Genomic DNA, 72089 nt, shown 5'->3' with positions numbered 1-72089 from the left:
CGATCGTCCAGAAGACGAAAAAACCCAGTAAATTTATAAGGTGCACCAAATATTCATAATACTGGGTTGCGGAACAACCAGATATAAATATCCTTGGGAAATGACTACAATCTGGTTAATTACTTTTATATATATATGGGAGAAATTCTTGAAAATATTATAAGTTGTCGACAACACAATTACCTTCAAAATTGCTCATATTATATGACAATCTGGATCCAGAACTAGGTGCCAGAAGCGCCTAGATTGATTAACATATAAAGAGAGCAATTAAAGGCATATATAGCTCAACTCGCTAATATATTCCTTTTATACACCATTGAAGTATTAACCCTGTAAGTTACAAATGGTGTTTGTATAAAGGAAAAACAAGAATGATAAGGTGGTGAGATATAAAGCGAGTCTGTAGCCTACGGGTTCACGCAGAAACCCATAATCAAGTATACTCTCCCATGATGAATATTATTAAAAGTTCCGCTACATGATTGGCAGAATAATAAATTGAGATATGCAGCTTATTAAAGTCGTGACCTAGAAATTATGGGTCATTAGACACTAATGTTTATATGAAAATCCTTGATGGATTTATAATTCTCAAAAATGAAAGAGAGTAAATATCACAACATGTTTGTTGTTGAAGTACAAATGCTTTACTTAACTTAAAATAGTGAAGCAATTGATTGAGTAATTTCCTCTTAAAATAAGGAAATTATAGACATGAATATGTACCATTACGTACTTATTAAGGGGCTTATTTGTAAAATAAAGGAGATGGAAAATCAAGTATTATCTCGACCGGTAGATCGAGCATTTCCTTAAAAGGAATTTCACATACTAATCAGTCTATGTCCAAATAATCTCCCGAAGTAGATAAAGACCATTTTTACCTAAAATGATACTTCAGGACCAGAAGTCCGCTGCTTCAAAACGTCATTTTTTAACCTTTTCTTTGAGACCGAAAATTTCCAAATTCGCGTATTTTTTGTAAAGAGAGATTTGGTGATTCTCCTAGAAAGAAAAGGAAATGATGTTAAATAATATCCATTAATATCCTTACGGTATAAAATATGTCTTTTGAGAAGTCATTTGAATATTGGCATTCTGTTAAATGTCATGACTTGGATTGATATATTATAAATCAATTTAAGCTTTAAAGCATCCTAAGCCTAAAGAATAATACTTGTTCTTATAGATGTACTTTGTACATTTTCATCTCATCATTACTCTATTATGCTCTCGCTTGGTTATAGCGACTGTTAAGTTATGCGATGAGATCAGGAATAGCAAGTCAAGGTACAAATATTCATATTGATGCTTTTTGACATGAAGTCATCATACTTGGACAAATGAAAGTATATAGGTTTCATGATATAAACTCCAGAAGAGTGATAAAATATTTGTCCAAAAGATTTGCTCTAGTGACAAGTTAGCAAATGTACACCTACAAAATATGCATAAGATTGATATGCGTAGGTAAAGAAAATTATTATATTTAGGGGGAGCAACAAAATATAAACTATAAATAATTTTTATTGGTCCAGATGATCATGAGAAAATATGATAAAATCTAATGACAATCCTGAAGATTGTGCCACATCCCTTGATAAATTCTAATGACAATCCCGAAGATTGTACCATATCCCTTCTCTTTTGAAACAATGATTTTACTTTAAACAATGTAGAATTTGAAGATTGTTATCTTCAGGGGGAGACAAGAAGTACATTCACTCGAGTCAATCTTGTAGATTGATCAATCCTGTAGATTGGGTCTTAAAAGGACTAATAGTTGCACTTTTTGCAGCGTGTATATTCACTCGAATCAATCCTGTAGATTGGGTCTTAAAAGGACTAATAATTATAATTTTTGTAGCATATACATACCATGTACTCTTTTCCTCACTAGGTTTTTCCCAATGGGTTTTTCTAGTGTGGTTTTTAACGAGGCACGAGTATGATATAGTAATGTCAATTGGGGTGTTGCAAATATATAAATACTTAAATAGACGAACCTCGAAATCCTGAAGATTATGCCCTGAAGGCTTACGGTTGTACTCTTTTTCCCTTAACTAAGTTTTTCCCACAGGGTTTTCTTAAATTATGGTTTTTAATGAGGCAACCCGTACCATATATGATTCTGCAAATATCATGTACTCTTTTCTTCAACTAGGTTTTTCCCACGTGGTTTTCCTAGTGAAGTTTTTAACGAGGCATGAATGTATTCAAATATACCATCTATATACCTTGTACTATTTTCTTGTCTAGGTTTTTCCCACAAGGTTTTCCTAGCAAGTTTTTAACGAGGCAAGGTCATGGATACATAATGTCCAAGGGGGAGTGTTATAAAGTATTTATTAATAATGTAGACATTATGAGTAGCTTTTGTAACAGTTGTAACGCTCATATTTATATCTATCATTTACTGCTTTCCGTTACAAATGTATTATATATATCTCTTCCTTGTACTCAAATGGGGGTTGGTATAATGGAATCTTTACTCCTCTTTCACCCATATCTCTTGTTCTATATTTTACTTTTATCTTTTATATATTATTGATACAAATGCTAAAACCCACCGGTTAGGAGCTAAAGGCTAACGGGCACAAATAACATTACAACAATTTTTAGATTTACAATTAAAGTATATGAACTCCTTCTCCTAGTCATAAAGTTATTTTTGGATTATTCGAACTTGATTCGACGAATATTCAATTTGATTCCGTTATTATCTAGTCGAGTTTTAGCAATGACTTGATTTGAATTGAAGCCTCATAATGCTCGATTAAATCAGCTTACGTGACTAGTCAAGTTTTTTAAAATTTTAAATATATACTGTTTACTTAATATGGTTATAATTTTTATAACTTTAATCAATATATTTATGTCTATATATTATAATAAAATGACGATAATTGACATTTAATATTTATTTTTAAAAAATAGTGACGACCAATTTGGTTCGCGAAAAAAATTGATGATGAATGTAATTTAAATTTCTAGAAAGATCGATTCAATTGTTTTATTTGTTTTTGTTTTTTTTTTTAAAAAGAAATTAGTTGAATATTGATTCCGTTATGCGGTTAGATTTGAAATTGTATGGAATAATAAGTATAGAGATAGCATGCCTCGTTAAATTATATATAATATTTATATATTAATAATATTAACTTTATAATATATATATATATATATATATATATATATATATATATATATATATATATATATGTATGTATGTATGTATAATGTATAATATTAATAATTAATAATAAAACTTTAAAACTAAAATTGGCTTAACCCTAGCAGACTGCCCAAAGTCCCCAGCCCTCTCTCGTTCTCCGAGCCGTGACTCCGTGAGCCGACCCCGCCCTCCGCTTCTCTGCTGTCGCCTTCACTCTCTCCATGCTGTCCGCAGAAGATCGACCGACGTCCCTCATTCACCTCTGTCGTCGCCTTCACTCCCCATTAAATTAAACATGTGTAAACTAATTAGCTTTTTTGTTGACTTTATTATTATTTTTTTTTTTGAATTATATAGGTGCTTTAGATGGAACTCTAATTAGAATTACACCTTCATTTGATGACAAATCAAGGTATCGGACTAGAAAACCTAAATTGTGTGTTCGTAGTATACAAATTGTGAATTTTTAAAACGTAATTGTGAATATTTAGAGTGTAAATTTTAAATATTTAGACCATGGTCCACCTTACAAGGTGTATCCGGGTTCATAGAATAATTTGCCTGTAATTGGATCATAATTGTCCCTGGACTATTGATTATGATAAGTGTAAAAATCATGCAACTGAGCCCTTAAAGATTTTAAAGTTACAAAAATTATACAATTCTTAATATTAATAAGTTATCACAGGTAACATATCCGGTCATTTGGTGATGTGGCATAAAATTAGTGTTGATGTGGTATCTTTGTGTAATTCATTTTTTTTTAATAATGTGACACTTTATTCATTTTCCCATGCTATCCTAATTAAATATATTTTTAATTTTCAAAATAATAATAATAATCCGTAATAAAAATTAAAAGTCTTATTCTTTGTTGAAATTGATTTGTGGTAGCTCGTCTTTGTTGCATAGATCATAGTGGTGTAAATTTGAACAAAAGCTATACCAATAAGAGGAGTCACATGCAAAGCTTGTATTTGAATTGTGTTTTGTACTCTATTGAACTACAACAAGTAATTAGGGGTGTGCAAACTTCGGATAATTTTCGGTTAACCGACAAAGTTCGGTTAACCGTTTTCGAACCGAGATTTTTCGGTTCGGTTAATGGTTAAAGGAATTTTAAAACTTCGGTTAATTCGGTTCGAACGGTCGGTTAACCGAATTAATTGAACGGTTAACCGAAGTTTTTAATATATATATAAATAATAATATAAATATAAACACTAATTTAAAGTTATGGATGTTTGGAGTTTATAATTAATGTTTTTTATATTTTGTTACGAATTTATTATGATATGTATTTTATTTTAATTGGATTTATTATTTTAGGTGTTATTTTTATAATTCTAAATTTTAGCTTTAAAAAGTTCGGTTAAAGGGAAAAAATTTCGGTTCGGTGAATTCGGTATAGCAAACTTCGGTTCGATTAACGGTTAAAGGGAAAAAAACTTCGATTAATTCAGTTCGGTTAAAACGGTTGGATTAACCGATTTAACACCCCTACAAGTAATGCCACTACTAGAATTTGTTAAAATTTTTAATTGGAAAGAAGACTATGTAAGGGTTCTTAATTTTGTGTTTGATTTATTTAATTTCAAAGAAGAAAACGTAAGAGTGATAAGTGAACACTTTTGGGGTGGTGGCGCAGTGGTTTGTGTGGGTCTTCCTGGTCTCTTAGCTTTATCTACAAATTAAGCAACACAGATTCTATGAGTACTCCAGGGTTCGATTCTCTACCACCCCACCCTTTTTAAATTTAGTTTTGTTAATTTATTTTAATAAAATCCACCCTTTACTAAATTTATTTTAAAAAAATCCTCCATTTAACTAAATGTTGTAATTCTACAGTTGGTTACTTTATTGAGTTTGAAGCATTATCAATCTTATTATGATTATGATTATTATGATTATGATGGGGTTTAGTTCAAATCTTACTTTGCTAATTATAATTTTATTCTGAAATGTCTTAAATTAAACATTTAAAACAAGTATGTTTGGCACGTTTAAATAATTATTCTCGTAGTTTTAAATTATAAAAATTTTATATTTTCAATTTTATTCAGAAACTTTAATTTTTAAGGGAATTATAATAATAATAATAATAATAATAATAATAATAATAATAATAATAATAATTATTATTATTATTATTATTATTGTTATTATTATTATTATTATTATTATTATTATTATTATTATTATTATTATTATTATTATTATTATTATTATTATTATTATTATTATTATTATTATTATTATTATTATTATTATACAGTAACCCAATGTATTAGGACTCTATGTATATGAGTCTGTTTAGAAGTTCTCATCCTTGTCACACTGTGACTCTCTACTTCTTATCATTGTCACACTGTGACTCTCTATTCTATATATTCACATCATCTGATCTTATTGTAATCATGTTTAGAAAATATAATACAATGAGTTCTCATCTGGTATCAGTTAGCTAGGGTTTTGTGATTCATAAAATCAAGAAGATGCAGCGCTTCGATGGCGACCTTAATTACCATGGAGGTCAGCAACGTGGTTTCGATGATCCGTGTCAAATCTGTAAAGGTTTCAGCCACACAGGAGTCAATTGTTTTTGGCGCTATGATGATCCGTGTCAAATTTGTAAACGTTTTGGTCACGCGGGAGCCAATTGTTTTTGGCGCTATGATGATCCGTGTCAAAATTGGTAAACGTTTTGGTCACACGGGAGCCAATTGTTTTTGGCGCTATAATGATCCGTGTCAAATTTGCAAAAATTTCGGTCACACGGGAGTCAACTGTTTTCGGCGATATTCAGGGGCTCCGGGTTCTCAGGCTAATTTGGTGTTTCAGAATGGTTTAGTTGCTAAAACCTCGTCAAATTCTCATACTTGGGTTCCGAAGACTGGAGCCACAAATCATGCAACTCCGAACATCGCTGCCCTTTCTACATCGGAGAAGTACACTAGTAATGACACTTTACGTGTCGGTGACGGTATGGGTTTATCTATTAGTCATGTTGGCCATGCCTCTTTTAATACCCCTTCTAGATCATTTACATTGTCTGATATACTTCACGTTCCGCGTTTGTCTAATTCTTTATTATCTGTTCAGAAGTTTGCATCCGATAATAAAGTCTTTTTTGAGTTTCACCCCTCCTTTTTTGTTGTGAAAGATATCAATACCAAGGAAATACTTCTTCGGGGCAATAGTTCGGGGGGACTATACACACTTTCATTACCTAGTTCGTCTCCGTCAGCGTTTATTTCCGCTCGTGCCTCGGCTTCCACTTGGCACAATCGTCTGGGTCATCCTCATAACCGTGTTCTTAGCCATATACTTCGTTCTTGTTTGGTTAGTGGGTCTCGTGATAATATTCGTTGTCATAATTCTTTATGCAATGCGTGTCAATTAGGCAAATCTGCCCGTTTTCCCCTCCCCCGTGTTGCTTCCTCTAGTTCTCAAGTCCTAGATCTTATTTACACAGACATTTGGGGTCCTGCGCCCACTTTATCTACTTCTGGCTTCCGTTATTTTGTGATCTTTGTGGATGACTATTCCCGTTATACATGGTTCTTCCCTATGAAATTAAAGTTTGATCTTTATGTCATCTTTGATAAATTTCGTACTCTTGTTGAACGGTCCTTTAATTGCAAAATAAAGGCCATTCAGTCTGATTTAGGTGCTGAGTACAAAAAGTTGCATTCTTTGTTTGTTCAATTAGGAATTCAACATAGACAATCCTGTGCCTATACACATGAATAGAATGGTCGTGTTGAACGAAAACATCGTCACATTGTTGAAACTGGTCTGGCTCTTCTAGCTCGTGCCTCTGTTCCTTTGAAATTTTGGGATTTTGCCTTTGAGACTGCTGTCTATTTAATTAACAGAATGTCATCTTCTGTATTAAATAACTCCAGTCCTCATCTCCTGTTGCATAAATCCCATCCTTCCTATCTTTTTCTTCATGTCTTTGGGTGTTTATGCTACCCTCATCTTCGACCATATAATCGTCATAAGATGTCATACAGGTCTTCTCCATGTGTCTTCCTAGGTTATCCTGAGTCCTTTAGGGGTGCAGATGCATGGACTTACATACTAATAAGATTTACACATGCAAGCATGTCAGATTTGATGAAGAAGTTTTCCCCTTTGCTACTAAAACTTCTTTGCAGGATCTATCTACTCTGTTTTCTGGACCTTGGGCGGAATCTGTTCTCAGTCACAGCACACCTATTCCTGTCGTGTCCAATGATGAGCTGCCAGAACCGCCGCTACCTGCTTCGTTCGAACCAGCCATGGATCCCGGACAGGCTGCCTCGTCGGGTGATCCTGTGGAGCCTGTTGCTCGCCGGCGAGGCCGTCCACGTGGGCGGTCCATCAGGCCCAATGTCCGTACTCACTCTATGGCCACTCGCAGCAACGCAGATGCTCCTCTTTTTGCTCTAGCAGCTCAGGTGCATCCCACGGAACCCACATATCACTCTCAAGCTGTCAAATATCCCGAGTGGCGTGAATCCATGGACCAAGAATTCAATGCTCTCTTGCATAAACACACATGGTCTCTAGTTCCACCCACTGCAGGTATGAATATTATTAGTTGTAAATGGGTGTTTCGTATGAAGAGAAAGGCTGATGGTGCTATTGAAAGGCATAAAGTCAGACTGGTTGCGAAAGGTTTTAATCAGGTTCCAGGTCAGGACTTCTTCGACACTTTTAGTCCAGTGGTAAAGCCTACGACTGTAAGAATCCTTCTATCTCTAGTTTTATCATCTAGGTGGTCTATCAAACAACTAGATGTTCATAATGCTTTTCTGAATGGTAATCTGGCTGAAACAGTTTATATGAAGCAACCCCCTGGTTATACTGATGCTAACTTCCCGAATCATGTTTGTTTGTTAAAAAGATCTCTGTATGGGTTAAAACAAGCTCCCAGAGCTTGGTTTAATCGACTACATACATTCTTACTATCGGTTGGCTTTCAAGCATTCAAGACAGATGTCTCTCTGTTCTATTACTCTAAAGACTCTGCTTTGGTTTATCTATTGGTGTACGTGGATGACATTCTTGTAATGGGAAGTGATCAAGGTATTATGACTCAGCTCTTGTCCAAACTGTCTGCTACATTCAAAATCAGAGATCTTGGTGAACCAAATTTTTTTTCTGGGTATTGAAACAGTTAAGAGTGACAATGGGATTATTTTATCTCAATAACGGTATATGAATGATATTTTAAAACGGGTTGGAATGTCTGAATGCAAACCCCTTTCTACACCTATCTCTGTCTCGAAAACTGTCCCCTTCAATTCAGATCTATATGATGATCCCACACAGTACAGGAGTCTAGCTGGAGCACTGCAATATCTCACTGTCACACGACTTGACCTATCCTTTGCAGTTAATCAGTTATGCCAGCATATGCATGCTTCCACCATATCACAATGGGAGCAGCTCAAACGGATACTCAGGTATGTTAAGGGAACAGTTGATCATGGTTTACGCATACGACGGTGCTCATCTGGAGACATTCATGATTACTCTGATTCTGATTGGGCTGGTTGTCCTGACGATCGAAAATTCACGAGTGGTTTTGCTGTTTTCTTGGGAGTAATCTTATATCATGGGTTTGCAAGAAACAGAGAACTGTTGCCAGGTCATCCACTGAGGCTGAATACAAAGCTCTTGCAGATGTTTGTGCTGAGGTTCTATGGATTATGTCATTATTGCGTGAGATACAGATTCCGGGTATTTCCATTCCAAAATTATGGTGTGATAATCTAGGAGCTACATATATGAGTGCCAATCCAATCTTTCATGCGCGCACCAAGCATGTGGAGATTGATTATCATTTTGTTCGTGATCGAGTAGCTTCGGGCGATATCCAAGTCAACTTCATCTCCACAAAGGATCAACTTGCTGATATCTTCACCAAAGCTCTGCCTGGACCTAGATTTTCTTCCTTAAGGGACAAGCTACAGGTTACCAGTATACACTGTGCTTGAGGGGGAGTATTAGGACTCTATGTATATGAGTCTGTTTAGAAGTTCTTATCCTTGTCACACTGTGACTCTCTACTTCTTATCATTGTCACGCTGTGACTCTCTATTCTATATATTCACATCATCTGATCTCATTGTAATCAAGTTCAGAAAATATAATACAATCAGTTCTCATCCAATGAAACTTCAAGCGCAATATATGCTTCGTTAATTGAACAACTTAACTCGAATTTGACATTTCTAATAACTAATTTGAACTTTATCACCAAAAATATATGTAGTAAGAAATTACATATATTAGATTATTACAGTTAAAAGATGTATACATTTTTCGATTTAAAATTAAAGTATATGAACTCCTTCTCATAGCCATAAAGTTATTTCTGGATTATTCGAACTTGATTCGACGAATATTAAATTTGATTCCCTTATTATCTAGCCGAATTTTAGCAATAATTCGAGTTGAATTCAAGCCTCGTAATGCTCAATTAAATCAGCTCACGTGACTAGTATAGTTTTTTAAAATTTTTAATATATATTGTTTACCTAATATAGTTATAATTTTATAACTTTAATCAATATATTTATGTCTATATGTTATAATAAAATGACTATAATTAAAATTTAAAATTTATTTTTAAAAAATAGTGACGACCAATTTGGTTCGCAAAAAAATTGATGATGAATGTAATTTAAATTTCTAGAAAGATCGATTCAATTGTTTTATTTGTTTTTGTTTTTTTTTTTAAAAGAAATTAGTTGAATATTGATTCCGTTATGCGGTTAGGTTTGAAATTGTAAGGAATAATAAGTATAGAGATAGCATGCCTCGTTAAATTATATATAATATTTATATATTAATAATATTAACTTTATAATATATATATATATATATATATATATATATATATATATATATATATATATATATATATATATATATATATATGTATAATGTATAATATTAATAATTAATAATAAAACTTTAAAACTAAAATTGGCTTAACCCTAGCAGACTGCCCAAAGTCCCCAGCCCTCTCTCGTTCTCCAAGCCGTGACTCCGTGAGCTGACCCCGCCCTCCTCTTCTCTACCGTCGCCTTCACTCCCTGCATGCCGTCTGTAGAAGATCGACCGACGTCCCTCATTCACCTCTGTCGTCGCCTTCACTCCCTCATTAAATTGAACATGTGTAAACTAATTAGCTTTTTTGTTGACTTTATAATTTTTTTTTTTGAATTATATAGGTGCTTTAGATGGAACTCTAATTATAATTACACCTTCATTTGATGACAAATCAAGGTATAGGACTAGAAAAGCTAATTGTGTGTTCGTAGTATACAAATTGTGAATTTTTGAAACGTAATTGTGAACATTTAGAGTGTAAATTTTAATTATTTAGACCATGGTCCACCTTACAAGGTGTAATCGGGTCCATAGAATAATTTGCCTGTAATTGGATCATAATAGTCCCTGGACTATTGATTATGATAAGTGTAAAAATCATGCAAGCGAGCCCTTAAAGATTTTAAAGTTACAAAAATTATACAATTCTTAATATTAATAAGTTACCACAAGTAACACATCCGGTCATTTGGTGATGTGGCATAAAATTGGTGTTGATGTGGTATCTTTGTGTAATTTTTTTTTTTTTTTTTTTTAATGTGGCACTTTATTCATTTTCCCATGCTATCCTAATTAAATATATTTTTAATTTTCAAAATAATAATAATAATCCGTAATAAAAATTAAAAGTCTTATTCTTTGTTGAAATTGATTTGTGGTAGCTCGTCTTTGTTACATAGATCATAGTGGTATAAATTTGAACAAAAGCTATACAAATAACAGGAGTTACATGCAAAGCTTGTATTTGAATTGTGTTTTGTACTCTGTTGAACTCTAGCAAGTAATTAGTGGTGTGCAAACTTCGGATAATTTTCAGTTAACCGACAAAATTCGGTTAACCGTTTTCGAACCGATGTTTTTCGGTTCGGTTAATGGTTAAAGGAATTTTAAAACTTCGGTCAACGGTTAATTCGGTTCGAAAGGTCGGTTAACCGAATTAATTGAACGGTTAACCGAAGTTTTTAATATATATATAAATAATAATATAAATATAAATACTAATTTGAAGTTATGGATGTTTGGAGTTTATAACTAATGTTTTTTTTATATTTTGTTACGAATTTATTATGATATGTATTTTATTTTAATTGGATTTATTTTTAGGTGTTATTTTTATAATTCTAAATTTTAGCTTTAAAAAGTTCGGTTAAAGGGAAAAAATTTCGGTTCGGTTAATGGATAAAGGGAAAAAAAGTTCGATTAAAACAGTTCGTTTAACCGATTTAACACCCCTACAAGTAATGCCACTACTAGAATTTGTTAAAATTTTTAATTTGAAAGAAGACTATGTAAGGGTTCTTAATTTTGTGTTTGATTTGTTTAATTTCAAAGAAGAATATTTAAGAGTGATAAGTGAACACATTTGGGGTGGCGGCGTAGTGGTTCACGTGGGTCTTCCTGTTCTCTTAGCTTTACTAATTAAGCAATACAGATGCTATGAGTAATCCAGAGTTCAATTCTCTACCACCCTACCCATTTTAAATTTAGTTTTGTTAATTTATTTTAATAAAATCTACCATTTACTAAATTTATTTTAATAAAATCCACCATTTAACTAAAATCCACCGTTTACTAAATTTATTTTAATAAAATCCACCATTTAACTAAATGTTGTAATTGTACAGTTGGTTACTTTATTGAGTTCAAAGCATTATCAATCTTATTATGATTATGATTATTATGTTTATGATGGGGTTTAGTTCGAATCTTACTTTGCTGATTATAATTTTATTCTGAAATGTCTTAAATTAAACATTTAAAACAAGTATGTTTTGCACGTTTAAATAATAATTCTCATATTTTTAAATTATAAAAATTTTATATTTTCAATTTTATTCACAAACTTTAATTTTTAAGGGAATTATAATAATAATAATAATAATAATAATAATAATAATAATAATAATAATAATAATAATAATAATAATAATTGTTAGTGTTTTTAATGTTCAAAAACCCCATATTATAATTGGCGATATTATTATGGCATAACTAAGATAGGTTTAGAGTTTGTCCGTCCAGCTCTACAGTCGACTGATCAATCAGAAACAACAACAGATGGACTGACACTGAATATCTGATTTAGGAAGCTGATTTTTAAAAGTCTTACGCGGTATTATCAAACAAGTTTGGAAAGAAGATCAGCGTATATTTTCAAGAAAGGTATGAACCTAATCTTCTGAGATTGCTTTCCCCTTTTATAGTCCTACCTTCTACAATCAAAGTTTTTTATGGAGTGAGTTTATTGAAGAATCTATAAGTACCCATACTTGAAGAGATTTAGGGTTACGCCGAAAATATGAAGAAACACTCCCCATCTGCTATATGAGATTAGATCTTTGATTGTCATGTATCTTCTTAATACAATATGTTCATGGTGATTAAGATGATGAACTTGAGAAGAATCACTGCTGCTTAAACGAAAGGACATTGCGATCACTTTGTTGTGGGAACAACTATAAAGAGCGTCATTGAAGTGGACTGCATCAGAGTGGGCTCTCCAAGTGAAGGGATTTCATTGGACTTCTGTATGCATGACTCTCCATCTTCAACAATCCACTAAACCTGTGTAGACTGGGTATGTACCTTGTGTGGGGCACTTGGGTAAGATTATTGTATATCTACCTTTGTACATTGGATTATGATTTAGTGGATTGGACGCCTATGTGATCGTCCCCCAGATGTAGATACACACTATATCGAACTGGGTAAATATTATGTGTCGTTGGGGTTGTGCTCTTATCTTTCTCTTGCATCTTCTCCACTATTTATTATTACTGACTGACTTCGTAACTGAATCAATCAGCAATCTCTGACATTTGCTTAATTCTATTAATCTATCTAAAAAGAGAATATGCAAAATTACATGTGGTATCAGAGCTTTTAAGTCTACATAGTGACTTGATCCGACGGGTTGTTTTTAGTTTTGCATTCTCTCTGTTTTTCGCACGTTTTTTCTGTGTGTTCATTGGCTGGTTGTTTGTATTCAGGATGGATGCAAGTATGAAACCACCAGAACTAGATGGTCATAACTACTCTTTCTGGAAGGCTCGCATGGAGATATATCTTCAAGCACAAGGTATCAGGGTTTATCGTACTGTCCTAACTGGGTGGAGTCGTCCCACTACTCAGAATGCACGCGGAGTTACTGAAGATAAGCCCATGGAGACTTGGACAGACGATGAAATGAATGCCTCGGATCTAAACAACAAGGCATTAAATTCAATTGTAGGATCTTTGCATGAATCTGTATTTACTCTTGTCACAGGAGTAAAAGAGGCTAAACGAGTTTGGGAAATTCTTGAAACCAGATTTGAAGGAACTAGTGATGTCAAACAGTCAAAGCTACAAATGGTTTTGTCAGAATTCGAGGCACTCAGAATGACTGAAGAAGAAACCATTTCGACCTTCCACAGTAGGGTTCAGAATCTTATGAACCGAGTCTCAATCCTTGGAGAACCTTTCACTGATGAAAGAGTGGTCAAAAAAATCCTTCGATCTTTACCTAAACGCTTTCGAATGAAAGTAACTGCTATTCAGGAACACACAGGTTGGGAAAAGAAGACTGTCGGAGAACTTATGGGAAGCTTACACACATATGAACTAGAAGTTCTTGCTGATGATGATCTTGGAAGCAACAGAAAAGGAAAGTCAGTGGCCTTTGTGGCTGAGGCTGATCGAGAATCTGACACATACGACATAGATGATGAAATCTTGGCTCTTCTAACCAAAAATTTCAAGAAAATCTTAAAAGGTTTCAACAGAAAGGGACAAGGTCAGTCTACCAGGACAGAATACAAAGGCAACAACTCCTCATATCAAAAGGCTGAAACATCACCTTTCTCTCAGAACAATCAATCTCAGACTGGTCGAACCAGACAAAACAGAAACAGTTCCACAGACACAGGTAAATCCCTCAACCGGTCAGTGCAGTGTAGGGAATGTGAAGGATATGGACACATACATGCTGAATGTGCAACGTATCTCAAAAGGAAAAAGGCTATGTCGGTAGCTAGTTTAAGCGATGATGAGGAGGAAACATCAAATGATCAGTCAGATGATAATGTGGGAAACTTTGTAGCCTTCTTTACTGCTACAGACCTTTAGTCAGACAAAGATGAATCAGATGAAGAATTGTACATATCAACTGACGATTTTGAAGAGAGGCATACTCAACTTGAAATAGAATTTGAAAAACTAGTTGCTAGCTGGGAACAACTTGTGAAAGTGAATAAGAATCTGAATGAAGAGCTGAAGCAAAGAGATGATCTTCTAAAGAAACTGAATACAGATCTAGTCATAAAAGAAGATCTCATCACTCAGATAAGGTCCAGAGAAGGAAAACTGATCAAGGAATTGGAGAGTCTGAAGACAAATATCCAGATGATGGACACCACATCTACCCTAGATAAGATTCTAGACTCTGGCAGAAATCCTAATGACAAAAAGGGCCTGGGATTTGAACGAGGTGAATCTTCGAATAACGCACCTAATTTCATCAAAGAGGGTATGTCTAAGATCACAACTGATCACAACTATGAACAAGGACAGTCATCTCAGTCAGTGCAGAACAAGGGAAGGAGGTACGACCAGACAACTAATACTGGCCTGGGCAGATTAACTCATCAATCTCATTATTCAAGGTTTAAAAATAAGATTGTCAAAGTTAAATATTACACCCCTGTTTGTCACTACTGTCAAACGAAAGGTCATACTCGGCCTGAGTGTTATTTTTTCTATAGAGATCAAAGGAAGGAAAAATATCATAATAAGACCATTACACCATTCACTCGACAGGTTTGGGTCAGGAAGTCAGAAGTTATCTGTTTGTCACTACTGTCAAACGAAAGGTCATATTCAATGTTAAGTGTCTAATGACTGTTCAACCCAGCAGTGGAGCTGTAACATATGGAGATGGACAAAAAGGGAGTGATGGATTATATGAACCCGGGGGTCCGGATTATACAACCTGAGTATATGTTTGAATATAAGAAATGGATAATAAAACGGTAAAGATTGTATTAATTGGACATAAAATGCTATTACAGAGGTTCGGGACGTGTAATAACAAGACAAAAGCTGTAGGAAAAGTATGAGATGTCTCCTTAGGACACCGGGGGGTGTTTATATACCCCTGACTACTACGGGCCCCAGGCCCGCGGGACGAGCCGCGGCCCGCGCCGCGGGACTCGCTCCACGCGAGGACCCGGCTATTGGCCGAGCATGGGCTCGGCCGAGCCCAAGGGGCTCGGCCGAGCTCTGGGGGTCGGCCCAGGCCGACCCACACTGGGCCGACCCCGGGGTGGTTGATCGACCCCGGGGTGGTTCGTCCTGCTCCGGGCCTGACCCGGCTTGTACTGCGTTGCTCCGCTCCGGCTCCGTGATTATTCCATCATCAGTCCCCCACTCTCGGGGCTGCGAGGAGTCGTCAGCGCGAGAGAGTAAAAATAAATTTAATAATTACGGGGCCCTGAATCATGTCCCAAAAAAAATTCACTCCTTCCTCTCGCAGAACTCTTGATGCGATAGGACTCTTAACCGGATTGGGATTCAAGCCTGCATAAATTCTTATCAGTTAAGAATCCTCATTCTACCATAACTCTTCCACTCCCCCTTTAAATATCCCTTCCATCTCTTCAAACCTCCTCACCTTCCCCACATTTTACTTTTCCCTCTCCCCAAAATTTCCCCCCTTTTTCCCAAAAAATATCTCCTCTTCCCCCTCCCCCCTTTTTTTTTTTTTTTTTTTTTTTTTTTTTTTTTTCTCTCTCCTATATAAAGTAGCTTTCCTCCCATCCCCCACACACACACAAAGCCCCACAAATCTGAAAATTTCTCTCCCTCTCCTCTCTCCACTTTCCGGCCGACCCTGCCGCCGACCGCCGCCGACCACCGCCGACCGCCGTTCGCCGCCTGCCACCGACCAGTACCCCGGCCGACCCCAGCCCCCTGCCGAGGCCGACCCCCCCAACGCCGGCCGACCCCACCGCCCGACGCCGACCCCGAGCCCCCGCGCCTCCTCCGTCACCCCTTCCTTGCTTGAGTCGGGTGAGTCTCGTGCAAACCCCCATTTTAGAGTTCCGTAGCTATCTTTTATGAGCATAGTGCCTTTTGTCGAGGCCACGCACCCAGTGGACCTACCTTTGGTCATCCATTAATGGTCCGTCTTAGACTCTGTTGACTACGCGGACCTCCCGCCTAGCGACGACGAGTCTATTGATTTAGACCGGTTTCCTTCTCCAGAGGGGGAGATTGACCATTTTTATCTCGAGTACCCGTATATAGATCCGCTAGCGACACATCCTCCCTACCTGTTGACTCCCACGCCACTCCCGAACCCTTTTCCTTTGAGCTAATACACCGTACTAGACTCTGCCATCCCTCGGGGGTTCGGGTCTTCTTTGACGGGTCACGATATTGCCGTGGCGAGGGCCTTAGTTGGCCCGTCGGCCGAGGTCCATGTTCCGCCTCCCGGGACAACCATACTAGAGCCCCCTGGCCCCAACTTCTTCTGGGTCCATGTTACATCCCTCCTTATGGGCTTAGCCTTCCCTCTTCACCCCTTCCTCGTCGAGCTCTTAAACTACCATCGCGTGTCTGTGGGTCAGCTAGTCCCCAACTCCCACCGGGCGGTGGCGGCTTTTATCATCCGATGCGTCGAGGTGGATATTCACCCCACCCTAGAGCTTTTCCACTCATTCTTCACTGCGACCAGCTCTTCGTCTAAGGAGAGCAAGGGGTTCATGGCGTTCGCGGCTCGGCCGGGCACGGGGATTAAGGATCGCGTGCGGGACTTCAACAAGGGGTGGAAGCCCAAATTCGTGTTTGTCTCTGCTGGCGCGGCGCTCCCCTTTGCGGTGCCGTGGGATGGCTATTTCCGTAAGTTTCGTAGCCCGCGGTGCACCCCGGCGCTCGAGGTTTTGATCTGGGATTTTTTGGGCGGTACGGCTGACATGCTAGACTCTGAGGCTCTTGTTGACCACGCGTCCTTGGTCAGCGCGGTTTTTCTCGCGACCCCCCTCCTTTGCCTCCTCGTGGCACTCCTGCCCCTCCTCCCGACTCTGCGGGGGAGACCGAGGAGGAGTCTACTAGTGACGATTCGGAGAACGACATTATAGAGATACGGGCCGACCCTTCGACACCTCCTCCCGCCAGCTCTGGTCTGTCACCTCGTCGACGTGCTTACTTGCTTATGCTTTCTTGTTTGAAGTGCTCATTAGCTTGTCTTGGTGTTTAGGTATGGCTCCCCGCCGCGCTGCCCTTGCGTCACTCATGGAGAGTTTGAGGAACCGTGGTGGCGAGGACCCGAAGCGCCGCAAGACCGGCGTGACCAGCCATGCTACCTCAGACGTCCAGGCTCTCTCACGGGTATCACGCCGCCGCGAGGCGAGGTCTACCTCTGACGTAGACCGCGTGCCGGACGGTCCCCCGGCCGATTCCACCCTTCGATCTCCGATGCCCGCGACGCCTCATCAGGACGCCTCGACTGACTGGTCCGTTCACTTCCCGCCCGCAGCCTCGCTGCTCAGCGGGGATGTCCCCCCGGAGGCCTTTATGCGCAGCCTCATCCAGCCGCGCGATATGGCCCTGCACGAGGACCACACCTTCATCCGCCCTTTGTTTGAGGTATGTTCTCCCTTTTTGTTGAATGACGCTTATGTTTCCTTGTTTTGTTATCTTGTCTTCTACTCATGCTTGTCCTCGTACAGACGGTTGTTCGTGCCATGACCCTGGAGAGAGCCATAGGGAGCGTCCGCGAGCAGCTGGAGACCGAGACGCGGGCTCGCCAGGTCGTGAGTGATAGACTCGCCGCGCTAGAGGATCAGCACGCCGCGTTGATTGACAGCCGGTCGCGGGAGCGTAATGCGCATCAGGTTGCCCTGAAAGAGGCTGCGAGGGTGGCTGTTTCAGCTTACAAGGACTCACAGGCCTTCATCCAGGATACCCAGGCCTACATCTCTGCGCACCCCCAGGAGACCCTGACTCATCTTACGAGCTTCCCCGCGGGGAATGAGTGTTTGGGTCGGCACGGGATGGAGTTGTTCGATGCGGGGGAGTCCTCCATGCAGAGCAAGATCTATGCAGCCCTTCGCGCCAGAGACGCGTCCTTTGACCCCATTGCATGGGGCCTACCCGAGGAGTGGGAGGAGGAGCCAGGTGATCCCATGGACGTGGCTGTGGGTGAGGACGGCGAGCGTCCACCGTTGGACTCGGCGGCCGACCGCTCGTCGAGTGCGGACTTCGCAGCCGACCTTCTTCGCTTTGCCGGCGTGGGTGCCCCCGAGGCGGAGACTCAGGCTGCCTTGGGTGATGATGACGGCACCCGCGAGGCCACGCAGCCCTGACGTCCTTCCATGTTGGCGGCCCCTCATCTCTATTCAGTTGCTGCATAGACTATCTTTCTATTTTGCTTAGACTGGCGTTACTTCGTTGTTATTTCGCTTAGACTGGTGTTACTTTGTTGCTTGGGTTGCCACCCCTATGCTTCTTTTGTTTATTTTGCTTGTTTTGGACTTATTGGCTGGGTTATGACGTTGCTTGCTATGATACTGCTCTTCTATTTCGTCTTATGCTTTGTCTGTTTTACTTGTGTATTCATCTTGATTGCTCCTCGTCCCCACTTGGGACTAATGAACTCTGGTACCGCGGGAGTTTAACTACCCGCCATCGCGGTGTCAGCTAGCCCGGGGTCGGCCAGCCGACCCCTCGGGGTCTGCTGGTGGGTTGTTCGTCTGGCGTCGAGCGAGGTTAGACCTCGTACCACCTCTGGGGCGCTGGGGTTGCGTTGCGCCCATCCGGTGACAGGTGAGGTCGGACCTCATGTCGCCCCTAGGACTCCTTAGCGATTCTTGGGATGGAGTCCAACGACTCGCGTCCAGAATCCTTCCGTTGGGCGGTAAGCAAGGCGGACCTCGTACCACCCCTAGGGCGTTTGAGGTTGCGTTGTACTCGTCCGGCGACAGGTGAGGTCGGACCTCATGTCGCCCCTAGGACGCCTTAGCGATTCTTGGGATGGAGTCCAACGACTCGCGTCCCGAATCCTTCCATTCGGCGGTAGGCGAGGGCGAACCTCGTACCACCCCTAGGGCGTTTGAGGTTGCGTTGCGCCCGTTCGGCGACAGGTGAGGTCGGACCTCATGTCACCCCTAAGACGCCTTAGCGATTCTTTGGATGTAGTCCAACGACTCGCGTCCCGAATCCTTCCGTTCGGCGGTAGGCGAGGGCGGACCTCGTACCACCCCTAGGGCGTGTGTTATATCCGATGTGGTCACCGACCTCCAGGTCTGGCTGACCTCGTGCCGGCCGACCCCCAGGTCTGGCCGACCCCGTGCCGGCCGACCTCGGGTAGGTCGGCCCTGGGGTGCCTTCGCTTGTCCGCCATTCGGGACAGGGTAACTTGTTAAAAAAAACTTCTTATTCCATTGCGAATGTAAACAAACATTATTGTGGGGAACCTGGCCTTTTATTGGGAAGGGGGACAGGCCATACAAATGAATGTCTACTGGTAGAACTTCAACAAGTGCTCTGAGTTCCAAACCCTGTCTACCACCTTGCCCGATGTGGTCCTTAGCTTGTAACTGCCCGGTCGTACTATGACCTCAATAACATACGGTCCCTCCCATTTGTTTGCAAATTTGCCTCCATCTTGGGGTCAGCTTGCCTCCCTCTTTCGGAGGACGTAGTCACCAACCTGGAAGTAACGGGGTCGGACTCGGCTGTCATGGTAAGCTTTTGTCTGGCGCTGGTAATTTTCTGCGTGGACCATGGCCTCCTCCCTTCTGTCGTCGATGAGGTGGAGGTCGGCGGCGTGGTGTTGTTCGTTGAGGTCGGGGTCGTACACTGCGACTCGATAGGATGGTATCACAGCTTCAGTGGGAGCCCGTGCTTCGAACCCGTATGCCAGCGCGAACGGTGTCTCCCCGGTGGCCCTTCTTGGGGTGGTGCGGTATGCCCATAGGACGGTGTCCAACTCCTCTACCCATGTTCCTCCAGCTGCGTCTAGGTTCTTCTTGATGCCGTCGACTATAGTTCTGTTGGCATTCTCCACCTGCCCATTCGCTTGTGGGTACGCCACCGCCACGCGGGTATGTTTTATGTACCATTGGTCGCAGAATGCCTTAAATTCCTTACTTTCGAATTGGCGCCCATTGTCGGAAATGATCTGCATGGGGACCCCAAAACGGTATAAAATGTTCCTCCGTATGAACTCCGTGCACCGGGTGTTTGTGATAGTGGCGAGGGGTTCCGCCTCCACCCATTTTGTGAAATAGTCTATGGCGACTATTATGTACTTCCTCTTTACGGACCCCATGGGTAGGGCCCCGACGATGTCGATCCCCCAACGTGAAAACGGGATTACCGTGCTGATTGGCGTGTAGCTGGTCGCCGGCCGTCCCAGCTCCGCGTGAAAGTGCTGGCAAGTCGGGCACCCCCGGGCGTACTCTGCACATTCCTTGGCCATGCTTGGCCAAAAGTACCCTTGCAATAGGGCCCTCCTCGCCATGGCGAAGGCTCCTTGGTGTGCAGCGCAGGTGCCTTCGTGTATCTCCTCCTTAACGGACTTGGCTTCGTCCGGGTATAGGCGTCGGAGGAGGGCACCATTCTAGGACCTTTTGTAAAGGGTGTCCCCAAGGAGGACGTATGTTGGTGATCTCCTCTTGACCGCCTTGGCGGCTAACTCGTCTGCTGGTAGGGTACCCGTTCTCTTATACTCGATCAGGTGGTCCAACCAGCATGGGGACCGTGTCTGTATGGGGAGGACGGGGTAGGCCTCCAGGCTGGACCTCTGGAGGTCTTCAATCCGTGCTATCTTAGAGACATGCTCCGGGGTGCCGAGGCCGAGCTTGGAGAGCAAATCCGTGTCCCCGTTTTGACTTCGGGGTACCTGCAAAATTTCGTAGAGGGTCAATTGACCGAGGACCTGTAGCACCACGTCGCGGTATCTCCTCATTCTCTCCTCGTTGGCCTCGAATTCACCGTTCACCTGTCCGACCACCAGTCGGGAGTCGCACCGCACCCTTATTTTGGAGGCCCTCATACCCAATGCCAGCCTGAGGCCACCCAGTAGTGCCTCGTATTCAGCCTCATTGTTAGACAGCTTGAAGTGGAAGCGAAGGGCATAGTAGGCCCGGAACCCTTCCTGGGTTACGAGTACTACCCCTCCGCCACACCCTTTGGGGCCGGACGAGCCATCCGTGGACAGGGTCCACCAATCCTCCTCATCGCTCTGGGCTAGTTCGGCGGCCTCGCGAGCGGTGCACTCGACTATGAAGTCGGCGAGCGCCTGCCCCTTGATTGCCGGTTGGGGCTTGAACTGGACATCATATTGGCTCAACCGCATGGACCACTTGACCAACCTGCTTGCCGACCCTGAGGCCCTCAATACTGCCTCGAGGGGTTGGTTGGTGAGGACCCGTACGGGGTGTGCTTGGAAGTAATGCCCGAGCTTCTTGGCTGTGGCGTCCACGACGAAGATTGCTTTCTCCGTGGGTGAGTACCTGAGCTCGGCGCCTCGGAGGGCTCTGCTCACGTAGTACACCGGGCGTTGGGTTCCCGCATCATCCCGGACCAGTACGGAGCTGATCGCGGCCTGCGAGATGCCCAAGTACAGGTACAAGACCTCCCCTTTCTCCGGTTTGGCTAGGGGGGGTTGCGTCATGAGGTACGTCTTGAGGTCCTCAAAGGCTTTCTGGCATTCGTCTGACCACTCGAACCCCTGGTTCTTCTTGAGGACCCCGAAAAACGGCAAGGACCTTTCGGCCGACCTTGAGAGGAATCGATCGAGAGCCGCCAGCCGACTATTGAGGCGCTGGACCTCGCGGAGGGACCTCGGAGGTTCCATCTCCAGGATGGCCTTGACTTTTTCGGGGTTGGGTTCAATACCCCTCTTTGAGACCATGTACCCCAAGAATTTCCCTCTGTGTACCCCGAAAGTGCATTTCTTGGGGTTCAAACGTAAATCAAAATGTCTCATGATGGAAAATACCTCGGTCAAGTCGGCTGTGTGTAGGTCAGCCTCCGTGCTTTTCACAATCATGTCGTCCACATAGGCCTGTAAGTTCCGGCGGAGGACCTTCTTGAACACCTTGGCCACCATTCTTGTGTACGTGGCTCCCGAGTTCTTGAGCCCGAACGCCATGACCCGATAGCAAAAGACCCCTTCGGGGGTGGTGAATGCCGTTTTTTCTTCGTCTTCCTCATGAATGAAAATTTGGTGGTACCCCTGGAAGGCGTCTAGGAAGCTCATGAGTGCGCATCCTGCTGTTTCGTCCACCAGCTGGTCTATGTTGGGTAGTGGAAAGGGGTCCATGGGGCATGCCTTGTTGAGGTCCGTGTAGTCCACACACATCCTCCACGTAGGTGGTTTAGGTGCGAGGACTACGTTCGCGAGCCATGCCGGGTATGTGACCTCCCTGATGTGCCCGATCTCGAGGAGGGTGTCAACCTCCTTCTTCACAAACTCCCGTCTATCTGCGGCGAGGTAGCGCTTCCTTTGTTGGACAGGTTTGGCTTTGGGGTCCACCGCCAGTTTGTGCGTGATGACCTCCCGGCTGAGGCCTGGCATGTCTTCGGGACCCCAGGCGAACACGTCTTTGTAGCTGCGGATGACCTCGACAATCCGACCTCGGAGGTCAGCTGGGAGGCCGGTGCCCACCTTCACCATCCTGTCAGGTCGGCTGAGGTCCAGGATGACCTCTTCCGTCTCCACCACGGGTTCGGCGCGGGGCCGCTTCTCCTCTTCCCGGAGGGCCCTCTCGGTTACTGTGTGCACCTGGAGGTCCTTCCTCGTTATTTGGTGACAGGCCTTCAAGTAACAGCTTCGACTGACCTTCTGGTCCCCTCGCGCGATGCCCACTCCAGTGGGGGTAGGAAACTTGAGGCAGAGGTGCTCCATAGAGATGACACACCTGAGGTCTTCCAAGGCAGGTCTGCCGAGGATGATGTTGTGGGCGCAGCTGATCTTCACCACCACGAACTCTACCTCCCATGTCTTGACGTGCGGTGGGGTGCCGATCTGTGCCTTGAGGGTGATGGCTCCCTCCGTCTCAATGGAGTCCCCGGTGAAGCCGGATAGTGGGGTCCGAACCTGGGAAAGCTGCTTCCTGGATAGCCCGAGCTGCATGAAGGTGTCATAGTACATGACGTTCATGGAGCTCCCCGTATCCACCAGTACCCGGTGGACATTGATGTCTTTGAGCTCTAAGCTGATTACCAATGCGTCCCGGTGGGGTGGGGGACCATCCGAGAAGTCGTCGTCGGTGAACGTTATGGGCTCCCTGCGTGTCCTCTTCACATGGGGTGCTCGGACGACCTCCCCTACGTACAGGCTCCGAGCCCACTTCTTCCTCTCAGCGGGCGTGTCTCCTCCCTCCGGGCCGCCAAAGATGACATGGATGACCTTCTTCTTTGGCGGGCTGTCCAGCTCGGTCTCCTCGTCCTCCGTGAGTTGGCCGAGCTCTCTCTTGCGTGGGGCAGAGGTAGAGGGCCCGGCGCCGTCCTTCTTCTTCCGGGCGTTGTCGGGGCCCTTAGCGTGGTCCTGCCCGGACCTCTTCACGTACTGCCCCAGGTACCCTCGTTGTATGAGCTCCTCGATCTGCCTCTTGAGGACCATACATTCGTCGGTGTCGTGCCCGCGTTGCCGATGGAAGCGGCAGTACTTCTTTGGGTCGGCCTTGGGGGAGATCTTCAAGCACTCCTCGGGGAACGACACGATGCCCATGTCCTCTGCGTGGTCTAGGATGGCGCTTACGGGTTGCGTCAACGGGGTCAGGTGTCGCAACGGGGCTAGTCGGGGACCCCAATCACGGCGTGACCGGGGAGGGCGGCGGTCCTCTTGAGGTTGAGGTGCCCCGTCGCCTCTCCCGCGGCCTTCCTCCTCCTCTTTCTTCCTCTTCTCTGCTGCCTCCGTGTTGGCGTATCGCGAGGCACGGTCCATCAATTCTGTATACGTTTTTGGCTCGTTTCGAACAAGGTCACTGTGCAAAGGACCCGACCTGAGGTTGTTGGTGAAAAACGGGATGGCGGACCTTTCGTCAAAATTTGTCACCCCCATAGCTTCCTTCTTCCACTTACTCAGGTACTCCGCCAAAGACTCCGACTTATCTTGCTTCAGGTAACATAGGTCGGCGAACTGCTTCCGCCGTTGGATGCTGCCCGCGAAGTGCGACATAAAATTCTTGGTCAGGACCGCAAAAGTGGGGATGGAGTCCTCCGGGAGGGACCCGAACCAATCCTGGGCCTGCCCATCCAGAGTCGTGCAGAAACCGCGACACATGATGACGTCACTAACGCCTGTCATCATCATGACTGCCTTGTACCGGTTGAGGTGGTCCCGCGGGTCCGTCGCCCCCGTGTAAGGTTTGATGGTCGGGAATCGGAAGTCCCGAGGTAGGGGCTCTGCCATTATGGCCCCCGTGAAGGGTGTGGCCAAGGCGTCCCGGGGCTCTGGTGACTCGTCGCGCGCCTCCATCTTACGCTGCAACTCGCGGATCTGTCGACGCAACTATTCCATCTCTTCACGCTGGGTGCTCGGAGGTTGGCCTCTGGTCTCCCCGAGCGTTCCACCGGTGGGATCGGCTCCCGCGGCCTTGGGACACGGGGTTCGTGGCTCCGGGATCTCCGTGAGCACGATGACTCCTCCTGCCTGACGTGTGTGGCCGGCTCCGGCCCCAGGCGGTCTCGTGCTGGTACACGTGGGCCCAAGCGCCCGAGCGCGGAGGTGGTCCGCGCCGGCCTAGTCCACCTTTCCTCTCGCTGCGCGCGTCGACATCGGGTGGCTTCCGCCCCGTCACGCGGCTCAGAAGGTCGAGGTGAATTGATTTCCCCTTCAGCTAGCACTGTGGGTTCCCGGGGCGCACGAGTGCTGGGGTCACTACGCACCCTCGGAGGGGGCGGAGGTGGGGGTGCTGTGTTCCCCCGGCGCAACCCCGCCGCGACGCGGTTGAGCGCCGCTTGCTCCAATATGGCGGCGTCTTGTTGGGAGGTCGGGACCTGCGGTGGCGCGGGTAGCGCTGTCCCACCGAGAGGGCGATTGTTGGTGAGACGACCCCGGAGGTCCTCCGCAGCGCCCGGCCGACTCCCATTGATCTGATTGCGGAGGTCCTCCCCGGCCCCCTCGGACATGGCCTGTCGGCTTGCCACGGTCCCGTTGGGGTGGCTAACGAGGGCGAGGTCACGTGGGTTGCGCGAGCCCTGCGAGTTGTGGGTTTTCGACCCAGATCTAGCCATTGCTGTCAATGAAGGATAATAGGGAGAGCGCTTAAGCTTGTACAGCCGCTCTCAACAAGGGCACCAATGATGGATTATATGAACCCGGAGGTCCGGATTATACAACCCGTGTATATGTATGAATATAAGAAATGGATAATAAAACGGTAAAGATTGTATTAATTGGACATAAAATGCTATTACAGATGTTCGGGACGTGTAATAACGAGACAAAAGCTGTAGGAAAAGTATGAGATGTCTCCTTAGGACACCGGGGGGTGTTTATATACCCCTGACTACTACGGGCCCCGGGCCCGCGGGAGGAGCCGCGGCCCGCGCCGCGGGACTCGCTCCACGCGAGGACCCGGCCATTGGCCGAGCACGGAGCTCGTCCAATGGGCCAAGCATGGGCTCGGCCGAGCTCTGGTGGGCCGACCCCGGGGTGGTTGATCGACCCCGGGGTGGTTCGTCCTGCTCCGGGTCTGACCCGGCTTGTACTGTGTTGCTCCGCTCCGGCTCCGTGATTATTCCATCAGGGAGAATAGTTGGGAAAGGTGTCCTAAATGTACCAGGTTTAACTTAATTAGAAGAAGTCCTGCTTGTCAGTGGGTTGAAAGCGAATCTTATTAGCATCAGTCAGTTGTGTGATCAAAATTGGAATGTGTGCTTCGATCGTAACTGCTGCAGAGTTAGTGACAAAGCAAATCAACTAGTCATGGAAGGAACCCGGTCCTCATACAATTGTTACGTCTTGGAAAATGTAACTACTTGTCACTTATCCAAATCTGATGAATCAAAACTCTGGCATAGACGACTGGGTCACGTAAACTTCAGAGATATGGATAAGTTGATAAAACTGGAAGCAGTGAAGGGTGTACCTAAGATCAGAATAGATCCGGACAAAATCTGTAGTGCATGTGCTATTGGGAAACAAATCAGAACTCCACACAAAGCAGTAAGAGGCATCACCACTGAGAAGTGCCTAGATCTTGTCCACATAGACCTCATGGGGCCAACACAAACTGAAAGCATTGGGGGAAAGAAATACATATTTGTGTGTGTAGATGATTTCTCTCAATACAGCTGGATATACTTTCTGAGAGAAAAGACAGAAGCTTTCAAGGCTTTTAAAACTCTGTGTATAAAAGTTCAGAAGGAAAAGAATGAGTCTATAATAAAAGTTCAGAGATTGAGGAGCGATCATGGAAAGGAATTTGAGAACTCACTAAATTCAGACTTCTGCTCCGAGCACGGTATATCACATGAGTTCTCAGCCCCTAGAACTGCTCAACAGAATGGAGTAGTAGAAAGAAAAAATCGAACTTTACAAGAAATGGCTAGAGTTATGCTACATGCCTCGCATCTGCCGCAACGCTTCTGGGCTGAAGTAGTACACACAGCCTGTCATACCATAAATAGGGTCTATCTTAGACCAGGAACAACCAAAACACCATATGAGATCTGGAAGGGTAAGAAGCCAAATCTGAAGTATTTTCATGTGTTTGGGACAAAGTGTTTTGTGCTAGCTGATAGAGAACAAAGAGGGAAGTTCGAACCAAAGAGTGATGAGAGCATCTTCCTTGGATACTCTCCAAACAGTCGTGCCTACAGAGTCTACAACAAGAGGACTCAATCTGTGATGGAGTCAATAAATGTGGTTATAGATGACAGTCCAGAAGAGTCAGTAGACACAACAGTGACAGATTCAGTAACAGAACTTCCTCTCAGTGATCCAATTGCCACTAATAGCAACAGTCAGCCCAAACCACAGGAATCGTCAGATGAAGATCAAGAAAGTTCGGATCAAGAGACAAACCTCATAAATGATACAGGTAAAGACAAACCCACCAGAACTTAGAAAAACCATCAATCAAATAACATTATTGGAGATCCATCTGATTGGATGAAGACCAGGAGCAGAATAAGAAATAATTTGACAGAAATATCTGGGTCTGCTTGTTATACCTCAAAGATAGAACCTAGAAATGTTAAAGAAGCCTTACAGGATGATCTATGGATCAAGGCAATGCAGGAGGAGCTACATCAGTTTGAGAGGAATCATGTCTGGGATATAGTTTCAAGACCTGATGGTGTTAACGTAATTGGAACGAAGTAGATCTTTAAAAATAAAACTGATGAAGCAGGGAATATAGCAAGGAACAAAGATCAGTTAGTGGCTCAAGGGTATACTCAGATTGAAGGAATTGACTATGATGAGACTTTCGCTCCTGTAGCTAGACTCGAGTCAATTAGGATTTTGTTGGCTGTCGCATGCATTTTGGTATTCACTTTGTTTCGGATGGATGTCAAAACAGCATTTCTGAATGGCTATCTCCATGAAGATATTTATGTGGCTCAACCTAAAGGTTTCGAAGATCGAGATCATCCCTCATATGTCTATAAGCTTCGAAAAGCTCTCTATGGTCTCAAACAAGCCCCACGGGCATGGTATGAACGACTGACACAGTATCTGCTCCAGCATGGGTATAAACGAGGAAGTGTTGACAAAACCCTGTTCGTAAAAACTACTGGAAGTCATGTAACCATTGCCCAAATCTATGTTGATGACATCGTGTTTGGATAAACCTTACAGAAATACACTGACGAGTTAGTAAAATTGATGAAGGAAGAGTTTGAAATGTCCATGGTTGGTCAACTGACATACTTCCTAGGTCTACAGGTCAAGCAAAGTTCTGAAGGATACTTTATTTCACAAGAGAAGTATGCTAAGAATCTAGTTAAAAAGTTTGATCTGGAATCTTGTAAATCATCCAGGACACCAATCTCCACCTCCACAAAAGTATCGAAAGATGAAACTGGTGTATCAGTGGATAACACAGTTTATCGCAGCTTGATAGGGAGTGTGTTGTATCTAACAGCCAGTCGACCAGACATAATGTTCAGTGTTGGAATCTGTGCAAGGTATCAATCTGACCCAAAGGAATCACACTTGATAGCTGCAAAACGCATTCTGAAATATGTTAAAGGAACGATGCAGTATGGTCTCTGGTACTCCAAGGACAGTGAACTAAGTCTGGTTGCCTACTGTGATGCTGATTGGGCAGGAAATATTGATGACCGAAAGAGTACTTCCGGGGGATGTTTCTTTGTTGGTAAAAACTTAGTATCATGGCTACGCAAGAAATAGAATTCAATTTCACTAAGCACTGCAAAGGCAGAATACATAGCTGCAGGAGGATGTTGTACTCAGTTGGTTTGGATGAAACAGATGTTCCTAGATTATGGTCTCACTCAAGGTATAATGACACTCTATTGTTACAATGTCAGTGCTATTAATATTTCCAAGAATCCAGTTCAACATTCCAGAACAAGCATATTGACATCAGGCATCATTACATCAGAGACTTGGTTGAATCCAAGGAAATTGAATTGAAATACATTCAAACTGACAAACAACTGGCAGATATTATAACTAAGCCACTGGACGCCAATCGTTTTGAAATTCTCAGGTCTGCTCTCGGAATTTGTAGAATTGACTAATTAAAGCAGTTGGTCAATCAGAGAGGAGTGGTGTACACGGGTCAGTATTACGATTTGACTTTTTGAAGACTCCTCTCTATTTTTGTTAAGTGGTGTTATTTTGGCCTTAATGATATCTCAAAAAGATTTTAATCTTTTTTCAAAATTTAAATGTCCTTGGGTTCCGCTTCCTTCCTAAAAAGAAGTTGTACCGTTGTGTCAATCAATCGCGTCTGCATGATATTTGACAAGCCGCATTGATTAGGGTTCTTCATCCTTTAGTCTATTTGATACCGGGCTAAGAAGAGAACAGGCTTTCAAGCATCTCAGCACTCAAACCCTTTCTCTCTCAGCATATCTGCTCTCAGTATTGTATTTCTCTCCTCTCACAAAAATTTCTCCAATGGCGGACCCAGTAAGAAATATCATCATCAAGCTCGGACGCAAGACACATTTTCCGGAGGTGGCCATTAAGCACATTCAGACGCTATTGCAGTTTGCTATGAAGAAGAAGCTCAAACTTGATCTTCTGCTTCGCGACGAGATTTTAGTAACTGTGATGACCTATTACCCAGAGTTTTATGCAAAATGGTCTGAAGATGATGCAACTGAACTGCTTATGATGGTTTCTGAAGCCAGTGATGAAGTTTCTCCAGTATATATTCCAGAACCCTCGGATGGAAATCGGACCGGGGCATTCCTTCAATACTTTGCACATCGAGCCCTAGAATTGGTTGAGGTCTCTCGACGGCAAGCGGAGGCGCACCCTCTGTATCTCGAAGCTACTCAGAAAGAGGCAAAACACAGACAGGAGATCCTCCGAAACAGGTCAAACAATTCTGAAACTCCTATTGAAATTTCACCAGATAAACCTGATGTTTCTGCTACCCCATCTTGTGTGCCTGTTTGTTCTGAAAATTTAACTGTTTTGGATTCCGAGAATCCCCCTGTGAATGTTGATTCTACATCTCTGCCTTTGAGTGAGTCTGTTGATGTGAAAACTGATGTCTTGCCTATGTCTGATGAGAAAAAAAAGTCCTCTGATGAGCCAAATAAATTGAGTTTAGTTGTTTATGCTTCTGATAATATTGCTCTGCCTCCGGCTGAAATTGCTGATGACCCTAAAGAAGTTTGTTCTGTCGTTGACACTCCTGTCTTACCTGCTAATGATGAATCTGTTGATCTATCAAGCCCCCAAAAGTCTGAGAAAACAGGTGGAATCCCAGTCTACACTACCACATCATTAGGCGAAAGTTTGGAACATGTGCGACATTTTGCTGGTCTACCATCTGCTTCAATCCCTCAACCGTATCAAGTGATTCACCCTTCCGAATCTTCCAACGAAGATGATAAAATACTGGCTGAAGTGTATGGATCTCAAACACTTCCATCTAACATTCCAACTATTGAGGCCACTGCTCATCCTGACTCCACGACCTTCAAAATTTGAGAAATTTCGAATATTATTGGGAGCTCATCTGCCAATGTGTCTGATTCCAGTCATTCTGTGACTCCTGTTCAATCCCCATCCAAAGAAACAAGAAGGTCTAAAAGGAAGAATGTTCCAGTAAAGGTTGTTGTTGAGACTGGTGATGACAGTGCTGATGTGGATCAGCTTGAGAAGAAAAGGAAGTCGAGTGAGGGTGTTAAGCCGGAAGAAAATCTGCCTGTTCAACAAGTGTTCAAGACTCTGCGATCGTCTGTTAAGCAAAAGGGGCCTGCTGTTCAAGTTACTTCTGTACCTGCACCATCTGTCAAAAAAGGGAAGCCATCCACACGATCAAGATGACGAAGCATTACTCTTGAGGTTCAACCTGTCGAAGAAACTGATCCATCTGTTTACAAGCCTCAGTTTGTTTCTCCTGCTGCTCAGACCAAATGGTCTACCATGGTTAGAAGGGATCTTATTGTTCAACGATCTGTGGATGAGAACCAGCTGAATTCTGTATGTGACACTTTACCTTTGCTGAATGAAGTCGGATTGTTGAAGACTGTCATGAACATCTGCCCATACTCTAAGCTTTTCACGTATCAATTCTATTGCAATCTCAATGAAGATATTGACAACCTATCTGGGCCACGACCGATGTAGATTTTCATCAGAGGAAGGTGGTACGTTTTTGGGCCGGACATGATCAATGAATACTATGGTTTGACTGCTGTACAAGAAGATCCTGTCACTGATTGGAACTTGGTGGCCAGAACTCTTACTGGTGGACAGACAAAATCATGGCCTACAGGAGATAAGGACTATCTGCAGAGCTCGCATCTCACATCCAGATATGTGATTTTACATCGACTGGCCCTTCACAATTGGTTCCCATCAGCCCATTTCCACACTGTTGGCAAGTTACTGGCAGGCTTCCTATTTCGCATTGGAATGAAGATGCCAATTGATCTGGGAGAATGGATTTGCTATCACATTCTTACCTTAATTCATCCACGGGAACAGAAGGTAAGACTACCCTTCCCAAATCTGATTTTTGGCATTCTTACCACTCAGGGTCTTGAGCATATGCCCAGTGAGGTGATCAGCCCAACACTGCTCTATACTGTTGATAAACGTTTGCTGACTGGAGATCACATTCGGGATGTTGTCCCTGTATCTGCCCCATCCAATTCTGAACCTGATGCTGTGTCTGATGACTCTCCTCATGCTAAGGATGTTCAGCTTTCCATACAGTTGAAGGCAAGGGTCGCTGATCTTGAGACAGTACATAGCATTATTGCAAAGCAACTGACAGGGGCCCGTACTGAGCTGGCAACCGTACTTCTTCGTTTAAGCCTATCTGAATCTGCTGCTGCTATTGATCCTGCGAAGTCTGACAGTGACACTCCCTCCAATGCTTGACCTTTGGCTATCATTGGCAAAAAAGGGGAGTAGTATAAACTCAGGGGGAGTTTTTTTTGTGTTTAAGTACCTTCTGGCCCTGGCTGGGCGTTGTTATTGATGGCACCACTTTTTGATTTTGATCATAAATTTCTTTAGATCTTATGTTTCTGTTTCTATTCCCTGTAATCAGATCAGACTTATTGGGTTGCTTCTTTATATTATCCTAACTTAGTTCGTTATGGTGTGTCTATCTATATAGTTAAGTTGTTTTGCCAAATAATAGCCAAAGGGGGAGTTTGTTAGTGTTTTTAATGTTCAAAAACCCCATATTATAATTGGCGATATTATTATGGCATAACTAAGATAGGTTTAGAGTTTGTCCGTCCAGCTCTACAGTCGACTGATCAATCAGAAGCAACAACAGAAGGACTGACACTGAAGATCTGATTTAGGAAGCTGATTCCTAAAAGTCTTATGAATAAGTATTATCAGACAAGTTTGGAAAGAAGATCAGCGTATATTTTCAAGAAAGGTTTGGACCTAATCTTCTGAGATTACTTTCCACTTTTATAGTCCTACCTTCTACTATCAAAGTCTTTTATGGAGAGAGTTTATTGAAGAATATATAAGTACTCATACTCGAAGAGATTTAGGGTTACGCCGAAAATATGAAGAAACACTCCCCATCTGCTATATGAGATTAGATCTTTGATTGTCATGTATCTTCTCAATACAATATGTTCATGGTGATTAAGATGATGAACTTGAGAAGAATCACTGCTGCTTAAACGAAAGGACACTGTGATCACTCTGTTGTGGGAACAACTATAAAGAGCGTCATTGAAGTGGACTGCATCAGAGTGGGCTCTCCAAGTGAAGGGATTTCATTGGACTTCTATATGCATGGCTCTCCATCTTCAACAATCCACTAAACCTGTGTAGACTGGGTATGTACCTTGTGTGGGGCACTTGGGTAAGATTATTGTATATCTACCTTTGTACATTGGATTATGATTTAGTGGATTGGACGCCTATGTGATCGTCCCCCAGACGTAGATACACACTGTATCGAACTGGGTAAATATTCTGTGTCGTTGGGGTTGTGCTCTTATCTTTCTCTTGCATCTTCTCCACTATTTATTATTAGTGACTGACTTCATAATTGAATCAATCAGTAATCTCTGATAGTTGCTTAATTCTATTAATCTATCTAAAAAGAGAATATGCAAAATTATAATAATAATAATAATAATAATAATAATAATTATTATTATTATTATTATTATTATTATTATTATTATTATTGTTATTATTATTATTATTTTTATAAGGTAACCCAATTAAACTTCAAGCGCAATATATGCTTCGTTAATTGAACAACTTAACTCGAATTTGACATTTCTAATAACTAATTTTAACTTTATCACCAAAAATATATGTAGTAAGAAATTACTTATATTAGATTATTACAATTAAAAGATGTATACATTTTTAGATTTACAATTATAGTATATGAACTCCTTCTCCTAGCCATAAAGTTATTTCTGGATTATTCGAACTTGATTCAACGAATATTCAATTTGATTCCGTTATTATCTAGCCGAGTTTTAGCAATGATTCGAGTTGAATTCAAGCCTCGTAATACTCGATTAAATCAGCTTACGTGAATAGTCAAGGTTTTTAAAATTTTTAATATATATTGTTTACCAAATATAGCTATAATATTATAATTTTAATCAATATATTTATGTCTATATGTTATAATAAAATGACTATAATAGAAATTAAATATTTATTTTTAAAAAATAGTGACGACCAATTTGGTTCGCGAAAAAAATTGATGATGAATGTAATTTAAATTTCTAGAAAGATCGATTCAATTGTTTTATTTGTTTTTGTTTTTTTTTTAAAAAAAGAAATTAGTTGAATATTGATTCCGTTATGGGGTTAGGATTGAAATTGTAAGGAATAATAAGTATAGAGATAGCATGCCTCGTTAAATTATATATAATATTTATATATTAATAATATTAACTTTATAATATATATATATATATATATATATATATATATATATATATATATATATATATATATATATGTGTGTGTGTGTGTGTGTGTGTGTGTGTGTGTGTGTGTGTGTGTGTGTGTGTGTGTGTGTATAATGTATAATATTAATAATTAATAATAAAACTTTAAAACTAAAATTGGCTTAACCCTAGCAGACTGCCCAAAGTCCCCAGCCTTCTCTCGTTCTCCGAGTCGTGACTCCGTGAGCTGACCCAGCCCTCCTCTTATCTGTCATCGCCTTCACTCCCTGCATGCCGTCCGCAGAAGATCAACCGACGTCCCCCATTCACCTATGTCGTCGCCTTCACTCCTCATTAAATTAAACATGTGTAAACTAATTAGCTATTTGTTGACTTTATAATTTTTTTTTGAATTATATAGGTGTTTTAGATGGAACTCTAATTAGAATTACACCTTCATTTGATGACAAATCAAGGTATCGGACTAGAAAAGCTAAATTGTGTGTTCGTAGTATACAAATTGTGAATTTTTAAAACGTAATTGTGAACATTTAGAGTGTAAATTTTAACTATTTAGAACATGGTCCACCTTACAAGGTGTACCCGGGTCCATAGAATAATTTTCCTGTAATTGGATCATAATAGTCCCTTGACTATTGATTATGATAAATGTAAAAATTAAGCAAGTGAGCCCTTAAAGATTTTAAAGTTACAAAAATTATACAATTCTTAATATTAATAAGTTATCACAAGTAACACATCCGGTCATTTGGTGATGTGGCATAAAATTAGTGTTGATGTGGTATCTTTGTGTGATTTATTATTTTTTTATAATGTGGCACTTTATTCATTTTCTCATGCTATCCTAATTAAATATATTTTTAATTTTCAAAATAATAATAATAATCCGTAATAAAAATTAAAAGTCTTATTCTTTGTTGAAATTGATTTGTGGTAGCTCGTCATTGTTACACATATCATAGTGGTGTAAATTTGAACAAAAGCTATACCAATAACAAGAGTTACATGCAAAGCTTGTATTTGAATTGTGTTTTGTACTCTGTTGAACTCCAGCAAGTAATTAGGGGTGTGCAAACTTCGGATAATTTTCGGTTAACCGACAAAGTTCGGTTAACCGTTTTCGAACCGAGGTTTTTCGGTTCAGTTAACGGTTAAAGGAATTTTAAAACTTCGGTTAACGGTTAATTCGGTTCGAAAGGTCGGTTAACCGAATTAATTGAACGGTTAACCGAAGTTTTTAATATATATATAAATAAAAATATAAATATAAATACTAATTTGAAGTTATGGATGTTTGGAGATTATAATTAATGTTTTTTTATATTTTGTTACGAATTTATTATGATATGTATTTTATTTTAATTGGATTTATTATTTTAGGTGTTATTTTTATAATTCTAAATTTTAGCTTTAAAAAGTTTAGTTAAAGGGAAAAAATTTCGGTTCGGTTAACGGATAAAGGGAAAAAAAGTTCGATTAATTCAATTCGGTTAAAACAGTTCGTTTAACCGATTTAACACCCCTACAAGTAATGCCACTACTAGAATTTGTTAAAATTTTTAATTTGAAAGAAGACTATGTAAGGGTTCTTAATTTTGTGTTTGATTTCTTTAATTTGAAAGAAGAATATGTAAGAGTGATAAGTGAACACATTTGGGGTGGTGCGCAGTGGTTCGCGTGGGTCTTCTTGGTCTCTTAGCTTTACTAATTAAGCAAAACAGATTCTATTAGTAATCCAGAGTTCGATTCTCTACCACCCCACCCATTTAGTTTTGTTAATTTATTTTAATAAAATCCACCATTTACTAAATTTATTTTAATAAAATCCACCATTTAACTAAATGTTGTAATTGTATAGTTGGTTAATTTATTGAGTTTGTTTTAAATTTAGTTTTGTTAATTTATTTTAATAAAATCCACCATTTACTAAATTTATTTTAATAAAATCCACCATTTAACTAAATGTTGTAATTGTATAGTTGGTTACTTTATTGAGTTTGAAGCATTATCAATCAAATTATGATTATGATGGGGTTTAGTTCAAATCTTACTTTGCTGATTATAATTTTATTCTGAAATATCTTAAATTAAACATTTAAAACAAGTATGTTTGACACGTTTAAATAATAATTCTCGTATTTTTAAATTATAAAAATTTTATATTTTCAATTTTATTCAGAAACTTTAATTTTTAAGGGAATTATAATAATAATAATAATAATAATAATAATAATAATAATAATAATAATAATAATAATAATAATAATAATAATAATAATAATAATAATAATTATTATTATTATTATTATTATTATTATTATTATTATTATTATTATTATTATTATTATTATTATTATTATTATAAAGTAACCTAATGAACTTTATCACCGAAAATATATGTAGTAACAAATTTCTTATATTAGATTATTACAATTAAAAGATGTATACATTTTTAGATTTACAATTAAAGTATATGAACTCCTTCTCCTAGCCATAAAGTTATTTCTGGATTATTCGAACTTTATTCGACGAATATTCAATTTGATTCCGTTATTATCTAGCCGAGTTTTAGCAATGACTCGAGTTGAATTCAAGCCTCGTAATACTCGATTAAATCAGCTTACGTGACTAGTCAAGTTTTTTAAAATTTTTAATATATATTGTTTACCTAATATAGTTATAGGGAAAAATCAACGTTTTGGTCCCTCAATTATTAGCGAAATATCAATGTAGTCCCTTAATCGCTAAATCATCGATTTAGTCCCTGGAAATAACTGTTTTTAGTTGATTTGCCCCCTCTGACCGTTTTCCGTTGAGAATCCGGCGAATGCTCCGATTTGGCATGGGTAAGTTTGTCATTTCACATTTTGGTCCTAGTCTTTTTGTCCTATTTAATTGGTTTAGTCTTCTTCTTCTTCAACGATACAAGAAATTGAACATAGAGCAGGTTTGAAGAGATTGAACAGAGAGCATATTTGAAGAGATTGAACAGAGAGCAGATTTGAAGAAGAGAGAGTTCTGGAGCCCCCGTTTCAGCCCCGGCCGCCGTGGAGACCTCGTTTTCCGACGAGGATAAAGAGAGAGTTCTGGAAGAGAATTTGCTATTGAATCCAAACGATGTTGGAGCGTTAAGGAGTTTGATGGAGATGAAGATCCAGAGCCGGAAAATTGCAGAAACTATTGCCATTATCGATCGATTGATGGAGATTGACCCGAGCGATACGGAGCGGCCGTTGCTGAAGTCCCATTTGTATGCTTATAGTGGAGAGGTGGAAACGGCGAAAAATGGATTCAATGAGATTCTGGCAAAGGACCCTTTTAGGGTTGAGGCTTATCACGGACTGTTAATGGCTGCATCCGAGTCCAAATCGACCAAGGATTTGAAGGAAATCGAGAAAAGAATCGAGGAGGGGATGAAGCTGTGCAAGAAGCAAGGCAAGAAGGCAAAATTTAGGGATTTCAAGCTTTTGGAGGCGCAAATTCGGGTGATTGAAGGAAAGCATGATGAGGCTTTGAAGGTTTATCAGGAATTGGTGAAGGAGGAGCCCAGGGACTTTAGACCATACATATGCCAAGGGATCATATACACATTATTGTGGAAAAACAATGAAGCTGAGAAGAACTTCGAGAAGTTCCGGAGATTGGTGCCCAAGGGCCATCCTTATGCAACATACTTTGATGAAACTATGATTGCAACAAAGATTTTTGCACAGAAAATGGAGAACGAAATAGCAATGTCCAAGAAATGAAAAGCTTCGGTTTAATTAAGAGCCCCAAATTGGCCTGTTTGAGCTGTTCCTATTGTGGGATGCGGTATGCTGCAGTTTCTCTGTTGAGTTATTGACAAGCATATACTTTACATATATTGTTTTGCATATGTGATAGTACTACTCTCTATGGTTTCATATTGTAGAGTACTACTCTCTCTGTTCAATCTCTTCAAACCTGCTCTCTGTTCAATCTCTTGTATCGTTGAAGAAGAAGAAGACTAAACCAATTAAATAGGGCAAAAAGAATAGGACCAAAATGTGAAATGACAAACTTACCCATGCCAAATCGGAGCATTCGCCGGATTCTCAACGGGAAACGGTCGGAGGGGGCAAATCAACTAAAAACAGTTATTTCCAGGGACTAAATTGATGATTTAGCGATTAAGGGACTACATTGATATTTCGCTAACAATTGAGGGACCAAATCGTTGATTTTCCCTAGTTATAATTTTATAACTTTAATCAATATATTTATGTCTATATGTTATAATAAAATGACTATAATTGAAATTTAATATTTATTTTTAAAAAATAGTGACCACCAATTTGGTTCGCGAAAAAAATTGATGATGAATGTAATTTAAATTTCTAGAAAGATCGATTCAATTGTTTTATTTGTTTTTGTTTTTTTTTTAAAAAAGAAATTAGTTGAATATTGATTCCGTTAAGCGGTTAGGTTTGAAATTGTAAGGAATAATAAGTATAGAGATAGCATGCCTCGTTAAATTATATATAATATTTATATATTAATAATATTAACTTTATAATATATATATATATATATATATATATATATATATATATATATATATATATATATATATGTATGTATATGTATAATGTATAATATTAATAATTAATAATTAAACTTTAAAACTAAAATTGGCTTAACCCTAGCAGACTGCCCAAAGTCCCCAGCCCTCTCTCGTTCTCCGAGCCGTGACTCCGTGAGCCAACCCCGCCCTCCTCTTATCTGCCGTCGCCTTCACTCCCTGCATGCCGTCCGCAGAAGATCGACCGACGTCCCTCATTCACCTCTGTCGTCGCCTTCACTCCTCATTAAATTAAACATGTGTAAACTAATTAGCTTTTTTGTTGACTTTATAATTTTTTTTTTTGGAATTATATAGGTGCTTTAGATGGAACTCTAATTAGAATTACACCTTCATTTGATGACAAATCAAGGTATCGGACTAGAAAAGCTAAATTGTGTGTTCGTAGTATACAAATTGTGAATTTTTAAAACGTAATTGTGAACATTTAGAGTGTAAATTTTAAATATTTAGACCATGGTCCACCTAACAAGGTGTACCCGGGTCCATAGAATAATTTGCTTGTAATTGGATCATAATTTTCCCTTGACTATTGATTATGATAAGTGTAAAAATCATGCAAGTGAGCCATTAAAGATTTTAAAGTTACAAAAATTATACAATTCTTAATATTAATAAGTTATCACAAGTAACACATCTGGTCATTTGGTGTTGTGGCATAAAATTAGTGTTTGATGTGGTATCTTTGTGTAATTCATTTTTTTTTTTTTTATAATGTGGCACTTTATTCATTTTCCCATGCTATCCTAATTAAATATATTTTTAATTTTCAAAATAATAATAATAATCTGTAAAAAAAATTAAAAGTCTTATTCTTTGTTGAAATTGATTTGTGGTAGTTCGTCTTTGTTACACAGATCATAGTGGTGTAAATTTGAACAAAAGCTATACCAATAACAGGAGTTACATGCAAAGCTTGTATTTGAATTGTGTTTTGTACTCTGTTGAACTCCAGCAAGTAATTAGGGGTGTGCAAACTTCGGATAATTTTCGGTTAACCGTTTTTTAACCGGGGTTTTTCGGTTCGGTTAATGGTTAAAGGAATTTTAAAACTTCGGTTAAAGGTTAATTCGGTTCGAAAGGTCGGTTAACCGAATTACTTGAACGGTTAACCGAAGTTTTTAATATATATATAAATAATAATATAAATATAAATACTAATTTGAAGTTATGGATGTTTGGAGTTTATAATTAATGTTTTTTTTTATATTTTGTTACGAATTTATTATGATATGTATTTTATTTTAATTGGATTTATTATTTTAGGTGTTATTTTTGTAGTTCTAAAGGGAAAAAATTTCGGTTCGGTTAATAGTTAAAGGGAAAAAAAGTTCGGTTAATTCAGTTCGGTTAAAACAGTTCGTTTAACCGATTTAACACCCCTAAGAGTAATGCCACTACTAGAATTTTTTAAAATTTTGAATTTGAAAGAAGAATATGCAAGGGTTCTTAATTTTGTGTTTAATTTCTTTAATTTGAAAGAAGAATATGTAAGAGTGATAAGTGAACACATTTGGGGTGGTGGCGTAGTGGTTCGCGTGGGTCTTCCTGGTCTCTTAGCATTACTAATTAAGCAATACAGATTCTATGAGTAATCCAGAGTTCGATTCTATACCACCCCACACTTTTTAAATTTAGTTTTGTTAATTTATTTTAATAAAATCCACCATTTACTAAATTTATTTTTATAAAATCCACCATTTAACTAAATGTTGTAATTGTACAATTGGTTACTTTATTGAGTTCGAAGCATTATCAATCTTATTATGATTATTATTATTATTATTATGATTATGATGGGGTTTAGTTCGAATCTTACTTTGCTGATTATAATTTTATTCTGAATTGTCTTAAATTAATCATTTAAACAAATATGTTTGGCACGTTTAAATAATAATTCTCGTATTTTTAAATTATAAAAATTTTATATTTTCAATTTTATTCAGAAACTTTAATTTTTAAGGGAATAATAATAATAATAATAATAATAATAATAATAATAATAATAATAATAATAATATTAATAATAATAATAATAATAGTGAAATTTTTAGATTATTATTATTATTATTATTATTATTATTATTATTATTATTATTATTATTATTATTATTATTATTATTATAAAGTAACCCAATGAAACTTCAATCGCAATATATGCTTCGTTAATTGAACAACTTAACTCGAATTTGACATTTCCAATAACTAATTTGAACTTTATCACCGAAAATATATGTAGTAACAAATTTCTTATATTAGATTATTACAATTAAAAGATGTATACATTTTTAGATTTACAATTAAAGTATATGAACTCCTTCTCCTAGCTAAAAAGTTATTTCTGGATTATTCGAACTTGATTCGATGAATATTCAATTTGATTCCATTATTATCTAACCGAGTTTTAGCAATGACTCGAGTTGAATTCAAGCCTCGTAATGCTCGATTAAATCAGCTTACGTGACTAGTCAAGTTTTTTAAAATTTTTAATATATATTGTTTACCTAATATGGTTATAATTTTATAACTTTAATCAATATATTTATGTCTATATGATAAAATAAAATGACTATAATTGAAATTTAATATTTCTTTTCAAAAAAATAGTGACAACCAATTTGGTTCGCGAAAAAAATTGATGATGAATGTAATTTAAATTTCTAGAAAGATCGATTCAATTGTGTTATTTGTTTTTGTTTTTTTAAAAAAAGAAATTAGTTGAATTTTGATTCCGTTCTGCGGTTAGGTTTGAAATTGAAAGGAATAATAAGTATAGAGATAGCATGCCCCGTTAAATTATATATAATATTTATATGTTAATGATATTAACTTTATAATATATATATATATATATATATATATATATATATATATATATATATATATATGTGTGTGTGTGTGTGTGTGTGTGTGTGTGTGTGTGTGTGTGTGTGTGTGTGTGTATAATGTATAATATTAATAATTAATAATAAAACTTTAAAACTAAAATTGGCTTAACCCAAGCAGACTGCCCAAAGTCCCCAGCCCTTTCTCGTTCTCCGAGCCGTGACTTCGTGAGCCGATCCCGCCCTCCTCTTCTCTGCGGTCGCCTTCACTCCCTGCATGCCGTCCGCAGAAGATCGACCGATGTCTCTCATTCACCTCTGTCGTCACTCCTCATTAAATTAAACATGTGTAAACTAATTAGCTTTTTTGTTGACTTAATAATATTTTTTTTTTTGGAATTATATAGGTGCTTTAGATGGAACTCTAATTAGAATTACACTTTCAATTGATCAAAAATCAAAGTATCGGACTAGAAAAGGTAAATTGTGTGTTCGTAGTATACAAATTGTGAATTTTTAAAACGTAATTGTGAACATTTAGAGTGTAAATTTTAAAATATTTAGACCATAGTCCACCTTACAAGGTGTACCCGGGTCCATAGAATAATTTGCCTGTAATTGGATCATAATAGTCCCTTGACTATTGATTATGATAAGTGTAAAAATCATGCAAGTGAACCCTTAAAGATTTTAAAGTTACAAAAATTATACAATTCTTAATATTAATAAGTTATCACAAGTAACACATCCAGTCATTTGGTAATGTGGCATAAAATTAGTGTTGATGTGGTATCTTTGTGTAATTCATTTTTTTTTTTAATGTGGCACTTTATTAATTTTCCCATGCTATCCTAATTAAATATATTTTTAATTTTCAAAATAATACAAATAATCCGTAATATAAGTTAAAAGTCTTATTCTTTGTTGAAATTGATTTGTGGTAGCTCGTCTTTGTTACATAGATCGTAGTGGTGTAAATTTGAACAAAAGCTATACCTATAACAGGAGTTACATGCAAAGCTTGTATTTGAATTGTGTTTCGTACTCTGTTGAACTCCAGCAAGTAAATATGGGTCTGCAAACTTCGGATAATTTTCGGTTAACCGACAAAGTTCGGTTAACCGTTTTCGAACCCAGCTTTTTTGGTTCGGTTAATGGTTAAAAGAATTTTAAAAATTCGGTTTGTTATACAGAAAAAGACAGAGTGGGGAGGGAAAGGTCTGATCATCTTATTCCATCATTTCCAATTACAACAATATATATCTCTATATACAATATAAATGTAATAATGAATAATGAATACACATAAATGTGAATAACTGTTACAACGGTTACAATTGGATAATAATGTCCACCATGATGATTTGTTTATAACACTCCCCTTTGGACATTATTTGTCCACAATCTTGCTTCAATAAAAACTTGCTAGGAAAATCCTGTGGGAAAAACCTAGACAAAAGAGTATATATGTATATATTCATGCCTCGTTAAAAACTTCACAAGGAAAACCACGTAGGAAAAAACCTAGTTGAAGAAAAGAGTACATGATATATGTAAAAACATATATTGTATCGGTCGCCTCATTAAAAACCTTAACTTAAGAAAACCCTGCGGGAAAAACTTAGTTAAGGGAAAAAGAGTACAACCATAAGCCTTTAAGGCGCAAACTGCATAATCTTCAGGATTTTGGGGTTTGTCCATTTAAACAATTATTTTGCAACTTTGCCCCATTGTCATTACCATATCATACTCATGCCTCGTTAAAAACCACACTAGAAAAACCCAATGGGAGAAAATTAGTGAGGAAAAGAGTACATGATATTTATGTATTTTTGTGTTGCAAATAGTGCGCAACTGTTAGTCTTTTATGACTTAATCTTCAGGATTTTACATTCAATCTTCCGGATTGATTCGAGTAAATGTACTTCCCGTCTCCCCCTGAAGATAACAATCTTCATGTTCTACATATATTTCAAAAATTTGAAGAAATGGATTGGACAAATCTTCTGGATTGTCACTAGAGTAAATATCTAATAATCTTATGGCTCTTCTAGAGCTCATATAACATTTGTGCAACACAAGTATTATTGTCCTCATTTTGAACATTTAAGGAAATTCATTGTATAACCAGTTTGGACTTGTCATTGCAGGGATCAAATAAAACAGCCAGTACCCAAGTAGCCTATTAAAACCGTATCATGGTTTCTTACATAAATGTCATGTCTTTGTATCTCGAAGATACCGGATGATATGTTAATCATTATTCAAGTACTTCATTTGTAGGGGGGCACTAAATTTTGCTAGCAATGTCATCGCAAATATGTTGCGATTATGGAACTTCTGGTTCTATAATGGTGCTCCAACGATAATGAAGTAAGGGACTTCGAGTCCAAAAAGGTTCCTTATCTGCTTCAGGAGATTATTAGGCAACCTTTAGTTAGATAAAAACATGACACTTATATGCATATAGACATATGAAAAGGCAATTTTAGATGTAGGCTGACTGGTGTATAAAAAAAAATCTTCAAAGAAAACTCGATCTTCAAGTCGAGATAATACTTATAGCTTTCACAAGCTTTTTATTTCAAAAGTCTCAGTCTTTAAACATGAACTGACATTATCAAGCTCTTTATATATTTCATTGATGTTTACACCATCAATCTTGACTGAGATAATAAATAATAAATAAGTTCATTATGAACCCTTTATCGAGCACACAATGGTACATATTATTCCTTCAATGAGGATATTAACTCCATTCGCAACCCTTTAAAGAGTAAATAATGACACATAATAATACTTAAATAAATCCTCATTTCGAGAATTATGAATCCATTAGGGATTTCTCAAGATAAATTTAATTGCATATCTAAATTTAGTATTATGCCAATTGTATTATGTAGCGGAACTTAATGCCATTTACTGTGGGAGAGTATATTTGATGAAAATCAATTAAGGGTCTCTGCGTGAACCCATAGGCTACAAACTCGCTTCATCACCTCATTATTCTTATTTCTCTTTCATGCACACACCCATTTGTAACCTTCAGGGCTAACGCTCAAATGGTGTATTGTTATAAAGAGAATTTATTCATATTAGCGAGTCGAGCTATGCCTTAATTGCTCCATTATATGTTAAATAGTCATGACACTTCTGGTGCCTAACTCTGGATCCAGATTATCATATAACGAGCAATTCGTAATGGCAATTGTGTTGTCGACAACTATAACCTTTATATAAATGTCTCCCATATTTGTAAAAGTAATGACAATTTCTAAAACAACCAGATTCTAAACATTTCCCAAAGATATTTTGATCTGGTCGTTCCGCATCCCTAGTATTATGTTTGTTCGGTGCACCTATGAGTCTTACCAGGGTTTTTTGTCATCTGGACGAACGTCTGCAAGACATAATTATTCAAGCTATTTCAAGAGTGATAATATTTCTTTACTAGATCTAGTATTATGATCCATATCTCTTCCACCGATAGATCTCCTACACTTCTAGTGTCAAGGAGTATCGGTAGATATGTTTGGTCCAATGATATAGGACCTAGTAACTTCTTTTATGATCATTATGATCAATGGATGTATTTGGCAGATTATTTGCTAAAATCGCAAATAGATTATCTTTTGAACTTCCAGTTCAATCTAACTAGTACATGAATTTAAATAATGAAGATGTTTTTATTCTTATGAAATTTCTTGGCATTCCAAAAAGCTACGGAGTAGTATATTATCTCCCCCTAATGCCAAGAAACAATCTTCATTAGGAATGCAGTCAACGTACCCAATTATATGTATTGATCCCCTATCATGGGCTTTCGGTATTGAATCAATAGACTGAGATTTCTTTGATAGCCCTTTTAGAGGTACGTTGTGATGGTGATATAAAATAGACTGCGCAAATAAAATAACGCAGATAGGGAAATGTTACTTCTGAAACCACGTACTAGGTGAAAAAGGGGGTATAGCAATCCTTGAGGGATTGATTTGTGATATGCATCGAGTTTGACTGGGGTAAAAAGAACTTGACTCATAGTAACGTCATAGCAATCCTTCAGGGATTGATGGGATAGGTGGACCATTTTTGGTCAAGAATTTATCGTCAAGGTTCATCCTAAAGGGTGACTCATAAAATTAAAGTCTTTAATCTACATTCTGGGCAAATAAATATAGAAAAATGAGGGCTATACACTTAAATATCATATGCCCAAATCTCATGTCAAAGAGTTTCTATAGCAGAGACTAGTACTGTAAACATGTCATAGCCTTTCATTTTTATCACATGCAAGATAAGGTTTAGCAACGACAGGTGCAACCTAACCATATTGAGAATTCATGCTATTTTCCCACTTATAAGTTGGGTGATGAATCTCAATAGCTATGGCCTATAGCAAATCATAAATTGCCAACAAGAGAAATAACAAAATCTCTTATATGAACATGATCAAGAGATTATATGCTAAATGATGTCAATTAAAGAGAAGCACATGCAATATGTGATATATTTGTCCCTTATGTCTTGGACACCAAAAACTCAATTTAGTCATGCACATCCATTAAATAAAGAGTATCATATTTGATACACACAAGACATGACATGACAAGAGATATTCTTATAATTCATAAATTAGAAAAATGAGAGAAGTACCATTCGCCGAAGAATAATGAGCACATGTTTGCTGCCGAGCCCATTAATTCCTATTTTGGGGAGTCAAAAAAAGTATTTTTCCAAGAAAGCTCTCATTTTGTCTCATAGTTTCATACAAGTATGAAAATATCACAAAACAACAAGATATACAAGCTGAAAATGACAGAAATTTTCAGAATTTTGACCTGGATTGCTGACTTTTCTGGGAAAAAACGGTAACACATTTTGACACAAAATTTGGCAGATATGTAGTTCAGTAAGTCTAGAACGTACATAAAATTTTTCATGTCAATCCAAGGTGTGGAAGTATTTTTTATGAAATTTTTCACAACATTGCTCCAGGCAGAAAAATAATTGGCAGCACACTGCCAAAACTTTACAAATTTTTCTGGAATAACCAAAGCATATTTTTAACAAAATATTTTGACAGACATCAAATATCATGAGTCTAAGTTCTCCAAAAAAAATTTCATGTCAAAAGGAGTTCAACAAGTATTTTTCACGAATTTAATTTTCAAACTGCGCCGGTCAGAATTTTCAGGCAGTGATTACTATGTGTAAAAAATATTCACAATTTGTTTGCTTCAGGCAAACCAGCATGATGTGAGTCAATTTTTACTTTCGGAGAGTAGCATATAGCATTAGAAATAGAAGTTGCAAACTTCATTCATGAGTCATTAGTCACTTTAAAGATCAATCCACATTCAGGGTCTTCCAGACCTTATTGAAAAAAAATAGCCCAATGACCAAACACTTAGCATAATTTTATCATGTACTACTACTGGAGTACAATATGACCATCATAGATGACAATGAGACCATACCAAATATCCTTCCGGGATTAACTTAGGATCTATAAATCCTGTTAGATCAAATTTCTATAATAATCAAGGGCTTGGGGCAAGATAGCGGGTGACAGATAAAATTAGTGCTCTTGATTTACCTTCTAGGTAAAACTATATTAAAGCTTAAGACACTATCATTTTTTTTTGAATACTCAGATTTAAGATTTTCAATGATCTAGACTCATGACAAATAATCAGCATAACCGAGTACCAACACAATAAATAGACTTTTGAACTCGGATTATATAAATTATCATAGTGCAATTATCGCATAATTAGTACTAAGGATTTGCCTTCCGGACAAAGCTATATTAAAAATTAGGACTATAATCTTGTTTAGATAGCAAATCAATAAGTGCTCTTTTGTGATGACTCATATCTTTGTAAAGCATGAGCTAGCAATTTGTGGCACAATCAATAATTTGTCACTTGACAACAAGTGCATCGACTATACAATGTATGCATTGGTCACATCAAGAAAGTGTCAAATTATTTTTAATTAAGCTCTCTAATTCTATGCATACGCATCAACTGGGTGATAGTATTTTATACAAAGATATGGCATTAGACATACATAGATATATCTAAAAAAAGTTTAATATCATGCGAATTTTATAAAGCTATACAAAGCTATGATGCTGCAACTGGAAATGACGTATAAGGTCCACAGCGGAACAATGATTGTTGGGTTGGGCTTCCCTCCTATGTGGTAAATAGCTCAGTTTGGACCAAGCCTTTTGTATTCACTATTTTTGTTGGACCTCTTCTCATGAGCCCTAATTATTATTATTATATTTATATAATATAATAATATTTAATTAGGAATATATGGATGAATTATGGAATGGCGAGGCAGCAGTTTATTTACCAAAGTTGTGAAAAGGAAAAAAGGAAACTTTTCCTTTTTATGATTCATTCTTCATATATATATATATATATATATATATATATATATATATATATATATATGTTCGGCAGTGGAAGAAAAAAAAGGTGCTGCGAACCCTTTTGCTTCATCTTTCATTATTCTGTTCGACAGACAGAGAGACGGGTGGTGAGGTTTGCCAACTTCTTGGGTATTTTCTTCATCAAATATTTGAAGAGGTCAGCTCGTTTGTTCCAGGCATATTTTCGGGTAATCTCATAATATTTGTATTCTTTTTCATCTCTTGTAGTGATTGAATACTTTGAGTATGAGATATTATTCCTTTTAGGCCTGTGAACGTGATAGAATGTATTTGGCCTAGAATTGTTGTATTTGATGATTGTTGGATGTTTGGCTCGTGTGGTAGCCTGAAACTTTGTACCCAAGATTTATTATAGTGGATTATTTGGTTGGTGGTGGTCCCGTGGTTTTTTCCCCAATTTGGGGTTTTCCACGTAAATCGTGTGTTCTTATGTTTGATATTTATTTTTGGGCTATTGTGTATCATCTTGTGTTTGTGCTCCTGTCGGTTCTATGATTTTTCATTGTCGCAGGAAGTGGAATTTTCCTAACAAAGTGGTATCAGAGCCCTGGTTGTTGATTGGGTACATTTGACATGGAGACAAATATGAGTAATATGGTACGATTGAATGGTAGAAATTATCACATTTGGAAGTCCAAGATGAAGGATCTTTTGTTTGTGAAGAAATTACATCTACCTGTGTTTGCAACTGCAAAGCCAGAAAGCATGTCAGACGAAGAGTGGGACTTTGAGCACCAACAAGTTTGTGGTTATATTCGCCAATGGGTTGAAGATAATGTTATGAATCACATTATCAACGAGACACATGCCAGAAGCCTGTGGGATAAACTTGAGACCCTGTATGCTTCCAAGATGGGCAATAACAAATTGTTTTTGCTAAAACAATTGATGAATCTAAGATTCAAGGAAGGTACATTGATCAATGATCATGTCAATGATTTTCAGGGTGTTCTTGATCAGTTGTCTAGCATGGGCATCAAATTTGAGGATGAGGTACTTGGTCTTTGGTTGCTTAACACTCTACCTGATTCTTGGGAAACACTTCGGGTTTCTTTGACCAATTCTGCTCCCAACGGTGTTGTGACCATGGAGTATGTCAAGAGTGGTATCTTGAATGAAGAGTCAAGAAGAAGATCTCAAGACACCTCCACTTCTCAATCAGATATTTTGGTTACAAATGATAGGGAGAGAAACAAACAAAGGGGTCAGAAGGGTAGAGATAAAAGCAGAAGTAAGTCAAGGTCTTGGCACAAGGATGTTGAATGTTATCATTGTGGCAAAAAGGGTCACATCAAGAAAAATTGCTTCAAGTTGAAAAGGGAACAGAAGCAAGACAAGAAAGATGATCACACAGAGAACCAGGTTGCAATAGTTAGAGCAGATTTGCTTCTTGCTTGTGATGAGAACGCCGTCAACGTTGCATGCCATGAGACAACTTGGATTGTAGATTCAGGCGCATCTTACCATGTTACACCAAGGAATGAATTCTTTACTTCATATACTCCAGGTGACTTTGGAGAGCTAAGAATGGGTGATGATGGCCAGGTGAAGGTGATTGGTACCGGTACAGTTTGTCTTGAGACCAGCAATGGCACAAATCTGGAACTTAAAAATGTAAAGCATGCACCGGGTATCAGACCGAATCTCATTTCTACAGGAAAACTCGATGATGATGGTTTATGTTGTTTCTTTGGTGATGGACATTGGAAAATCACTAGAGGCTCGCTGGTTATTGCACGAGGTAACAAGTCTTCTAACTTGTACTCTTTACAAAGCTCTATTTCTGGTGATTCAGTGAATGTGGCAGCAAAAGAATGTGCATCAGAATTGTGGCATAAACGACTTGGCCACATGAGTGTGAAGGGGATTGATTACCTTGCCAAGAAGAAGAAGCTTTCAGGAGTAAAGGAAGCTAGATTGGACAGATGTGTTCATTGCCTGGCAGGGAAACAGAAAAGAGTTTCTTTTATGAGCAATTCTCCTTCGAAGAAGCCGGAGCCACTTGAGTCGATACATTATGATGTGTGTGGACCAATGAAGGTTAGATCACTTAGAGGTGCATCTTACTTTGTGACCTTCATTGATGATTATTCTAGGAAACTCTGGGTTTACACTTTGAAGCACAAAAGTGATGTGTTTGGTGTGTTTAAAGAGTTTCATGCCCTTGTTGAGAGACAGACAGGGAAGAAATTGAAGTGCATTCGTACTGACAATGGCGGTGAGTATCGTGGCCCATTTGATGAGTATTGTAGAATGCACGGTATTAGACATCAGAAAACTCCTCCTAAAACTCCTCAATTAAATGGCTTAGCAGAGAGGATGAATCGGACAATTATGGAGAGAGTCAGATGTATGCTTGATGACGCAAAGTTGCCTAGTTCTTTTTGGGCAGAGGCAGTTTCCACAGCTGTTCATGTTATCAACTTATCTCCCGTTATTGCTTTGAATAATGAAGTTCTTGATAAGGTTTGGTGTGGAAAGGAAGTTGCTTATGATCACCTCAGAGTCTTCGGTTGTAAGGCATTTGTGTATGTCCCAAGAGATGAAAGATCTATGTTGGACTCGAAGACTAGACAGTGCATTTTCATTGGTTATGGTCTTGATGAATTTGGCTACAAGCTGTATGATCCAGTTGAGAAGAAGCTTGTGAGAAGCCGTGATGTAGTGTTCTTTGAAGATCAAACCATTGAAGATGTTGACAAAGTGAGAAAGCCAGAATCTCAAGACAGCGGAAGTTTGGTTGACTGTGAGCCAGTTTCCAGCGAAGATACACATGATGTTGATGAGGTTCAAGAGAATGGCCAGAACGGTGATCTTGTACCGGACAATCAGGATGATACAGCTGATGTGGATGGTCATGTTGATGATGTTGTGCACCAGGAACAAGAAGTTCCTTCGCAGGTTCCAGTTGATCCTCCTAGAAGGTCAAACAAGGAACAGAGACCATCTACTCGTTACTCTTCCAGTCAGTATGTGCTATTAACTGATGGGGGAGAACTTGAGTTCTATGAAGAAGCTATGGGGAGTGAGCAAAAGAGACAATGGCTTGAGGCTATGCAGGATGAGATGAATTCCCTATATGCAAATGATACCTTTGAGTTGGTAAGGGCACCCAAGAACAGGAAAGCTTTAAAGAACAGGTGGGTCTACAGATTGAAACATGAAGAGGGCACTTCAGTTCCACGATTCAAAGCTCGACTGGTGGTGAAAGGTTTTAGCCAGAAGAAAGGTATTGATTTTGATGAAATTTTCTCTCCTGTTGTGAAATTTTCATCCATTAGAGTTGTGTTGGGTCTAGCAGCTCGTTTGGATTTAGAAATTGAGCAGATGGATGTAAAGACAGCTTTTCTCCATGGTGATTTAGATGAGGAGATATATACGGAGCAACCTGAGGGATTCGAAGTCAAAGGGAAAGAGGATTATGTTTGCAGATTAAAGAAGAGTTTGTATGGATTGAAGCAAGCTCCGAGGCAGTGGTATAAAAAGTTACTTCCGTTATGAGTAAGCATGGGTACAAGAAGACTTCTTCAGACCACTGTGCTTTTGTAAATAGATTCTCTGATGATGACTTTGTTATATTGTTGCTTTATGTTGATGATATGTTTATTGTTGGTCGCAATGTTTCAAGAATTCAACAGTTGAAACAAGAGTTGAGTAAGTCCTTTTCTATGAAGGACATGGGACCAGCAAAGCAAATTCTTGGGATGAAGATCATTCGTGACAGGCAGAACAAGAAGTTGTGGTTATCTCAAGAGAAGTATATAGAGAAAGTACTTGAGAGATTTAGTATGGATAAAGCTAAGCCAGTGAATACACCTCTTGGTATGCATTTCAAGTTAAGTAAGAAGCAATGTGCCTCTAGTGAGAAAGAGGATGAAGAAATGCAAAGAGTTCCCTATTCTTCAGCTGTTGGTAGTTTGATGTATGCCATGGTATGTACTAGACCAGATATTGCTCATGCAGTGGGTGTTGTTAGCAGATTTCTCTCAAATCCAGGTAGAGAACATTGGGATGCTGTGAAGTGGGTTCTTAGATATCTTCGGGGTACTTCAAATCTGAGTTTGTGTTTTGGTACAGATAAACCTATTCTTGCCGGATACACTGATTCAGATATGGCCGGGGACATTGACACCAGGAAATCTACTTCAGGTTATCTAATTACCTATGCAGGGGGAGCAGTTTCATGGCAATCAAGATTGCAAAAGTGTGTTTCTTTGTCTACCACTGAAGCTGAGTTCATAGCATCTGTTGAGGCCAGTAAAGAAATGCTATGGATGAAGAAGTTTGTTCAAGAGCTCGGGTTTGTTCAAGACAGGTATGTGCTCTATTGTGATAGTCAAAGTGCAGTTCATCTTGCAAAGAACTCAACGTTCCATTACAGGTCAAAACATATTGACACGAGATATCATTGGATTAGATATATCTTAGAGTGCAAGATGCTTGAGCTTGAAAAGATTCATACCGATGATAATGGGTCTGACATGATGACTAAAGCATTGCCAAGAGGGAAGTTTGAGGATTGTTGCTCTATTGCCGGGATGGTGATATCTTCCATATAGTCGGGAGGGGGAGATTTGTTGGGTTGGGCTTCCCTCCTATGTGGTAAATAGCTCAGTTTGGACCAAGTCTTTTGTATTAACTATTTTTGTTGGACCTCTTCTCATGAGCCCTAATTATTATTATTATATTTATATAATATAATAATATTTAATTAGGAATATATGGATGAATTATGGAATGGTGAGGCAGCAGTTTATTTACCAAAGTTGTGAAAAGGAAAAAAGGAAACTTTTTCTTTTTATGATTCATTCTTCATATATATATATATATATATATATATATATATATATATATATATATATATATATATATATATATGTTCGGCATTGGAAGAAAAAAAAGGTGATGCGAACCCTTTTGCTTCATCTTTCATTATTCTGTTCGACAGACAGAGAGACGGGTGGTGAGGTTTGCCAACTTCTTGGGTATTTTCTTCATCAAATATTTGAAGAGGTCAGCTCGTTTGTTCCAGGCATCTTTTTAGGTAATCTCATAATATTTGTATTCTTTTTCATCTCTTGTAGTGATTGAATACTTTGAGTATGAGATATTATTCCTTTTAGGCTTGTGAACGTGATAGAATGTATTTGGCCTAGAATTGTTGTATTTGATGATTGTTGGATGTTTGGCTCGTGTGGTAGTCTGAAACTTTGTACCCAAGATTTATTATAGTGGATTATTTGGTTGGTGGTGGTCCCGTGGTTTTTCCCCGATTTGGGGTTTTCCACGTAAATCGTGTGTTCTTGTGTTTGATATTTATTTTTGGGCTATTGTGTATTATCTTGTGTTTGTGCTCATGTCGGTTCTGTGATTTTTCATTGTCGCAAGAAGTGGGATTTTCCTAACAATGATAATCATATGGGTTTTGTAATTCACATATTTGCAAAGAAAATGAGCTTTAAGAAACCCAAGCAGCATAGAAAACAAGTAAATAGAAAGATAATTCTGCATCCATCTATTTGTATCAAATAAATGAAAAGATAATTCTTTTCAAAATAAATAAGTTTACCGGATTGGAGCGAGAGTTCCACGCAGACAATGTACGCACTTCTCCACACTAACAAAACGCGTTGAAACTCAGCCTTCAAACCCCAATCGCCGTTTCTTGATTTCGGGAAAACTCTCCTTTAAGTCTGTCATCACGACGGAAGGCCGGACATCAAGACCACCCTCCCTAATTGCATCATGAGGACCAAAAGCAGAAGGCACAGCAGGCAAGCTAGAAGCCGTCGCTACACCAAAGCCATCCAACTCCACCCTCTATATTTGGAGCACCAACCTCCAAACGCCGAGAACACATTACACACAGGCATGCATTTAGCTTTCGACTCTTCCAGGTATTCAACATTCTCGGTCGTTCGGACGAGAATGGCTGCCAGGTGTTGGGGAGTGGAAGAATTTTGCCGATTAGGGATTTATACTAAAGACATGAGCTTAAATTCTTCACAGATGATTCAAAAATAATACAGCCCGTCTCACAGACACAGCCTATATGTTGGAAACTCCCTCTTCCTTGTCCTGAAGTGGTTTTCTAGCCGAAGACCATTCGGTCTGACCCAGCCAGCGACGGGCAGCGCATCTAGCACCGGGGATAACAAGAGCGATAGATGTCTTGGAAACCGGTTGAGAAACAGATCTGGGCCTCCTCTCTCTTAAGGCTGTAGGCCAAGGAATAACCAGTTCCCTGTACATGGTTTGAGCCAGTCTCACAGGAAGAGGCAGGAGCAGGGAACAACGGCGACAAGAGGTGTGGTAGCTATCAGCAGAAGGTTGGCGATCCACATATTGATGATAGCGATCAGCATCCCCACCATCTCTGACTTCATCAGAAGTCTCCGAAGAAGCCGTCGAGGACGAAATCGGAATCGCGACGCGATTGATCGCAAACGACCGCCGACCTTGAAATTGAGGATTCCAATCATGTTGCTGAGAGACGATGAGGCATTGCGAAGGTAGACCAATCTGGAGATTAGCGTCAGGATGGAGAAAATCAAAGCCGATAATCTTTGGGGTAAACCATCATGTGCTGATAACGTGTTAAACAGAAAAAGACAGAGTGGGGAGGGAAAGATCTGATCATCTTATTCCATCATTTCCAATTACAACAATATATATCTCTATATACAATATAAAGGTAATAATGAATAATGAATATACATAAATGTGAATAACTGTTACAACGGTTACAATTGGATAATATTGTCCACCATGATGATTTGTTTATAACACAGTTAACGGTTAATTCGGTTCGAAAGGTCGGTTAACCGAATTAATTGAACGGTTAACCGAAGTTTTTTAATATATATATATATATATATATATATATATATATATATATATATATATATATATATATATATATAATAATATAAATATAAATACTAATTTGAATTTATGGATGTTTGGAGTTTATAATTAATGTTTTTTAATATTTTGTTACAAATTTACTATGATATGTATTTTATTTTAATTGGATTTATTATTTTAGGTGTTATTTTTATAATTCTAAATTTTAGCTTTAAAAAGTTCGGTTAAAGGGAAAAAATTTCGGATCGGTTAATTCGGTATAGCAAATTTCGGATCGGTTAATTCGGTATAGCAAATTTCGGTTCGGTTAACGGTTAAAGGGAAAAAAAATTTCGATTAATTCAGTTCGTTTAACCGATTTAATACCCCTACAAGTAATGCCACTACTAGAATTTGTTAAAATTTTTAATTGGAATAAGGGTCAAATAGGCCATTGAACTGCACACAAGAATGCAATTAGGCCACTGAACTTAAAAAACCTACAATTGGGTCCCTAAACTAACCAATTTCATTCAATTTGTCCATTTTTCAGGTTTCTCAAGTTGCTAACAAGTTACCCCTCCACCTAGGATGCATGTGTGGCATTTAAAAAAAAAATTAATTTTTTTTTAAAAAATCTTAAATTAGTTTTTTTTAATGTTTAATAAATAAAAATTAAAATAATTTGTTTTTTTGAAAATAAAATCCAAGCCGTCTTAACAAATTATTTTATATTCAAAAAAAATTGTTTTAGTTTTTATTTATTAAACATTAAAAAACTAATTTAAAAATAAATTATTTTAGTTTTTATTTATTAAATATTAAAAAAACTAATTTAAAAATAAATTATATTTAAAACAATGACACATATGCATCCTAGGTGGAGGGGTAACTTGTTAGCAACTTGAGAAACTTGAAAAATGGACAAATTGAATGAAATTGGTTAGTTTAGGGATCCAATTGTAGATTTTTTAAGTTCAATGGCCTAATTGCATTTTCGTGTGCAGTTCAGTGGCCTATTTGACCCTTATTCCTTTTTAATTTGAAAGAAGACTATGTACGGGTTCTTAATTTTGTGTTTGATTTCTTTAATTTGAAAGAAGAATAAGTAAGAGTGACAAGTGAACACGTTTGGGGTGGTGGCGCAGTGGTTTGCGTGGGTCTTCCTGGTCTCTTAGCTTTACTAATCAAGCAATACAAATTCTATGAGTAATTTAGAGTTCGATTCTCTACCATCCCACCCTTTTTAAATTTAGTTTTGTTAATTTATTTTAATAAAATCCACCCTTTACTAAATTTATTTTAATAAAATCCACCATTAAACTAAATGTTGTTATTGTACAGTTGGTTACTTTATTGAGTTCGAAGCATTATCAATCTTATTATGATTATGATTATGATGGGGTTTAGTTCGAATCTTAATTTGCTGATTATAATTTTATTCTGAAATGTCTTAAATTAAACATTTAAAACAAGTATGTTTGGCACGTTTAAATAATAATTCTCGTACTTTTAAATTATAAAAATTTTAAATTTTCAATTTTATTCAGAAACTATAATTTTTAAGGGAATTATAATAATAATAATAATAATAATAATTATTATTATTATTATTATTATTATTATTGTTGTTGTTGTTGTTGTTGTTGTTGTTGTTGTTGTTATTATTATTTTTATAAAGTAACCCAATGAAACTTCAAGCGCAATATATGCTTTGTTAATTGAACAACTTAACTCGAATTTGACATTTCTAATAACTAATTTGAACTTTATCACCAAAAATATATGTAGTAAGAAATTACTTATATTAGATTATTACAATTAAAAGATGTATACATTTTTAGATTTACAATTAAAGTATATGAACTCCTTCTCCTAGCCATAAAGTTATTTCTGGATTATTCGAACTTCATTCTACGAATATTCAATTTGATTCCGTTATTATCTAGCCGAGTTTTAGCAATGACTCGAATTGAATTCAAGCCTCGTAATGCTCGATTAAATCAGCTTACGTGACTAGTCAAGTTTTTTGAAATTTTTAATACATATTTTTTACCTAATATGGTTATAATTTTATAACTTTAATCATTATATTTATGTCTATATGTTAAAATAAAATGACTATAATTGAAATTTAATATTTATTTTTAAAAAATAGTGACGACCAATTTGGTTCGCGAAAAGAATTGATGATGAATGTAATTTAAATTTCTAGAAAGATCGATTCAATTGTTTTATTTGTTTTTGTTTTTTTTAAAAAAAAAAAAAAGAAATTAGTTGAATATTGATTCCGTTATGCGGTTAGGTTTGAAATTGTAAGGAATAATAAGTATAGAGATAGCATGCCTTGTTAAATTATATATAATATTTATATATTAATAATATTAACTTTATAATATATATATATATATATATATATATATATATATATATATATATATATATATATATATATATATATATATATATATGTATAATGTATAATATTAATAATTAATAATAAAACTTTAAAACTAAAATTGGCTTAACCCAAGCAGACTGCCCAAAGTCCCCAGCCCTCTCTCGTTCTCCGAGCCGTGACTCCATGAGCCGACCCCACCCTCCTCTTCTCCGCCATCGCCTTCACTCCCTGCATGCCGTCCGCAGAAGATCGACCGACGTCCCTCATTCACCTCTGTCATCGCCTTCACTCCTCATTAAAATAAACATGTGTAAACTAATTAGCTTTTTTTGTTGACTTTATATTTTTTATTTTTAATTATATAGGTGCTTTAGATGGAACTCTAATTAGAATTACACCTTCATTTGATGACAAATTAAGGTATCAGACTAGAAAAACAAAATTGTGTGTTCGTAGTATACAAATTGTGAATTTTTAAAACGTAATTGTGAACATTTAGAGTGTAAATTTTAACTATTTAGACCATGATTCACCTTACAAGGTGTACCCGGGTCCATAGAATAATTTTCCTGTAATTGGATCATAATAGTCCCTTGACTATTGATTATGATAAGTGTAAAAATCATACAAGTGAGCCCTTAAAGATCTTAAAGTTACAAAAATTATACAATTCTTAATATTAATAAGTTATCACAAGTAACACATCCGGTCATTTGGTGATGTGGGATAAAATTAGTGTTGATGTGGTATCTTTGTGTAATTCATTTTTTTTTTATAATGTGGCACTTTATTAATTTTCCCATGCTATCCTAATTAAATATATTTTTAATTTTCAAAATAACAAAAATAATCCGTAGTAAAAATTAAAAGTCTTATTCTTTGTTGAAATTGATTTGTGGTAGCTCGTCTTTGTTACATAGATCGTAGTGGTGTAAATTTGAACAAAAGCTATACCAATAACAAGAGTTACATGCAATGCATGTATTTGAATTGTGTTTTGTACTCTGTTGAACTCCAGAAAGTAAATAGGGGTGTGCAAACTTCGGATAATTTTCGGTTAACCGACAAAGATCGGTTAACCGTTTTCGAACCGAGCTTTTTCGGTTCGGTTAATGGTTAAAAGAATTTTAAGACTTCGGTTAACGGTTAATTCAGTTCGAAAGGTCGGTTAACCGAATTAATTGAACGGTTTTCCGAAGTTTTTAATATATATATATATATATATATATATATATATATATATATATATATATATATATATATATATATAAATACTAATTTGAATTTATGGATGTTTGGAGTTTATAATAAATGTTTTTTAATACTTTGTTACAAATTTATTATGATATGTATTTTATTTTAATTGGATTTATTGTTTTAGGTGTTATTTTTATAATTCTAAATTTTAGCTTTAAAAAGTTCGGTTAAAGGGAAAAAATTTCGTTTCGGTTAATTCGGTAGAGCAAACTTCGGTTCGGTTAACGGTTAAAGGGAAAAAAATTTCGTTTAAAACGGTTCGATTAACTGATTTAACACCCCTACAAGTAATGCCACTACTAGAATTTGTTAAAAATTTTAATTGGAAAGAAAACTATGCAAGAGTTCTTAATTTTGTGTTTGATTTCTTTAATCTGAAAGAAGAATATGTAAGAGTGATAAGTGAACACATTTGGGGTGGTGGCGCAGTGGTTTGCGTGGGTCTTCCTGGTCTCTTAGCTTTACTATTTAAGCAATACATATTTTATGAGTAATCCAGAGTTTGATTCTCTACAACCCCACCCTTTTTAAATTTAGTTTTGTTAATTTATTTTAATAAAATCCACCCTTTACTAAATTTATTTTAATAAAATCCACCACTTAACTAAATGTTGTAATTGTACAGTTTGTTACTTTATTGAGTTTGAAGCATTATCAATCTTATTATTATGATTATGATGGGGCTTAGTTCGAATCTAACTTTGCTGATTATAATTTTATTCTGAAATGTCTTAAATTAAACATTTAAAACAAGTATGTTTGACACGTTTAAATAATAGTTCTCGTATTTTTAAATTATACAAATTTTATATTTTCAATTTTATTTAGAAACTTTAATTTTTAAGGGAATAATAATAATAATAATAATAATAATAATAATAATAATAATAATAATAATAATAATAATTATTATTATTATTATTATTATTATTATTATTATTATTATTGTTATTATTATTTTTATAAAGTAACCCAATGAAACTTCAAGCGCAATATATGCTTCGTTAATTGAACAACTTAACTCGAATTTGACATTTCTAATAACTAATTTGAAATTTATCACCAAAAATATATGTAGTAAGAAATTACTTATATTAGATTATTACAGTTAAAAGATGTATACATTTTTCGATTTACAATTAAAGTATATGAACTCCTTCTCCTAGCCATAAAGTTATTTCTGGATTATTCGAACTTGATTCGACGAATATTAAATTTGATTCCCTTATTATCTAGCCGAGTTTTAGCAATGATTCGAGTTGAATTCAAGCCTCGTAATGCTCGATTAAATCAGCTCACGTGACTAGTCAAGTTTTTTAAAATATTTAATATATATTGTTTACCTAATATAGTTATAATTTTATGTTAGGAATATATTGTAAATTTTGATGAGACGAATGTAATTTTGAAAAATCAAGTAGTCCCTATTTTTATGCTATTTGAGTCAGTTTAAGTCTACGGAGTATGGTGCACCCATATCATGCAACCTATTTACAAGTCTGGAAGATCATAATTTATTTGAAGAAGTTAAGTGGGATTATAGCTTAACACAATTATGATGCGAATAAGTCATAAAGAACCACGCTAGAGGAGTTGGAAAAAACGCGTGTGAGCTATGTGAAATGATCTTAAGTTCAAATCTCAAGTGAAGCATTTTTACCTTCCTTGGGAGACTAGCTCCACCGTATGGGAGACTAGCTAACACCGTATGGGAGACTAGCTCAAGTGTATTGGAGACTAACCAAGAAGGAGACTAGCTAGCTTGGGAGACTAACCCAATTGAATGCACAAGTCTCACAAGAGCTATGCACCAGATGAAGAAACACACCAAGTATGGTGGACCAAGCTTAAAATTGAAACAGAGCATCTCACCATAAACAAAATATGAAGTTTTTACAGAGGTTCCAGTATATTATTTTACAAGGATCATGAAGGAGAAAATATCTGATATATTTTTATCTGAACATCATGTTTTTACGGTGGAACTGGAGATGCTCGAAGAAGGCTGATTGACGGAGAAATTATTTTATACTCAAGCAAGAATCAGCAGATAAATTATTTGATCAACTTGACATGTCAGAGTATTTATGAAGGACAAGAAATATCAAGCTTGCCGCGCCGAACTTATTCAAATTTTGGAGGCTACAAAATTCAAGACACGGCAACGGGCAAATTATTCAAATCATCTGACAAAAGGAGAAATGACTTCTACCTAATATTTCAGATCAAGTTGACAATATTATTTGATCAACTACAATTCAAAATGGACGATCGAGATCAAAAGTTGATCAACGGGCAAATAGCTTTCATTGGCTATAAATTGCCCAAGCAGACTTGAAGACATGTAGCGGTTTAACGACTTGAACAACGGCTAAGACATACAAGCAAAAGATACAATCTATTTTTAAATTAGCCGAAAAGGGGGAAACAGATCTTCATAGAATTACATTCAAGTCTGAGTGAGAGAGAAATTTTATCTCTTTGTAATATTCTCTACTGAGTGTAGAAAGAGGGCGGAGTAACTGGAGAGAGTGAAAAACCCTGGTTGAGTGTAGCTTTGTGTGTAGCACTCGTTGTAAAGGGCAGAGTAACAAGAGGAGCTTGTGAAAACCCTGTGAGAGTGTAGCTTTGTGCGTAGCACTCGTGGTGAAGGGCAGAGTAACAAGAGGAGCTTGTGAAAACCCTGTGAGGACGTACCTTTGTGCGTAGTTCTCGTGGTGTAGGAGTACAGCTTGGTGCGAAGTACTCGGAAAGGCGGAGTAACAAGAGGAGCTTGCGAAAAACCTTGGAGGAGTGTAGCTTTGTGCGAAGCACTCGGAGAAGTGTCGGTTGACACTTATTCACTATTGTATCTGTGTGATCGAAGAATAGTGAATTTCCTCCTTGAAGTGAAAGGAGAAGAGTGGACTGGGAGGATTACACCACCTCTGAACCACTATAAATCTCTCTCTATATTTACTTACTGCTCATATATTTTATGCATGCTTATTCTAACTGCGAACTAATCCGATTACGATTTATCGCATATCTGTCTGGGTTTGATAGTTCCCACGTTTGCATGCAAACCAAACTTTACGTACATCATCTTTGAACCATATCAAATGTTTCTAACGTGTTGCATGTTTAGAATCTCTCTTTGAGCACCACACTATTAAGCATAACACTTTACCGCTACATATTCCGCTGCACACTCTAAGTTGTTTATCTTGTTAATGCTTGTTACTTAGAGTTGAAATTATCAAAGTGTTATTCGCCTTGTGTGTTTTCGAAGAAAGTTTGAAAAGTTAGAGAAGTCTATTCACCCCCCCCCCCCCCCTCTAGACTTCTCGCCTATCCTTTCGGGACCAACAAGTGGTATCAGAGCAGTTGTCTATTTGAGTCAATTTTGACTGCTAGATAGATCTCAAAATCTTCAAGATGAAGAGAGATATGGTTCTCGCTCAAAATTTTCTTTTCTCACTTGATAAATTTGATGATTGGAAAATACGTATGCAGGTGCACTTATCTGCTTTAAATGACGAAATATGGGAAGTCATCACAAATGGTCCTATCCAAATTATGGAAGTTAACACTGCCGCCGCACTAACTCCAAATGCTCAACGATATATTCCAAAGCCAAAAATGGAGTGGACAAAGGAAGATAGAGGGCGAAATAACTTGGACAATATTGCCAAGGAGATTTTGTTCAAAACGGTCGATGACACCATATTCCCAAAGATTCGAAAGTGCACCACAGCAAAAGAAATATGGGATACTCTCATTAGTATTGGTGAAGGCGATGAACAAGAAAAAGATAACAAACTAACCATTGCCATGAAGAGGTTGGAAGATTTCAAAATGCTACCGAACGAAAGCATCACCAACATGGAAGCTCGATTGATCAAAATTCTTGGAGAAATCACGGATCCGGGAAAGACCATTACCCAGAAGGAAATATCGCTCAAAGTGTTACGCGGACTACCTACAAATTGGGATATGAAGGTGACCGCAATGCACGATCATAGAGATCTAAGGACATTATCTACGGATAAACTCTTTAGTGATCTTAAGGCGTATGAGTTCGAAATGAAGACACGAGTCGAAGAAGAACGTGATGAACGAACATCCGCATTGATGGCTGAACAACCTTCAACATCAAGGTCAGTAGTAAATAATGATTTTTTATTTGACGAACAATTTTCCTTATTTGTTAGGAAATTCAAGAAGTTCATGCGAAAGAACAAAGGATCACCACAAGGAAATTCTTTTCGAGAGAATAGAAGATCAAGAAGGGAACCGGTCGAAGTTAACACAAATGTGTGTTACAATTGTAGAAAGCCTGGACATTTTATGGCCGAATGTCCACACCCCAAGGTAGACAAAAATTTGAATACTTCTCCACAGGTGGAATACAAATCCAAAGAGAAGAAATTCAAAAAGGGCAAACGGAAGGCACTAATAAGCGATCCGCTAGAAGCAAGTGAATCCGAAGAATCATCTAGTGACGAGAGTGATTCATCACAAGAAGATACGGCACTACTATGCCTAGTGGGCAAGACATCCGAACATGAGGAATGCTATATGACGCGTGAAATCGATGAAGAGGTATCTTCTAGTTCTTTTAGCTCTTTTAGTTCCATTGACACTTCCTTTGAAAATCAAGAATCATTTCAAAGTCTTATGGAAGATTGTCAAAAGGTCATGGCCACTCATACTAAAATCAAAGAGCGCAATAATACGCTAATCCTTGAAAAGGAAGAAATGGCACAAAAATTGCAAAATGCTCTAAATGAAATGAGTAACTTCCGAAAATGTTCGACTTCAAGAAGAGTGCAAAGCTAGAGAGGTTCGAGAACATAACCTTCGGGAAGTAATCGCATCATTTACGAATTCATCCAAAATAATGGATAAAATGGTAAACATGCAAAAACCCGCTGGAGATAAAGCCGGACTAGGCTACGATCCATCATGTTCTCAAACCCCTGTGAAACTGACTAATTCTACTACTACTTTAATTAATAAAGTTCCAGTGGTAAAATTTGTGAAAAGTCAGTATAGCACAATGAGACAAGGAGTTGGTAATCAAATAAATGCCCAGAAAAATGTTGCAAGGCCGAATCAAAAATCTAATATCTCGGGTAGGCAACAAAATTTTAAAAGGCAAAAATTTGTATCTCCAAAGAGAGCCAACGAGTTTAGTGCAATAAAATCTCATAGGAATATGGGAAGAATTCAGAGAATTGGGGCTGGGAGATTATATCCCTCAGAACAAGATTGGTTGCTTGATGACAAACCATGGACCAAGTCCAGATTTGCTCTTTTTCATAGGATCAAGCAACTATCTGCTTCCCAACCCGCACCAAAGCATTATTCGCAAGTGCGTTATGATTATAGAGTCTTTAATGGTTACGAATCACCTACTCTTGGATCAGTGGGATCTAGGTGGATTTGGATGCCAAAAATTACTAACATAAAAGGACCCAAACAAGTATGGGTACCTAAAAATAATTAATCTTTTTTGCAGGAAGTTTGGTATTTCGATAGCGGTTGCTCTCGACATATGACCGGCAATAAAGCTAGTCTAGTTGAGTTCAAAAGTGTCGAAGGACCAAAAGTAGTTTTTGGTGGAAACGATCGATATGGAATGACAAAAGAAACCGGCGCAATTGTGAAAAATGGTCTACGAATTGATGACGTATCTTATGTCGAAGGATTAAAATTTAACTTGTTTAGTACAAGTCAATTTTGCGACAAAGGATATCTCGTAGAATTTTACAAAGGCAAATGTCAAGTCAAAGACGAAGTCGTACTCGCCGGATCAAGAAAGAAAAATATGTATGTTGTAGATTGGAGTACAACGAAAGATTCTATATGCTTGATGGCAAATAATTCGAATGAAGCTAGTTGGGAATGGCACAGAAGGCTAAATCATTTGAATTTCAAAACCATCAACAAGCTTGCAAGAATAATCTAGTCGAAGGACTACCCAACATTGTGTTCAAGAAAAATCAAATATGTGATGCATGCCAGAAAGGAAAACAAATCAAAGCATCATTCAAATCCAAAGCTCAAGAGTCAACATCAAGACCCTTAAGTCTACTGTAAATGGATTTATTTGGTCCAGTAGACCCAGTAAGTATAAGTGGTAAGAAATATACTTTGGTTGTTGTTGATGATTTTTCCAGGTACACATGGACAATATTCATCAAGAAAAAGGATGAAGTCTTATCAAAGTTGCTAGAGCTATTGAAGCTACTGCAAATCGAAAAAGACATGAAGATTGCAACAATATGAACCGATCGAGGAACAGAGTTCGTGAACAGAGTGATTCAATCTTATTTCAATTCACAAGAAATTTTACATCAATTATCTGCCGCACGAACACCGCAACAAAATGGTGTAGCTGAAAGAAGAAATCGAACACTCAAGGAAGCCGCACGTGTCATGATATCAGCCGCCGGTCTACCAAAAAGATTTTGGGCCGAAGCAATCAATACGGCGTGCTATACTCAAAATCGCAGTCTAATCCACAAGTCTTATAACAAAACACCATATGAATTATGGAAAGGGAGAAAACCCAATCTCACCTATTTTCATACATTTGGTTGTAAATGTTTTGTACTTGTTAATGGAAAGTCTCAATTAAAGACTTTTAACGAGCGAGCGGACGAAGGAACATTCTTGGGATATTCATCCACCAGCAAAGCATATAGAATATTCAACAAATCAACCATGGTGGTAGAAGAATCGATTCACGTTGTGTTCGATGAAAATCACGACAATAATGGCAAAAATGGTGAAGGTAATCGTGATTTAATTATTTCTAATGACAATTTCGGAGATAATGTGGTGCAGGAAGTAGAAGAATCAAGTGATATGGATGTTCACCAAATTGAGGCAATATCCAATGTGATACCCAAAATATCACGTACACCTACAACCGAAATTGCACCCAGAATTCAAGAAGAAGAAATTCTAGTAGATGAACAAGAAGATGTACCCGTCAACAATTCGCAACAAATGGATTCACACCAAGCGACTTTGCAACAAGAAGGAAACTCTGAGAATCCAATGAGCTTTCAACCGAATCGAAAATGGCTAAGAAGTCACACACATGACTTAGTCATTGGAGATCCGAGGGACGGAGTGAAAACGCGATCATCTACTAGGAATCTACAACAAGATGCAATGTTCTCATGCTTTCTATCACAACTGGAGCCAAAAGAAATCGATGAAGCTTTAGCCGATCCAAGTTGGATAGATGCCATGCAAGAGGAATTAGATCAATTCAAGCGCAACGACGTATGGAAACTTGTTCCAAGACCAACGCACCAAAATGTAATTGGCACTAAATGGGTCTTTAGGAACAAAGCAAACGAAGACGGCGTCATTGTTAGAAATAAAGCAAGATTAGTTGCGAAGGGGTATTCACAAGAAGAAGGAATTGATTTTGATGAGACATTCGCCCCCGTCGCATGACTCGAAGCGATCCGGATATTCCTAGCATATGCAGCGCACAAGAATTTCATTGTTTATCAAATGGATGTAAAGAGCGCATTTCTTAATGGCTTACTTGAAGAAGAAGTTTACGTCAAACAACCACCCGGTTTTGAGGTAAAAGACGTTGGTGATCAAGTCTACAAATTAAAGAAGGCATTGTATGGGTTAAAACAAGCTCCGCGAGCTTGGTACGACACCTTGTCGATGTTCTTAATTAGTTGTGGATTCACCAAAGGTCTAGTCGATAAAACCCTCTTTAGAATTCAAGAAAATAATCATATTTTATTAGTACAAATTTATGTTGATGATATTATCTTTGGAAGTACTGATAAATCTTTATGTGAGAAATTTTCTAAGCTCATGCAGAACAGGTTCGAGATGAGTATGATGAGAGAATTAAATTACTTTTTGGGACTGCAAGTCAAGCAACTTGAGGAAGGAATTTTCATAAATCAAGCCAAGTACACAAGAGATCTTATCAAGAAATTTGGCGTAGATGGAAAATCCTCAGTCAAAATTCCCATGAGCACATATCAAAAATTAGATAAAGATGATGAAGGAAAAGATGTCGATCAAACGATGTATCGAGGGATGATTGGATCGTTACTATACTTAACCGCAAGCAGACCGGACATATCCTACTCGGTTGGCGTATGTGCAAGATTCCAATCAAAACCTAAAGAAAGTCATCTGATTGCAACCAAGAAGATAATTCGATATCTCAAAGGAACAATCAATGTGGGATTATGGTATCCCAAAGAAGGAGATTTTACTCTAACTGGTTATTCAGATGCAGATTTTACAGGTTGTAAAATAGACCGAAAAAGTACCTCAGGGACATGCCAGTTCTTAGGGGGAAGATTGGTCTCTTGGTTCAGCAAAAAGCAAAACTCCATAGCTACGAGCACTGCCGAAGCCGAATATATTGCAGCTGGGAGTTGTTGTGCACAAATCTTGTGGATGAAGCAACAATTATTGGACTATGGGATTAAGTGCGAAAATGTTAGCATTTTATGCGATAATACTAGTGCAATCGCCATAACCCAAAATCCGGTGCTTCATTCACGAACCAAGCATATCGACGTTCGACACCATTTTATCCGAGACCACGTCGAAAAGAAAGATTTGAAAATCGATCATGTTCCCAAGGAGAATCAAATTGCTGACATTCTCACAAAGCCGTTGTGTAAATCTCGTTTTGCAACTCTAAGGCATGAAATGGGAATGATCGAAATGAGCTAAGCATTTTCTAAACTTTTTATTTTTGATTCGCACTGTGCATGTTGCATGTGAATTATGTGATCTACGTGTCTTAATTTAATTGTGTATGTACGTGTGATATATGTTTAATTGTGTACATGTATTTGTAAAATTTATGTATGTCTAAATGTGTTAAAATTTCATCTTACGAAATTTGCGTACATGTGTTTGTAATTTATTTATATGATACGTATGTCTATTTATTTTGTCACGTTTTAGCATATTTAATTTGTGTAATTTATTTGCCTAGGTTGCTTAATTAATCTAATTTAATTTGAGCTTAGTATGCAATTAAGGGGGAACAAATCTTTGTTGGGTCAGTTAATTTTATAGATAAAGCATATATTTAGGGGGAATATAGCTATTTGCATGTCTATTTGGGTTTTCATGTTAAAGAAGTATTTTCTGATGAATGCTTGCCCAAAATTTGGAGAATCTAATGTCAAACAAGTTAGGTCCTTTTTTTTTAGAAAGTCAAAAGGTTTAAATGTTTTGGGAACTTGTAGCTCTTTTCAGATATTAGGTATCTGTCTGTCCAATATTTCTTTTCAGATTTTATTGCAAAAAATATCAGCTTTATTGAAATATGAAATCGAGATGATAATATTTATCTGAAATATATTTATTGGTCTAACAGATTATTTTCGAGATTTTTTTATCTGATTTGCTCCAGGTTGGCGGTTATTTGAAGCATAATTTTTTGGCGCCATGTACTCACAAAATGGAGTATATAAATCTGAGCTGGCAAATTTAAATCATGTGGAAGGTCGAATTTATCCTCAAGGAGATCAATACTCTCTCTCCATCCACTAGAGGGCAAAGAAGTAATTTCACATGGGATTTCCCTCAATTCTAACGGGTAGAAGAGAGAAACCCAAAAAGTGAAATCACTTCTTCTTCTCCAACACTCGCTGGCCGGAAAAATCGAAAGAAGAAGAGTCCAATTTCTCTAATGCCTCTACACTCATCCTAAACCTTCTACACAAAAATCTTCTACACACAAAAACCCATCACCCAAACCCAAAATCTTACCCAAATATCCTCTCAATCCAAATACACATTCCCTCTACCCATTTTCGGACTTCACCGCCGAAATAGCCCAAATTTCACCCAAAATTCCAAAACTCAATTTCTACTCAATGGATGTTAATCAAGTGGAGATGGAGACAATCACCACCGGAGGAACAAGGAAGTCTAGCTGTGTGGTCAGTGGAATGATCCTTGACGTCACCGACTTCAACAAACAAGTGGAGGACAAATCTATTGGGGTAAAAATTATCAACCCTCTTGAATCTTGTGGGTTGTTAAATTTTTGCACCTTTAGATATGTTGGATTTTATAAAGATGAGGTGACCGAATTTTACATGCATGCTAGAATAGAAAATGGCTCAATTATTTCTATGATCAAAGGAGTTGATGTAGAAATAAAACTCGATGATTTTCGGAGAATGTTCAATCTTGTTGAAACAAGTTTAAGGGTAGAAAATTATGTGCATGATGTTAATGCCATTTGGGCCGAGATTCACGATGCAAACGCACCTCTAAATCCGAGGATTAACGGAAACAAAAAGGATTTAAAGAAGGACTACGGGTTATTGTTGGATATTGTGCATAAATGTGTAGAGTCCCGGTATCATTGCCGTGACAAGTTGTCGGGGGATAAATTGTTGATTATGGATATTATCTTGAACAATGTTTGTGTGGATTGGGGTGCTTTTATGTTTGGGAGGTTGTGTGAGTCTTTGAAGAAAGCAAAGCCCTTGGTGGATGGATGGTTTCAACAGGAGATTGGTTACGGGTTTGCAATTGGTGAAATTTTAAGGACTAAAAATGTTACCCTTTCCAAAGCCAAACACATCACAAACCATAGCTATCTCTTTCGGCCACCCAACTCAAATGAACCAAAAAATCCAACCTTGCCCACAAACCTACCAAAACCCACCCGAAAAAGGAAATTGCTTAACCCCTTTCAAAACCTTAAACATTTTATCCGGGAACCAAGCCATGAAGGATCAAACACCCATGCCGTCCGATCCAACGAAGAAAAATCAATTCACCCAATCTCAAGACCCTTAACCATTCAAAACCCGAACCCATTTATCCTTGAAAGTCACGGGTTAGTTGGGGAAAATAGAGTGAAAGTTGATGTTGTTGTGAGTGACATAGTTGAAGTTGGAAGTGATGATGAGATATCAACAATTGGGGCGGATAGTGCACTTTTGGAGGAATTTAAACGTGCACTTGATTGGAGAAATTGGAGATTGGGAGAGCACAACAAGTTGGCCGAGACAATTGGGCCACAAACTTTAAAGATGGAAGAACTTGTTTGAGTTGGCTAGGCACACGTGACCTTGCCCGAGCCACCCGGTTGTCGGTGATTAATTCATGCTTTTTAACTAAGCTTGCAAAGAAGAAGAGGACCGAGAAGAATGTCATGGTTGAAGCCACATCCGAAGTGCCAATAGGAGAATTTGATCCTAATGAAATTCGCCGGGCAACGATTGCATCTTTGGAGGATAGCCGAAGAGGACCCGGAGAGGGATCTTTGGTACGAATTGATGGTGGAAGCTTGCCGGAGATTGATCCGTATCCTGCCACTGTTGGGGATGAAAATTTAAGTTATGAATCTTGTTTTCCACATCCCGCAATAGAGGTTACGGGGTCTATTCATGAGGATGAAAATGCACCAAGTCAAGGGATTTCTTTAAATTTGGATGAGACAAGGAACTTGCCTACTTTGCCATCTTCTTATGAGTTCTATGATCAAGACCATCCGAGAAATCGTTCTACTTTGTTACTTTGCTACAACAATGAGGAAGTTGAACCTAATTTGGCCGAAACGATGATCACCACACCGCAAGATGATTTTGCTCATCCTTTACCGATTCCAACACCACCCGTGCAAAGTGAACCAATGTTCAATGCTCAATCCTTACGGGAAGAAATTGTTGGGGATGTCAAGGCAATTCTTCAAGAGTCAACGGGAGGATTAAACACCAAGGTAGATGCAATGGATAACAAGCTTGATGGCTATCACAAAGACATGGTGGACCGTGTTGTACAATTGTTCAATAGGCAAGGCCTATTGAAAAATGAAATTGATTCGGCCAAGGAAGAATTGAAAAATGAAGTGATCAAATTGTTTGTTGAAATGGGAAAGTTTGGGTCCGAAACAACTTCAAGCAGAAGCGGACCCAGCATGGGGGCAGCTGCCCCCCCTCACCCCACCCCCACCCCCTATATAACTTTGTATGTATATATGTATATATAGTACATGTTTTAGTATAAATATTAAAAAAAAACAGATAATGTTACCAAAAGGTGAGTTCGACTAGTTCGCTTATCTCTCATTTGAAGATGAGAAAGGCCAAGGTTTGAATCCTTATGGTTTCAGGTTTCTACACAGTTTTCGCTCATTATTAATTGTGCCATCTTTTCTCACTTTTGAATTATCCTTATGCTTTCAGGTCTTAACACAGTTTTTTCTCATTATTAATAGTGCCATCTTTTTATCACTTTTGAATTATTTTATCACTATTTCTCTATTATTATTGTTATTGTTATTGTTATTGTTATTGTTATTGTTATTATTATTATTATTATTATTATTATTATTATTATTATTATTATTATTATTATTATTAGTGCCGTCTATTTCTTACTTTTGAATTATTTTATCAAATTAATTATATTTTTTTTAAAATCAAATTAATTACTACGTATGTTTTATATTTTGTTATAAATATTTTTATAATATTTTGATGTGTTTTATATTTTGCTTATATACAACAATATTTATGGATATACTTCTTAAGTGTTTCATTTTTTTTTCAAATATAAGAGAAGCCTACGGCTACTACATCATTGGACAAGTGACTGCCCCTTACCAAAACAAGAGCTGCGACAATGACTTCAAGAAGCTACGGGCATACATCAATGCAAAATTGAGAGGGGGGTAAAAATTGTTTGACACATCTCAAATTTTTGGTGTATAATTTATTTTAGCTAGCACATTATCCCTTGATATTATATCTATGCTAAGCTAAAATGGGTTGAAAATGCATGACAACTTTTCGTACCATACTAGTGTGTCTTAGTTATTTTATTTATTTAGTATGTCACAAGATTTTAATTTGGACTTAGAATTAATGTAACACGTATAAAAATGAGGATATAAAATTTAGGGTGAAGAAAAATTCAAGCTAAAAAGAAAAATGAACACCCCACGATCAAAGTCTCATATATACGTTTAGGTTGTCCAAATTTCAAAATCTCTAAGTCACAATTTTTGTTAAACCCGTCAATTGGCTAGTCGAAATAAAAGCAATTAAAAAGAAATTATTTTTCAAAATTGACAAAGCCAAAATGACTTGGGTATAAGTTTCGGCATCATCAAAAAGGGGGAAATTGCTAGGAATATATTGTAAATTTTGATGAGCCGAATGTATTTTTGAAAAATCAAGTAGTCCCCGTTTTTATGCTATTTGAGTCAGTCTAAGTCTACGGAGTATGGTGCACCCATATCATGCAACCCATGTACAAGTCTGGAAGATCATAATTTATTTGAAGAAGTTAAGCGGGATTATAGCTTAACACAATTATGATGCGGATAAGTCACCAAGAATCATGCTAGAGGAGTTGGAAGAAACGCGTGTGAGCTATGCCAAATGATCCTAACCAAGAAGGAGACTAGCTAACACCGTATGGGAGACTAGCTGGGAGACTAGCTAGCTTGGGAGACTAACCCAAGCGAATGCACAAGTCTCACAAGAGCCATGCACCAGATGGAGAAACACACCAAGTATGGTGGACCAAGCTTAAAATCGAAATAGAGCATCTCAACATGAACAAACTATGAAGTTTTTAGAGAGGTTCCAGTATATTATTTTACAAGGATCATGAAGGAGAAAATATCTGATATATTTTCATCTGAACATCAAGTTTTTACGGTGGAACCGGAGACGCTCGAAGAAGGCTGATTCGTGGAGAAATTGTTTTATACTCAAGCAAGAATCAACAGATAAATTATTTGATCAACTTGACATGTCAGAGCATTTATGAAGGACAAGAAATATCAAACTTACCGCGCCGAA

General features: G+C 38.1%; 2 protein-coding genes across 2 annotated transcripts; one reads left to right on the top strand and one right to left on the bottom strand.

Annotated features, from left to right (window-relative positions):
• Nucleotides 1-20891: 20891 nt before the first annotated feature.
• Nucleotides 20892-24758, bottom strand: LOC109174051. Its single transcript, XM_019323343.1, has one exon. It carries the CDS (start codon nucleotides 24756-24758, stop codon nucleotides 20892-20894), a length of 3867 nt encoding a protein of 1288 aa, XP_019178888.1.
• Nucleotides 24759-36701: 11943 nt separating this feature from the next.
• LOC109174049 (protein SLOW GREEN 1, chloroplastic-like) lies at nucleotides 36702-37769 on the top strand. The gene is made up of 2 exons (XM_019323342.1): nucleotides 36702-36705; nucleotides 36896-37769. Exons 1-2 carry the CDS (start codon nucleotides 36702-36704, stop codon nucleotides 37606-37608), a joined length of 717 nt encoding a protein of 238 aa, XP_019178887.1. The 3' UTR covers nucleotides 37609-37769.
• Nucleotides 37770-72089: the final 34320 nt, after the last annotated feature.

Source organism: Ipomoea nil, unplaced genomic scaffold (genome assembly GCF_001879475.1).
Source record: "Ipomoea nil cultivar Tokyo-kokei standard unplaced genomic scaffold, Asagao_1.1 scaffold0519, whole genome shotgun sequence".
Classification (NCBI taxonomy): Eukaryota; Viridiplantae; Streptophyta; class Magnoliopsida; order Solanales; family Convolvulaceae; genus Ipomoea; species Ipomoea nil.
This window is presented reverse-complemented; position numbering and strand designations above follow the sequence as displayed.

What these genes read in the sequence shown, in the direction of transcription:
- LOC109174051 (XM_019323343.1), bottom strand. Translation starts at nt 24,758, where the DNA reads ATGGAGGCGCGCGACGAGTCACCAGAGCCCCGGGACGCCTTGGCCACA.